At 36.5% G+C, this 71,697-nt stretch overlaps 9 protein-coding genes and 1 long non-coding RNA gene across 24 annotated transcripts in view; 8 read left to right on the top strand and 2 right to left on the bottom strand.

The window, feature by feature from the left end:
• Positions 1-2,910: 2,910 nt before the first annotated feature.
• Positions 2,911-4,511, top strand: LOC121761403 (E3 ubiquitin-protein ligase PUB24-like). The gene has a single exon (XM_042157051.1). The coding sequence runs from the start codon at positions 3,026-3,028 to the stop codon at positions 4,256-4,258; it is 1,233 nt and encodes a 410-aa protein (XP_042012985.1). The 5' UTR covers positions 2,911-3,025; the 3' UTR covers positions 4,259-4,511.
• A 5,809-nt stretch (positions 4,512-10,320) lies between these two features.
• On the top strand, positions 10,321-18,104 carry LOC121762413 (probable ethanolamine kinase). 2 transcript variants are annotated; one of them, XM_042158292.1, is made up of 11 exons: positions 10,321-10,613; positions 11,827-11,918; positions 12,103-12,209; positions 12,381-12,486; positions 15,393-15,515; positions 15,602-15,693; positions 16,312-16,396; positions 16,890-16,995; positions 17,110-17,176; positions 17,431-17,523; positions 17,602-18,104. In XM_042158292.1, the coding sequence occupies exons 1-11, from the start codon at positions 10,489-10,491 to the stop codon at positions 17,719-17,721; spliced, it is 1,116 nt and encodes a 371-aa protein (XP_042014226.1). In that variant the 5' UTR covers positions 10,321-10,488; the 3' UTR covers positions 17,722-18,104. The 2 variants fall into 2 exon arrangements, with proteins under 2 accessions (XP_042014226.1, XP_042014225.1); XM_042158291.1 differs by having other exon boundaries at positions 17,465-17,523; positions 17,602-17,742.
• Positions 18,105-19,526: 1,422 nt separating this feature from the next.
• On the top strand, positions 19,527-19,901 carry LOC121760791. The gene has a single exon (XM_042156409.1). It carries the CDS (start codon positions 19,527-19,529, stop codon positions 19,899-19,901), a length of 375 nt encoding a protein of 124 aa, XP_042012343.1.
• A 471-nt stretch (positions 19,902-20,372) lies between these two features.
• Positions 20,373-20,666, top strand: LOC121761800 (NADH dehydrogenase [ubiquinone] 1 beta subcomplex subunit 7-like). The gene has a single exon (XM_042157470.1). It carries the CDS (start codon positions 20,373-20,375, stop codon positions 20,664-20,666), a length of 294 nt encoding a protein of 97 aa, XP_042013404.1.
• Positions 20,667-39,254: 18,588 nt separating this feature from the next.
• On the top strand, positions 39,255-40,765 carry LOC121760256 (E3 ubiquitin-protein ligase PUB23-like). Its single transcript, XM_042155902.1, has one exon. The coding sequence runs from the start codon at positions 39,377-39,379 to the stop codon at positions 40,565-40,567; it is 1,191 nt and encodes a 396-aa protein (XP_042011836.1). The 5' UTR covers positions 39,255-39,376; the 3' UTR covers positions 40,568-40,765.
• Positions 40,766-42,581: 1,816 nt separating this feature from the next.
• On the top strand, positions 42,582-43,067 carry LOC121760790. Its single transcript, XM_042156408.1, has one exon. The coding sequence runs from the start codon at positions 42,582-42,584 to the stop codon at positions 43,065-43,067; it is 486 nt and encodes a 161-aa protein (XP_042012342.1).
• A 1,021-nt stretch (positions 43,068-44,088) lies between these two features.
• LOC121759946 (putative HVA22-like protein g) lies at positions 44,089-46,738 on the bottom strand. The gene is made up of 7 exons (XM_042155528.1): positions 46,648-46,738; positions 46,466-46,539; positions 46,291-46,389; positions 46,100-46,156; positions 45,961-46,024; positions 45,632-45,850; positions 44,089-44,694 (listed from the first exon to the last, which is right to left on the bottom strand). The coding sequence occupies exons 2-7, from the start codon at positions 46,495-46,497 to the stop codon at positions 44,389-44,391; spliced, it is 777 nt and encodes a 258-aa protein (XP_042011462.1). The 5' UTR covers positions 46,498-46,539; positions 46,648-46,738; the 3' UTR covers positions 44,089-44,388.
• A 2,453-nt stretch (positions 46,739-49,191) lies between these two features.
• Positions 49,192-52,436, top strand: LOC121761086. Of its 14 annotated transcripts, none has more exons than XR_006041923.1 (7): positions 49,192-49,415; positions 49,608-49,645; positions 49,731-50,088; positions 50,625-50,675; positions 51,152-51,687; positions 51,885-52,050; positions 52,139-52,436. It is a non-coding gene; the product is annotated as an uncharacterized LOC121761086 (long non-coding RNA). The 14 variants fall into 14 exon arrangements; XR_006041927.1 differs by having other exon boundaries at positions 49,192-49,645; positions 49,731-49,818; positions 49,992-50,088; XR_006041931.1 differs by having other exon boundaries at positions 49,193-49,645; positions 49,731-49,818; positions 50,061-50,088.
• A 2,775-nt stretch (positions 52,437-55,211) lies between these two features.
• Positions 55,212-56,068, top strand: LOC121761424 (transcription repressor OFP6-like). The gene has a single exon (XM_042157074.1). It carries the CDS (start codon positions 55,233-55,235, stop codon positions 55,716-55,718), a length of 486 nt encoding a protein of 161 aa, XP_042013008.1. The 5' UTR covers positions 55,212-55,232; the 3' UTR covers positions 55,719-56,068.
• A 15,138-nt stretch (positions 56,069-71,206) lies between these two features.
• LOC121761567 (transcription repressor OFP15-like) overlaps positions 71,207-71,697 on the bottom strand; it is a 769-nt gene continuing 278 nt past the window's right edge. Inside the window, exon 1 of the mRNA XM_042157204.1 lies at positions 71,207-71,697. This exon is cut by the window's right edge and continues 278 nt beyond it. Within this exon, the coding sequence (XP_042013138.1) occupies positions 71,332-71,697 (366 nt within the window). The 3' untranslated portion in view covers positions 71,207-71,331.

Genomic DNA, 71,697 nt, shown 5'->3' with positions numbered 1-71,697 from the left:
GATTTTTAATTTTGTAATTTTTAATTTTTGGGATTTTAATTATGTAATTTATAATTTTTAGGATTTGAATTATGTAATTTTTAATTTTTAGGACTTTAATTATGTAATGTTTAATTTTTAGGATTTGAATTATGTAATTTCTAATTTTTTAGTAATTTGCAATAGTATTTCGGGTATTTTTAATGCATTCTAATTTTGTGAAAATGTTTTTATTTAAATTGAATAATAGAATGGTGGGACCCTGGAGCATGTCCTTGCGGAAGAGCATGGATGTGAGTGTTGTGCTCTTGGGGAAGAGCATGAAATAAAAAATGAATAAAAATGAGTGCGAGTCCACTTTCATGCTCTTGCCAAAAAGCATGGAAGGAGATGCTCTAAATCATGTGAATTAGCTGAAAATGCATTAGTATACAATGGTCTACATACAAATACTGTCTATATCAAAATGTTAAGAATGAGATAAATCACTAAGATAAGTAATTTCTTTTTAATATTATTTTATAAAAAATATTACATTTCCTTTTTAAAAAGGGTTCTCACATATTAATATAAAAATATACAGTATATTCTTTCTTCATTTAATATACAGAATAATTTTTAAAATTGTACGTGACATCGAACGAATAGAGTAAAAGAACACTGGCCGAAAAGATATTATACGGTATAGTAATACAAACATAGGTTTATATAGTCAATATGAAACTCTGCATTACTTATGATCTGAGTTAAATCAGTTGACCTATGACTGGCCTTTTTGACTTCCAGTGGCGGTGTGTGTGACTGATGGATGGATACGATACTAATTTGTTATTTATATGCTACTACAATTATTTCATTTTCATATATTAATGTTTCTTGAATAATTTGCTCACGGCATTCACGTTGAATCAGTCTTCTACGACACTTTTTCATCTTTCTCCTTTACAACTCATAACATCTTAAATTATCATTGATTCTTCTTTATTTATCGTGCATGGAAGCAAGTGACATAGATATAGTACTCCTACATATAGTATCATACCATCATGCACTTAATTAATAAACTTCAATTAAATCACTCACGAGTTATAAATATTAGTGCATGCTCGCAGAATAGGCAATGATTTTGTATACTACTAATAATTACTCATTAAATAAGATATTTTTGTAGTAATATTTTATTTCTTGCACCAATGATTTCGGCCAACGTGTCAAGGTTATATTAAGTATTGTAGTCTATAATTTAGTCTTAAACTTTTTCCTAGCATCAAGTGTAGTCAGTACTAGAAATCGATATCTTTCCGTTAATATCCTTTAGCACATGCATATTTGATAGTATTTCAAATGTTATGAACTTTTTATTTAGAAAAAACAGACTACATGAAAAGAACGCGCTTACATTTTGCTTAAAGTGTACGCCGCATTCCAGTTTGCACAATTTTAAACGTTTGGAACTTTTACTTTTTTTAGCTCTAAATTAGTAGTATTATAAATCAGTGAACCAATAATGAAAATTTAATCAATCAATCAAAGTAAATCGTAAATTAGGTAGAATTATTTTTATTAATAAATCAAATTGTTCAAGATAAACACCCTAAACGGAGTTTGTATATTAACATCTTCTTTCACATAAAAACACTCCTACAACAAAATAAATAGTAGTAATAACTTAGAATAAGGAAAATTCAACACATCTTCAATTTAATAAGCCCTTTTTTCTATATGAAATGTGAAAGAAGAGATCAGGTTTCCAAGTCACCTTTTTCCTTAAAATATTATGTGCAAATATTAATTGCAGGCATCCAAATTAGTATTCCATATTGGATGAGTCCCATCCTACGAAAATAAGAGTGGGGAATTAAAATAAAGTAATCAATTGTATATATTTTCATAATTTAATGTGAACATATCAGCCAAATAAAAGAATCAATTGTGTATATTTTCATAATTTAATGTGAACTTGTCATCCAAGTCCTTCTACAGATTACTTCTATTTCATATACTAGCTATATCAAAAACTTTTAATACAAAATTCGTCAAAAACTTTTAATACAAAATTCGTAAGTATAAGAGAAATAGAGAAAAAAATAGTTAAAATATTATTAATGAAGGTTAAAGCTCATCTCATTAAGAGAGAAATAAACCAATTAAAAATAAAAAGACTACTTTTTATTAATGGAACAAATTGGAAAAACATGACTGATGATTGTCTACAAAGTACTTAATTTATTGTAATTTACTTGTTAATCCCTAACTTTAGCCAAATTTTGATTTTTTGCATACCAGTTTTAAAAATGGTCTATAAATGATTAAACTATTGATTTGTTCCGATTTTTTTGCAGCTAAACTATAAATTTATACTAATTCCGCAATAAATCACGATTCCAACAATAACACACGTTTGACTTACTCGTATGGTACTGTCGAACGTCATCCAAAATGACGTCACAGTTTAGACAGTGAAACAATATGGTATTACTATTATAAATTAAAATTTATTGAATTATGATTTACTATATTAATATTATTAGAGTAAAAATCTAAATTACTTACAAGATACTTAGAACAAGCCAAAAATTTATAAACGAATTTTAAAACAGAAGAATTAAACAAAAGTTTATGAATTTACAACCAAATACCCCATTTATTTATTCTACTCCTAAAAGTCATGGGTATAAAGCGATTTAAAGACTCCGATTTATTAGTGACTAACAACACAACTAATTAGCACCCTATTCCCCAATAAAAAAAATCCAGTTAACACGGATTATTCATGACTTAGCAAAAGACTTAGACGTCTCAAGTAAGTAGTCATACTTGTTGATTGAAGAAAACTGGAACATAATAGTAATTGAGTTCAAGTTGCAGTTAACTGTCTTAAAATATTTTTCCTTTGTCATTTTTCCATCATTCTGCATCCCAACTGTCACGACTCATGCCCCCGTGAGAACATGCGACTCCACAAATCACGACCAAATTTACTTCTCTCATTCAAAGCCAGCCTTATAAATCACTTTCAATAGAGCCGCATTTTCTTACCAAAATTATGGCGATGGAGAATGTTGTGGAAGTACCTGAGTACTTCCTCTGCCCGATCTCACTCCAGATCATGAAGGACCCTGTCACGGTCGCCTCCGGCATCACCTACGACCGCCACAGCATCGAGCAGTGGCTTTTTACGAACCGCAACACCATCTGCCCCGTCACCAAACAGCCCCTCCCCCACCACCACTCCTCCTCCTCCTCCCTCACTCCTAACCACACTCTCCGCCGCCTCATCCATGCATGGCTCAACCCCAACACACCACTCACTAAAGCTACCCTCGCCAGTCTGATTAGGGGGCTCAGCGCCCCCGAATCAGAATCTCAGCTCCAGACCCTCCAGAAGCTGGAGGGCCTAGCGCTGGAGAGCGAGGAGAATAGGGCCTACATGGCCCAGGATGATGACCTGCCAAAAAAATTGATTCATTTTGTGGTCTCCTTCCGAAGAAACTCCGCCACCGTGGGGGCGGAGGAGGCTCTCCACATTTTATACATCCTCCGAGGAGGAGGCTCCGGTGCCGAAGCAAGGGTTTTGAAAATGGACAATGCGGTTTACTCCAACGACGAAATCATCAATTCGCTGATGTGGATTTTCGAGTGCGATCGCTTCAAGGATGACGAGGCGGTTAGGTCACACGCGGCGCACGCGCTTCGGGCTGCGGTGGAGAAGGGAGGGGCAGGGGTGCTGGGGAGGCTGAAGCCGGAGTTTTTCAAGACGGCGGCGCGTGGGCTGAGGGAGGGGGGAGCGTGGAGGCACGCGCTGCTTAGGGTGCTGCTGGAGGCGTGCCCGTGGGGGAGGAACCGGGCGATGATGGTGGAGTCGGGGACGGTGTTCGACCTGGTGGAGGTGGAGCTGAAGGGGCCCGGGGAGAAGAAGGCGACGGAGATGGTGCTGGGGATCATATACCACTTGTGCCTGTCTGCGGAGGGGAGGGCGCAGCTGCTGAGCCACGCGGCGGGGATCGCGGTGGTGACGAGGAGGATACTGCAGGTGTCGGTGGCGGCGGATGATCGGGCGGTGCTGATTTTGTGGCAGATAGCCAAGTATTCGGCGACGGAGGGAGTGCTGCAGGAGATGCTGAGGGTTGGGACGGTGAAGAATTTGTGCTTGGTGATGCTGGCGGATAGTGCTTCGTATTTGAAGGAGAAGGCGAGGAAGATATTGAGGATGCATTTTGATGCTTGGAAGGATTCGCCTTGCATTGAGATTGCTACCATAACTAGGTATACAAGGTGACTTAATTAATTGCTTTTTCTTTGGGGACGATTTAACCAGTCAAAATATAGGATTCAAACGTTGTTATATCAGTTTGGATTTAGATATGGGCTTCGTTTAGGTCGATCTTCATGCAATTTATCTTGGACATTTGTTTCTGCTTTCTTCTTTTTTTCTTCTTATACGTACTAAATATCTTAATCACAATTTGTAGCATTTTACCTCACACGTACGTGTGATTTAAGTTTGCGTGTTTAGATTTTTACAAGACTAATTATGAGTGTTAAAGTAGTATGATTAAAGCACAATAAGAAGCATATGCCATTTTATCATTTTATGGAAGAAGATCAAATGAGAATGGTCTATGATGGAAGATCTAGTGAGAATGAGATTATTACTCCGTGAGAGACTGAGTACATACGTAAATACACACTCCTTCTATCCGCTATCCGCTATTAGGAGTCTCATTTCTTGGCGGCACAAGTTTTAAGAAATGTTAAGAACAGTGAGTGGAAAAAAGTTAGTGGAATGTGAGTCCCACTTATAAATACTTCCTCCGTCCCATAAAAATAGGTCATATTTCATTTATCGTCCGTCCCATAAAAATAGTTCATATCCATTTATGGTAACATTTTTCTCATTCTTTTTTTACTTTATCATTTATGGGTCTCACCATCCACTACAATATTTCAACTACTTTTACTCATCCTCTCATACTTTACCAATTACATATTAAAACTCTTGTCAACCCTAAATGGCCAATTTCTATGGGTAGAGGGAGTATTTGTTTTAAATGAAATGGGAGTAGAATGAGTTAGTTTAATGTGAGACCCTATTACCATTTATAGTAAAATAAATGAGGATTGTTATTCATAAACTGACTAAAATAGAAAAACAGGACTCCTATTCGCGGGCAAAGAGAGTAGATTACAAGAACTTGAGGCAATCAAATAAATAAAATACATGCACAATCACATTAGTTTATTACTGTTGCAAATGGTTTACTTTTTTGTTCGTCACGGATATATGAAGTTTATATGTTGTAAATCCATTTTTTTAATTAACATGCATATAATTATAACAAATTTTTTAAAATTAGTTATTATATAATTATAACGATGATGATAATACAAAAATTAATAATACCAATAATAATAAAAAAATGCAGTAATTTATTATTGTATTATTATTTACTAATAATAAAATAAGACGAAATAAGTGAATAAATAAGACCTACATCAAGAGCTCGACACACTTTTCTTTTTCTCTTCCTCAACACGAAGTTTCAACCATTACAATCCAAGATCACATCCTGCACTAGCAGCAATTTCAATTCATCTCTTGCCATCTCAACTGGATTATACTCTTCAACTCTAGATTCGTTCCTCGGTTTTCTGTTCGAGGATGCTTTCTCTACACTGAAGTACTTAGGTCCATAAACATCTAATGTATATCTTATACATATGATTGATTTCAAATAAGTGAGTCGAAATCATTTCAGAAACTTTCACATGAGGAAACATACTAAAGCTGCTTAGACAGATTAGAAAGATCATTGTTTGAAAATAAATAGCAGATATATCTAAGAAGCAGAGATGACCGACCTTTTCGGGTGCTCTATGGAAACACCAAATGGCAGAGGAAATGTCCTGGCTCACACAATCGTCTGTCAAGTATACAGCTCCTAAGAGATAAAGGGCACCAGGATGAAACTAGAATATCACATGTTATAATAGTAAGGTTTCCAACATAATATGTAACAAAAAGAATAAAAAAGTGCATTAGAAAAAATATCACGAAATATACCTGGTTAGTTGCCTTCTCCAGATAAGAAAAAGCTTGCTGTACAGGATTCTGCCACAACATTGCAACCACGACATATAAGGACTATAAAGATTCACAAGACTTAGACCATTCTTTGTAATTAGATAAGGATAAGGATAAGGAACAAATGTACGCAATAGTTGATCATAAAACTACAATCCAATTATATTTCTTCCATTATATTAGTACTATTTACATACACTTAAGGAGATGTGTTTTTTCAGTAGGATTAAGATATGAGTTAATATAGTGGCAAAGATGACTCCTATTTCATCTACATTTTTCTCACACCTGTTTGGGTTTTGGAAAAGTTGACTTGGGACTTAGGTTGCTCTGCCCCATGAAATGTTGTCTGTGAAAACTTTGGCAGACACCTCAACAATATGAAGCTTAATTTGAGTACGTTTCTGTGAATCCCACTTCAACAAATTGATGATATTGCTGCTCTAGAAATTTTAAGATGAAGGCAATATGAAGTGATGTAGAAAAGAATCCACCAAACAAATTGATCCCTGAACATACTTAACAACTGAAATTCAGCTACTGACTCTTGCAGTAAATAACATTATAGTCAAGATGGCAGAAATTGAATCACAAGCACTTAGGAGTTTAAATAAATGTTAGGTATAGTGTAGAAAGCCAGCCAGGTCACATCCATTAGGATGGTAAAAGTTATAGGCGATGCATTGTATCACAGTAATCAAGTTGATATGGATAAGAACTACATAAGTGAGTTCAAGGTTATCCATGTTGTACTAGCTATGAGATGCATTGCCATAAAGCTAAGAAGAGATAGCTTGTACTCAGTGCAAAAGCATGATTTGTAACTATGATACTCTTGAATATGGAGTACTTAGTTTAGGGTCAAATTCATCTTTAGTCCATTAATTATCTTGGAGCTATCACTGCTATCTCCTATTAAATGTATGTCTCGTACATGCAAAAGAAAACATGCAGCATATGTCAGAGGAAATGGTTCATTTTGATGGTAGAATCAAGTTTGGATCTATTGAGATTTTTTTTACTCCAAAACCTCTTCCGTATCGTTTGAACTGTGAAGTTAGATAAAGCGAGCCCAGAAACAAGCTCAAATAACCTGAGACTGAACATGGCAAAAGGTTTTTATTTTTTTTTCATATTTTTTTCCAAAAAATACTGAAGCAATTATTGTGGAGAAACGCTTCTTGATTTTTATTGAACATTGGATTGAGGAGAGCCAGAAACAAGTCATAACATCAGAGTGATTCAACCTAGGTAAGAGGCTCACTTTGTCATATAAGTTTGTTGAACTTCTGTCTTTTTCTTGAATTCTGAATTTCTAAACACCCTAGGGTCACTTTGTCATATAAGTTTGTTGAACTTCTGTCTTTTGCTTAAATTCTGAATTTCTAAACACCCTAGGGTCACTTTATTTCTAAACACCCAAAAAATACTGAAGCAATTTATATTTTTGCTCACTTTATTTTAATATTGTTGTGTCGGGCCAAAACTATAAGCCCCCTTCGGGTTTTCTTTGTGGTTATTTCCCAAATGTCTAGGTTAGGTCGAACCGCCCTGGGGTCCTTAGTCATATAAATAGGGGATTTCATTGACCACAATCAATTAACAAAATATTTTCCCTAAACCTAACTTGTGCAACAAGAATATTTTTACGCTCTCTCTCTCGCAGTCTCATGGAAAACGTCTGTGAACAGCAAGATCGTGATCTTTTCTTCGAGCAGCGTCGGAGGATTGATTGTAAAAATTCACGAGAAGTTAGTTAATCAGACACGTTGCGGAGGACGTCTGTAACAACATCCCACTGCACAATAGCGGACATCCCGACGGACTAGAACAATAAACAAAATTCACAAATTCACAAATATGCAATTTACGGAATTAAAATTTGGACACGAATATGGGAAAAATGCAACCATTTTATTTAAAAAAAACATACATAATTAAATTTTAAAAAAAGTACACAGTTCATAAAAAAATCCCCAAAGTTTTGACACACGCGACCCCCATCTCACTCCTCGTCGTCCCCTTGGCCAGTCCCGGCGTCACTCCCGAGCAGGGGTGGGAGCCACAAATCGCGTCGCATACTGTCGATGACCCCCTTCAGCATCTCCTTGTATAAGGGGTCAGTCGTCTCCCGCCACTTTTCTATGGTGTCTATCATGCTCTGCTGCTGCTGCACGCGCGCGAGGTGGGCGAGTTCGGGATAGGCCTGGCTAGGAGCTGCCGATTGAACCTCGTGGGACCCACTGGCGCTTCCCCTAGCCATCTGCATCGCGGTCTTTTGCCCAATCGGGCGACAACGGCGGGAAAACGATGGAGGGGTCGGGGAGGTCGTGGGAACCGGCACTACTGCTGTACTCGCCGGAGGAGTTGAGCTTCGTCCGCTTCGGCCAGCCAACTTCAACACCCGCACGAAACTTGGTGAAACCCTGTGGCACAACATAGACATCCAATATTTGAAGACGCCGAACTTCTTCTTCTTGTCAGGGTAATGCTGCATGGACAAACTCTTCACATCCTCCATGGACATGCCGTTGTTTGCCGTGTGGACGTTATTTTCGTAGATGCCGGCAAATTGGGTGATGACCGTCCTCAGCCGATCCCACTATTTCCAACATTGCTCTCCATTGTGAGGCTTCCCACCTGGCAGCCAGAATTTGATGTAGTTCTGGCTAATGCGCCACCACAACCCGTCGATAGTTTGGTTAGCCCCGATGTAGGGATCCTCGTCTATACTGACCCATGCCTTTGCCAGCGCGACGCACTCCGCCTCGCTCCGGACGGTCCTCTTTCCCTCGTCGGCCTCCTCCTCCTCCCCTTGCCTCCCCCACGTCTCCCCGCACGGGACGACTCACTAGTGCCCTTGCCCTTCCCTTTGCCCTTCTTCTTTGACTTCCCTACCGCCGGTGGTATCTTAGTGGGAGACTCCCTGACCGGAGATATCCCCAACTCCTCAAAAGAGAAAGTCTCAATGCCAGTGAACTGAGTCTCCAGAGTAGTACTGTGGGAATCGCTAGACAATAAATTCATGTAGGGGCGATATACATTGTCCACAGGTGATTGGGGGACCCCCACTCTGCTACCCCCACAGCGGCAGACATGCCCTGCATCATACCGGGCATCATCATCCCGCTCATCCCGGGCATCATTCCCCCATTTCGGCCACCATTCCGGGCATCGTTCCCCCCCATCCCGGCCGCCATCCCCGTCATCCCTCCACTCACCCCGGGCATTTGGGGCACCATCCCACCCATCCAAGGGTACATATTATAGTACCCGCCCATCATCCCCGGTATTTGGGGCATCATCCCCCCATCCCAGCTATTCCGGGCATCATCCCGGGCATCCCTACACTTCCGCCGGCGTTTCCCCTACCTCCAATGGGGATCGTCGGTGTTTGTGACTCGCTCGTGGCGGGAGAATCACTGTCATGCTCTATTTATCTTCAAAAGAAATGAAAGTAGAGAGAGAGAAACTCGTTAATACAAGTGGTGCGAATAAAATGATGTTCAACGAGCCGTATATATAGAGTTTAAAAAAATAAAAAATTAGGACGTCCGTCGTGTCACCGCAATAGCGGACGTCACGACGAACGACCCGACGTCCGTGTCCGTCTCGCTTGTCGCAATAGCGAACGTCCGCCGGGACATCTGCTATTGCGGATGCTCTTAAAATAAATCTTCTTAGACCTACTATGCATTCCTCTCTACAAAAGATGTCAAAGAGAAGCATGGCAGGTCAATATACAATAAATAAATAAATACTCACCTACAATTTTTTTCTAGAATCAATATAATAGTAACTGCAGATAATAGCCCATAAGCAGGCTTCCAATAGTGTGCTTTAAACATATGTCACCTATTGCAAAACCAGCTATAAGCAATTCATATTATAAGTTAACATTTATGACGCATTGCTGAAACAAATAATTTTTACAGTCACAAAGAAAGAAATGCTAAAACAAGACTGAGTGTTCATAATACTATAGTCTATACTAGACTATTAGTAAGTAGAATACAGTTTCAAGACTGATTTTTAAAATACGATTAAGCGCATATCGATTGGTATAAGATGACTTTTCCTTCATCAACATGTGATAAATTTAAGGAATAATTAAAAAAGGGTTATCAAAGTCAAAAGTCAAATTGATGATGCGTAATAATTAATGCGTGCAAGAAATCGAGGGTATACAAGTCAATTCCTAAAACATTAGGGTCGGAGGCAGATATTATAAAAAAACTAAACAAAAAAAAAGAAAAACTAACAAAAAAACAATTCCGTATTCCCGGGGTGCCATTCTTCTTGTTGTTTTTGGAAAAAATCGAGGAATTTATTGGAAAGTATTCAAAATCCTGTTTCATCGTCGAGTTCTGCTAGCTTAATCCACGTGCGTTGTTAATTTTTCGAATTGCGATTCTTCTTCATCAATGGGGGCGGCGGAGAAGATATGGAACGCGACGGAAGTGGCGGAGACGCATAGCTCCGAGATTCCGTCGTCCTCTCGCACCATCGATCACTCACTCTCTCTACCGGAAATGAGGCCCCGCATTGTGTCAGTATTTTGCTTCTTCCTTGCATTTCTGTTGATCAGTTTGAACGAACGTTTTATTTGTTGCATTCAATTTGGAATGGTCTGAATTAATTTGCACGTTTTCTGTTTCCTGATGAACGCGGAAGTTTTGCTGTATGTGTTAGATGTATAACCCGGTATGCTGCTTTAAGTTCATGTATCTATCTCTCAAGCTTGAGAAATATTGTTGGTTTGTTCATGTTGTTGAAGGATTGCGGTATGGGGCTGCAGAGAGGTGCTAGTTTTTGGTTGTATATATATTAGGGTTCTCACACCTCCTTAGTATAAAACACCGCACAAATCACTGCCATTGGATCCTTGAATTGGATGGTTGTGATAAGCTACATTATTATACTAAGATGCTACATTATTAGTCGAGCTACATTATTAGACTAATAATCTACATTATTAGACTAAAATACTATATATATGTATGCATGTTATGTTTCCTCCTTTGATTGTGCATAACTTCGGCAACTGCTCTTAGTCGATGGGCAAACTATGTTTGTCTCAACAGGGGTAATGTGGTGAATCTCTGAGATTACAGGGTGGTTAAATTTTGAGTAAGTGGAATACAAGGGAAAGATCTGTGGCTGATTGAATAGAAAATTACTTATTTTGAGCTCTCATTTTATGAATGATCTATTTAGATGTCTTATTTTAAGATGGCTGGTTATCGACGAGAACATACATGTAACCAAGACATCAGAGTGTTAGTAAGAAAATAATATTCTGCTGATTTACATATCTTTAATTGCTATGGATCATTGCTTGGGCTATTTCATGGGCATATAGGAAAGTGTTTTGTGGCCTTAAGGTTCTAGATGCTGGTTTGAACTTGGAGCCGTGTGAATAAAATAGTCATGAAATGTCTTCAAAGGGAACTTTCTTTGTGGGGATACAGATACATTTTCAAAATTCATGTTGTCAATGTCTTCTAAAATAGTAGTTTTGTTTATATTATCACTGATCCAAAATTTCGAAAATATCTATACAGCTGCTGTATTCTATGTAACCTGTATTACCTGAAGTAAAAGGTTGTGAGCTGTCAATTTGTTTGACCTGTTATCTGGATTTAGCTTCTTAAGTAATAAAAGTTGGATTCTGGTAATATATTGTTGGGGGATGCTGCTAGTATATTTTGTGATTCATTTAATCTACCCTTTTCAGTAAATGAGTCTTGAGTTCTTGACAGGGAGCTTTTCAAAGATTTATTCAAACAATGGTCAAATTTGGATGAGTCAGATTTCTCCCTTGAGACAGTGTCCGGTGGCATCACAAATCTGTGTGCGTATCTCTTTCTCTTCCAATAACAGTGTTTCTGCTTCTTAGTGGCTGGAAGCTTGAAAAGTTAGATATATCTCTATAACATCTGAGTATGAAGAAATCACATCAAGCTGCTTCTTTCAGAAAATGTGGTTTTCTGTGTATTATAGTTTTAAAAATCTTGCATTTTCTTCTTTTTCAACAGTACTCAAGGTGTCTGTCAGAGAAAAAGATGGAAGTGCTGTTAGTACGACAGTCAGATTATATGGTCCAAATACTGAATATGTGATTGATCGTCAAAGGGAACTGCAGGTACATTCTGGTCTTTCTGAGAAAGATTTATTCGCTGAATGCTTCACTAAACTTGCTTTATTCTAGTGAAACCACACATTATCATGCTTCTTTACTTCAAACACATTGTGTATAATTCCATTCCTTTTTTATTTGATTACAATCATATATGAATCCTCATACTGTCTTTAGGCTATCCCACACCTCTCGGCAGCAGGATTTGGTGCCAAGTTGCTCGGTGTTTTTGGGAATGGAATGGTGCAATCATTTATTGATGCTCGTACACTTACTCCATCAGGTAAGCACCTTGAACAAACTATCTTTCAGAAATGGGCATTACCTCTTCATGATGAATCTTCTCCTCATGATAGTGTTCTTTCAAGAATTTAGGCATATATGAGTATGTTGTATGATGTTGTCTGATTAATTTGAATAGTCCTCAATCAGGTAGCTTCTATACTACTTGAATTCCTTTATTTGATGTATATTAATATGACTAAAATGTTGAAGAATACTATTACTTAATTAAGTAGCAAGGGCATTCTATATGTTTCTTCAGAGCATCCACAACCGTGCTCTTGCCAGCGGCACGGTTGTGGGCCCGGGCGGTACTATTCATGCCTGCTCTCTGGCAAGAGCACAACACCCACAACTGTGCTCTTCCGCAAGGACGAACACAATTAATTTAATATTCAATTAAACATAAACATTTCCATAATACTAAAATTCATTAAAAAATCACAATAAATATTACAAAATACAAATAAAATAAAAAAGACATAATTAAAATCCTAAAAATTAAAAATTACATAATTAAAATACTAAAAATTAAAAATTACATAATTATTGGCTAATATTACCCGAGGAAGACTACTCATCCGGCGGCAACAACCCCAATTGTTTTTGGAGACCCACTATCATGCCCTCGTGCGTTTGAAGTTGCGTGGGGGTCATAGTTGACCTATCGGCCATATTGAGTTGGGCCAAAAGGGCCCACAACGAGTTGTTCGGGGGTGGAGGTGGAACATAGGGTGCGGGTTCGGGGGCGGGGGCCGATGGAGTCGCGGAGCGCCGGCGCTCGGCCGCCGCCTTCTTCCTTCCTTGCGGTCGGCGTTGGGAACCGCTTGGTCCGGCGTCGGGGCTACCCAAGTTAGCTCCGGCGAGTTGGCTAGCCACTTCTTCGGAGCCGGAGTCGGATAGGGATATCGACCTTGACCGTTTGGAGGAGCCGCTAGAGGAGGATGTTACGCCTCCCAGATACCTCGGGTGGAACCGCGTTTCCTGCCAAACGTTGAGGTACTTGAACGACTTACCGTTCATGGATTGGTATGTGCTCAGCGCCGCAGTGATGATGTCGACCTCGCTCCGGCCGCTCCCGGCATTCTGCGACTCCTGGAGGAAATAGCCATTGAACTTGCCAATTTCGTCGTTGGCTCGGCCGATGCAGTTGCGCACCATACTCTCGTTGCGCTCGATCGTTCCCGGCGGCCGGTTTGCATTGTACCGGCGAGATACGCGCCACCAAAAGTGATCGCCCGATTGGTTCGTGCCAACCGCCGCATCTTCGGAGATTTCGAAGTACGCCTTGAACAATTTATCCATCTCCGCCGGCGTGTACGGTGTGCGGACACCGCTGCCGCGAGTAGGAGCTTGCGGAGGTTGGGAGGAGGTGGTCGGCCTAGGCTCCGGTGTCCACCCGTATCGTCCTTCGGAGGCACCTTGATCGTCGATTGGGTATGGACGGTAGCCACCCGGAACGGCCGAATCTTGGGTTTGAGGAGGGGCCGAATATTCTAATTCCGGACTAGGAAACGGTTGTGAACCGAACCATTCGAGGTTCCAACCGTGGGAGCCCGTAGGGTTATCGCCTTGGCCGGACATAGTGATGTTGTAGGGTATGAGAGAATGAAGATGAAAATGGATATGAGAGATTGAAGATGAGAATGGAGATGAGAGAATGATGATGAGAATTGTGTAGTTTGATGTGAATTTTTGGGAGTGAAATTGGGGGTATTTATAGATGAAAGTGTGTATTTAAAAAGTGGGAAAAAACGGTTATAAACGGATATAATTTTTTTGGGAAGTGAAATTTTTTTTTTATCGGTTTTTTTAATTAAAAACCGATTTAAAAAAAAAATTTTTTTAACCCAACGGCTATGCCGTTGACGAATGAGGGCGCACCACGTCAGCTGCTCGCTGGCACGGCGCTGCTCGATGCATCGAGCAGCGCCGTGCCAGCGGCGCGAGCGCAGCGGCGACGGGTGGCGTCCGTGCCAGCGGCGCGGACGGCGGTGGCAAGCAGCGCCACCGTTGCGGATGCTCTCATAGACAACCTTATCATCCCCACTTTAAAATCATCCTTTTGATTTTTCTATTCCCTTTTCCGTTCATGTTATGGTGCGGCTTTGGATTATGATGGTTTTGGGATGTACAATAGTTGAGAGTTCGATAGTAAATCTTGAAATGGAGATGTAGACTACATCATGTTGTTGATACAAGAGTAACTTGTTTCTGTGTGTATAAATATGAATTATGGTGAAATCTAAAGAGGTATGGACCAATGGTTCAAAACTGGGGTCGGAAACTGGATTTGTGTTTTATCCTTTCACTTTGCAAATCTTTTAATGAATTCTATGGTTCCATTTTTTAGAGCCATTTTTTCGTGTTTTAAACCCTTCTTGATTTTGGAGCCGTGTTATCTGTCTCCATTAGAAATGCTCATTTTATCTTCTCAACTTTCTGCTATTTTATCTAAGACATAATTTCAATTTTCATCTGCATACCTATTTTATGAACCAATTTTCCAATTACATTAACTAATTTGGCCATCACTATCAACTTCTTAGTCTTAATGTATTTGTAAACTATATCAAGATTCAAACAGGGGATAGATTACTTCTCACTCATCTCATAGTAACCACATATTACAAAGTATTATGTAGATGTTTTGAGAGAAGAATATACAACATAAAAAAAAAGAAAATATCTTTTATATCTACTTTGTTGTTGAATTATCTAGGACTCAGCAACACAATTCTTATTATTGAACCAACAATAGTGCGTGGCTAGCTTTGCGGCTTTAATTTTGATTTGTTTTTTATTGAGTGCTTGTGATAAAACTATTTATTATATCAACTCAGCTTAATACCATCTTATTTGTTAGTTTGTTTTCACTCTAGGTTAACACTGACCTTCTCTTTTCAGACATGCGAAAACCAAAGCTTATGGTAGAAATCGCTAAACAGCTGCGAAGATTCCATGAGGTGGAAATTCCTGGTTCTAGAGAACCCCAACTGTGGAATGACATATCCAAATTCTTCTCAAGAGGTGTCCTATGATATCTTTCTAGTAAATGTAGTTCTAGATTCCCATTACTTGATTTTAGATTCTTCTTAATCTCATCTTGCATGCAGCATTGACCCTCAAGTTTGATGATAGTGAAAAACAAAAGAAGTATGAGATGGTTTCGTTCGAAGAAATCAATAAAGAAATCCATGGCCTCAAGGTGGTCTTCTGACTCCGTCCTGCATGTGATATGCTTGCTGAAAATCTTTTGCTCAAATATCATGCTAGCTGCTATCTTTATTCTCATGTTGTTACATTCAGACCTCAATTTATCCACTCACATCACACACTACATAATAAAGTAGGGTCCTTTCTGCACTCAACAATACACTCTACCTAATATTTTTATTAAAACCTGTGCCAAAACCTAGTGTGCACTATTTTGTGAGACCGGAGGGAGTATTACCTTTTTTAAAAGAAAATGGACAGCTACTTGATTTCATGTTAAAAGTCTATTGCTTGAAACCTCGTAATTGAATGACAAATGTACTTTGCATGTCTTAGTTGAAAATTTTGTTTTCTTCCAAATAGGTTTGTAATTTTATTTATTTGACAAGTTTGTGGAAATCGTCTTGCATCATTGTGAATAAAAGAATAAAAGGAATGTGATGAAGCTTGTTGTTTGCTAGAAGTTTCTCCATGTTCTACTTTCAAAATCAGTAGTAGCTAAGTGCAGGGAAAGCATGTTGTTTTGGAAAATCCTGATATACTTTTATAGTTTTAATTTACTTTAGTCCAAGGAACTATTTTAATCAGAAACTATATGTTTTTCGTACAGGCAATGGCAGATCGTTTTAATGCCCCTGTTGTATTTTGTCACAATGATCTGCTTTCTGGGAATTTGATGCTTAATGAAAATGAAGGTAACGTACCATGCATAACTTTATAAAATCCGTTACCGTCTCGTGTGCTGGCTCAGCTACTCTCTTTCTGCATATGGATGTGCTTGGAAAATCTTTGCTCTGTGTTTTATACTTTTATACTCTCTTTTTATATTTAAACCTATTTTATTGCACATAATATGGGTGAGTACTGTGGTGCGAATAAAGAAAAGAATGATTTGTACTACAACTTTAGTCATTTTTGCTTGTAAGATCAGTGGTTTGTTTATACATTAATGGTGCTATACATTTCCAGAATTATATTCTATAAATGGCAATGAGGATCTTGAGATTGAAATACTACAAAATAAGACTGGAATATGTTGTGACCATATGGTGATTCCATTTCTCAGTGAAGCAGTGAAAACTCAGGGAATGAACAGTTCATTTTTTGAGAAAATTTATTGGGCAGATTATAAGCTATTATCAGCTGCTTTGATCATAACCATTGATACTATTCGTTCTTCTACTTCAGGGAAGCTCTACTTCATCGACTTTGAGTATGGATCATACAGTTACAGAGGCTTTGACCTTGGAAATCACTTCAATGAATATGCTGGCTACGACTGTGATTACAATTTGTATGTCTCTGTCCTTACTAAACTACATGTTAAGAGTTCTTTCTTTTTTTTTCTTTTTCTTTTAGGCTGATAAGAAGATGCCAAGTTTTATTGTTGGACTTGTTGCTGCCTCAGATACCCAAGTCAAGACGAACAATTCAACTTCTTCAGGCACTATCTAAAACCTGATACACCGCATGAGGTACATCAAAAGTGATCCATCATATTCATACTATGTAGAACAAGAACATCATGGAGCATGGATCATCTCCAGTTTTTTTTTCATATTTTTCTCTCTGCCTTCTCTGGAATGAACATCACACCTTGAGTGAATTTGCACTTGATTTGTTCTTAATTAACCTTGCTTATTGGGACAATGAGCTCAGTATGAGCATGATGTTTATGCATGACTTTCCAAGTTCATAAATCTTATAAAAATGTGCGAAAAAACATCAGGTTTCTGAGGAGGCGCTTGATGCTCTTTACGCAGAAACAAATATTTACATGCTAGCTTCACACCTATACTGGGCAATTTGGGCTTTAATCCAGGTACTGATAATTTCAAATGCGCTCTCTATTCGAATGAGTATGTTTATTTGTATGATATTTTAGCTTCGTTTTTGACAGGCAAAAATGTCTCCTATCGATTTTGATTATCTGAGTTACTTCTTCCTGCGCTACAATGAATACAAAAAGCAGAAGGAGAAGTGCTTTTCATTGGCACAGTCATATTTTCAAAGTCACTAAATCTACCACACAGCATTGTAAAAGTCCTGCCTTTGGTTGCAGATTCTGTAGTACTCTGATGAATAACGGTATGTTTCTGGTGTTGAACCATCGTGTGCTTGTGTGAAGAAAAGACGCATGGAACAATTCCACTACGCCAATGATCAATTTGTTACGAAAAATTCCATGCTTATTAACACCAGTGACGTTTTGTGTTGCTAGTTATTTAGGTGGTCTTCAAATTAGTCGTTTTTACAATGATTTTTTTTTTCCTTTTTAACAAGGGCAACTTTCATACTCTAGCAAAGCAGTAGGCAAATTCTGCCCCTGTTCAATATAGTTTGTGAAAATGACTCGTTTTTTCATTTGGTGAAATTGTCGTAATTGTATGGATTTAGTTATCAGTTTGTACTTTCATTGTTTCAAATTGTTTACGGTAAATTCAAGATTTTTATTCAAAAAAATTCACAAATGGCAATTGGAGTAGGATCTCAAATATCAAATATCATTGGAAATTCACCGTATAGAATAAATAATACAGTACTTCGTAGTTAATCTTCAAGAAATAAGGATCCCAAGATGTCATGGTTTAATACTTTAATGTGTATTTGATTATATCTGGATTGATTGGGAAAATTTATCGTAAATGCGAGTCAATTTGTATTTACTCGATCTATAGTAGTCACTTTGTTGGAATGAAGAAATCAATTAATTGGAGAACAAGAAGGCAAAAGATGAAGTTATGGTAAGAATATTGAAGGAAATCAATTAAAGATTATGAAAAATCAAATAAAAGGATATTAGTATAATTAGAATATATTTTCCATGTATAGCTAGAAATAGAGTCTATAAATAGTTGTGTAATTATTGAGAAAAATAATTCATTCACAATGTAGTCTTTAAAGTTATTCTGGGATGATGTATGGCTGGGGGCTAGCCCCATCCGGAGTCTGTGCGTCCCGGGAAATGATCCTCCTCAATCTCAGGCCGTTGCATCTTATTGGAATGATTATGCATGGGATGAGGATATGCAACATAGATTATCTTTCAGGTTTGGCGTACCTCCAGATGTGATAGACCAGATCAGAACCACGCCGATCGAGTTGGGGGCGAAGGATGTGAGGCGGTGGAGTCTGACTAGCCAAGGCGAGTTCTCTGTGACCTCAGCATGGGAAAGCATCCGGACTAGATTGCCGAAGAGGGAGATTTTCGGGCTTATCTGGAACCAAGGGTTGACCCCTACCATCTCGGTGTTCATTTGGAGGTTGTTATTTGGTAGGTTGCCGGTGGATGAGAAGTTGCAGAGGAGGGGGATTGAGTTAGCGTCTAGATGTCAGTGTTGTCGGTCTCCTTCAATCGAGTCTCTTAGTCATGTCTTTTTCTTGAGTCAGTCGGCTTTTTCTGCATGGGAATATTTCGATGCCTGGTTTCCTTCCTCGCACACACCGATTCACACGAGCACTGATATTGCACTTAGACTAGGTCACTGGCGGAGGTCCTCTTTCCAGAGGGCTCCAGCCTTACATATTAGTTTTCTTGTACCCTGTTTGATTGTTTGGTTTCTTTGGACGGAGAGGAACGGCTGCAAGCATGGCGGTCGTCCTTTTCGTCACTCTCATGTTATTTGGCAGGTCACTCACCACCTGCACGTGCTTGTCTTGGCCGGCAAGATCACCCCGATCCATTGGAGGGGATGTTCGCCGTTGGTTGATTTCATGCCTTCCTCCCCCAGACAGCGTGTTCTACGGTCACTCATGGTCCTATGACATCCCCCTGATGCCCCTTGGGTGAAGCTAAACACTGACGGTGCCTTCTCTACATCGACAATGGAGGCGGGGGTGGGAGGATTGGTTCGAGGCTCTGATGGAGGACTTCTGCGTGCCTTCTGTGCTCTGATAGCCGCATCATCGAGCTTTGAGGCGGAACTGTTGGCTGGGTTCGAGATGACTATGGAGCTTTCGACACATATCTGGATTGAGCTTGATTCAGCGGCTCTGGTTAACTTGTTGTCATCTGGACAGCTTGGCGCTGCGGAGTTCAGACATCACATGGCTTTGATCCGGAGTATGACTTCTCAGCGGCATGTTCGGTTCTCACACATCTACAGAGAAGGGAACCGAGCTGCTGATTTTCTTGCAGGTAGGGGGTTCAAACTCCTGCCCTTACTTACTATGATCCAATCTTTGCGCCTCGGTATCTGAAGGCGCTGGTTAGGATGGACCAGCTGGGATATCATAACTTCTGTTTCCGACGTAGAGATGTGGGTTTATCCAGCTTCTTTTGTGGTTGGTTTTGATAATTTTTCATTTTTCCCTCGTATATATATTGTCAGTTCTTTTCCACTTGATAGTATGGAGGATCTCGACCTGTGGGACCTCTATTTGGCTTCTTCATGTTCTTGTTTAGATCCTAGTCACTTTTGGGCTAGGATTATGTTGGTAGAACATTTTATTTTGATATTATTTACGGGTTGGAGGTCTGCCTAAACCTCCCGCCCACAAAGGGCGTTTTTGATTAAAAAAAAAGTTATGCCCGTCTTTTACTTTCTGCAATAATCTTTTATTTTCCGCATTATATATTCTAACATGGTATCAGAGCAGGTTCGATCACTGTCTCTAAAGCAAAAAAAAAAAACATACCCTGAACTACGAATTCACCATCCGATTCCTTCAATGGAGGCTCCAGGCTCATCGAAGAAGATGATAGCGACGCAGGAAGAGATGGTGGAGGCGAAAGTCCTGCTGGCTTACAGAGACCAGTGCGCCCATCTGCTCATCCCCCTCAACAAGTACCGCCATGCAGAGCTCTACCTGTCATGGAAGTGCAGCTCAGAGCGCGACACCTACGAGAAGTGTGAGTACGAGCTCATCATGGAGCGGATGCTCCAGATGCAGAAGATCCGCGAGCGCGAGGCCCAGCTGAAGTCGCAGCCCATTCCGCTCCCCCCCAAAACCGTCAATGCTTGATTCGACTTTTTGACCATGATAAATAATCTTTTTGAGGAAGAAGCTGGAAGTATTTACAGTGCCAGAATGTGGTGCTTGGTCTGACCCTGGCATTGCAACCTCAGCACAATCAGAAACCCTATCAGAAAAACATCAAAGCAGGTGGAGGCTTCTGCGATTAGCAACAGGATGTTCTTCACCAACAAAGTGACCCGACGGAAACGGCGTCACAAGCAGCGGCAGCGACCGCCTCTATGGCTGGCGGCGGCGCTGTAAACGATGGTAGCACTTGGCTGGACGGAGAACTATCCGGCCGAGGGGGATAGGTTAGCCCCAACCGGATAATTATTCGAGATGATTGGAGCAGCGCCTATGCCAGAGAAGAGAATATAGCTTCAGGCAGAAATGGTCCGGTCAAGAAGAAGCAACCGAGAAAGGAGAATCTACCGCCGAAGAGGTGACAGCCGTGAGAGGTTGTGAACTCACGTTATAATGGATGAAGCGTTTGGCTGAGGGGAGATATAACCACTGCCAAACAATTCAATCTCCGAATCAAGGAGAAACTTGCCGAGGACGAAGGCGGAGTAGCCAACGTCTGCGCGGCGAGGGGAGAGAACTAATGTCGCCACACAGCCGCTATGAAGAGTTGGTGGGAATGGGATGTTGTCTAGAGAACGTTGAGAACCCATTGCCATAAGATGATGTTAAAGGAACAACCGCGGAAAAAGCCAAAGCCACTAAGAGAAGATGAGGCCTTCTTAAACTAAATGGGAGAAGATAGTGTCGCCACACAGAGATGGGGGACGCACAATGGCCGCGAAACGTCGGCTGTTGAAGAAATAGAAACTGGATTGAAGGAGTGACGGGAGAATTCTCACCATCGAGAAATGAGCAGACTTCGGATGGACGACCAAAAGTATTGTCAGAGAATAATGACATACGGAGCAGAGGCTCCACAGAGTTCGACGATTACTCGTCGGAGGTGGCATGGATTGAGAGTATGTCACCGAGAAAAGACCCATGAAGAAATATAAAGGAGGCTGATGGTTTCACGTCTTCATTGTTAGGGTCTTCAAAAAGGAGAAATAAATTTTGGCCTAGTAGTTATTAGGCTCAAGAATGAAAAGAAATGAAAATAATGGACTCATAGTTTGAGTTTGGAATGGACCGAGAATGGTCTGAATTGGCTCCTAGACAAGAGCAAAAATTGTCTAGATTAGCTCCTCGACATGAGTCAAATCTGTCTGAAGTCGCTTTCTGAACCTGCGTGTGCTTTTGTGTTAGGTCAAGCTTCGCAAACCCAGAGAATCCGCTAGGTCACAAGGTCTAGGAACTCAGAGGATCCTGGAAGTCTCGGTCGTCAGACACACAAATTCCGCGTTCAAAACCCTCAACTCGCTATACTATAAATTAGTACAAGGAAGTAGGGATCGATCCCACGAAGATGGATGCATAAGAAGGCATTTAAAAGACTCTGGAAAAAGAGGTTGGCTGCTGCCACGCAATTTTGGGTTGAGAAAAGCTATTACTAGACTTAGGAATAAAATCTAACACTAGACCTAGGAAATAGAGAACAACATGTAAACATAGAACATCATCTTAACTTCAATACCTCAAACAAACTTCCTCGACCTAGTAAACGACTACCTAAATTAGCTAGACAGAAAGTAAACATGCAGTGGGGACCATTTTCCAGAAATGGTAAAGTACGAACGAAAAGCTGCAACTAACTAAATCTGCATTTAACGAACCACAATCTGCATCTCGTTACCTGCTTCAAACATGAACATGGAGAAAACAGAGTAAAAATCCAGATTCAAACAGAACATATAAAGTCGGACGTCGGAAACTGACGATTAATCGGAAACTAACGATTAATCGGAAACCAACAGATCTACTTTCTTCTAGACGAAGTAAACAGAACACAGAAATGAAACATCAAATTCTATCCGATCAACCAACTCAGCTTCAGATCTACACGTCAAACGCTTAATCCACTCTGGATCCAAGCAATCCGAACCAAACTGCACCCAAAAACAACTCCATGAACTCCGCTACAACAGATCCACGCCGATCAACGACAATCCAACCACGATTCAACGCCGATTCAACAGATCAAGTGTGAAAAGCATCCATTCAAGTAAATAACTATAAACTCAGAAACGAACATCATCTATACTTCGAAATCAACATCATCATAACGGAAAATAGAAATTGCATAAAAAGATTCAACAATACTTCAACAGTCAACAAAAGCCGAGCTTCAAACAGCGAAGACTCGGTGAAATTCACAGCAGCAAACGAAATGAAAGCAGTAAATTATTTCTTCGTCCTACGTGAGGACGGTGGTACGCAACATCAAACTGAAAGTGAAACCCGAATCCCTCTCAATTTCCGAAACCAAGTGTGTAGAAGTTTGTGTGAGTGAGCTGAGAGCCCAAAAGTAAAAAAAAGTCCTACTCCGTAAATTGCATGCTCTCTCTTATATAGCTGTGGAGGTGATCTTCCAGAAGCCTTCACTTGAAATCTCTGTTCTGTCCTTCAGCTTAGCGATCTCCTCCGTCTGGCTATTTTTCCATCATAATGCTCACTTTATTGCCAAATTTCCTTCGCTAGGCAATTGTCTTCCTTTCTTCCTCGGCCTGGCGATATCTTCCACACACCTGGCTTAAAAAATGCGTTAGACCCAGCAAGTCGTTAAATTTAACCTCATAACCAATGCATGAAATTAGCCTTATCACTGTCTAAGATAGCTCCTTGATAAGAGCTTAATCTTTCAATGGAAAAAATGAAGAAGCTACTTGAAATGAGTCTAAACTTTCAATGAAGAAAAAATAACTCTATGATATGAGTATAAACTATCATTGATGAATTGAAAAAGCTCTATGATACGAGCATAAACTGTCAATGGAAATTGAAGAACTCTTAAATACGAGTATAAATTATTTATCAAACTAAAGATCGTGCAAGTTAAGTGTCGAAAAATTCGATACTCAACTTGAGGGGGAGTGTTGGAATGAGGAAATCAATTAATTGGAGAACAAGAAGGCAATTGATGAAGTTATGGCAAGAATATTGAAGGAAATCAATTAAAGATTATGGAAAATCAAATAAAAGGATATTAGTATAATTAGAATATATTTTCCATATATAGCTAGAAATAGAGTCTATAAATAGTTGTGTAATCATTGAGAGAAATAATTCAAATCATTCATAATGCAGTATTTAAAGTTCTCCCCGTATTTTACTTTCTGCAATAATCTTTATTTTCCGCATTATATTTTCTAACACACTTAACGTTTTTGTTTGGAATAAGCTTTTAGTTGAAATATATATATATATATATATATATATATATTGGGGTGCGTTAAAATGATAACCATATTTATGGTGATAACCTAATAACCTATCATTTTATAGGTCAAAAATATCATTTTTACTAAAAATGATATTTATACACTATAAAATGATATTTTTTCAGTATGCATAGAATGATACTTTTAATCCATAAAATGATATTCTATTTTATAAAATGATATATTTCGTCCATAGAATGATAGGTTATTAGGTTATCACCATAAATATAAGTTATCATATGATCACATCCTTATATTTATATATATATTTATAGGGATGTATTCATTTCCTTTTTTCATATTTCCTCATATTTCCTTCTTGATCTCTACCGTTTATTTCCTCCATCCTATGGCCGAAAATATTGAATTTAATCAGTACATTTTATTCAATTAAAATTCGAGGAAGGTCATAATAGGGAAACACTAATTTGTTGGTTATGGAAATTTCCTTGATTTCCTCCCTTGAAGATCTTGCGGTTTTTGTGTTATTCTCACGCGTTCCAGACGCATTTTCTCCGTAAACTATCTCTGCAATTTTCGTTTTAGTATTTCACACGTTGAAATACTCGCCTCTCGGTTGCCGGATCCTCGGTATTACAATCGTTTATCGCTGGCGTTGTACCAATCGTTTTTCTCTCAATAGTGGAAGAAGGTAATGCAATCGTTTTTTCTCCGTATGCGTGTATTTGTTTTTGTATCGGAGGTCTCTATACCATTTCAGATCAGTCCTTGTATTTGCTACTTATTGAGCACGTATTTCGTGTATTGTGATATCATGTTAAAACATGATGTCCAGTTTTGATTTGTTGTCGTTTAGGGTTCATGCTATGGTCTAGGGTTTCCCAATTCTGGGGGCTAGTGGTGTAGTTTAGGGTGAGAGACAAAACCACTATGAAGGCCCGAGATTATGTATCATTCCTTTAAGGTTTAGATAACGGCGTGGCTAGTGTAGTAGTTTAAATCGATACAAACTGTCACAACCGCCCTTTAGGGTTAATAAATACGGGCGATCGATATTAAAAGGAATTAATAAACAGACGAAGAAAACTAGGGTTTCAATAAAGAGTTTGACCAATAATTAATATTTAATAAAATAAAATAAAATAAAAGGGCCAAGAGGTTGACATTATCTAATTAATTAGGTTCAAAGCTAAACGAATGATGAGTAAAAACAATGTCTCAGCGGAAGCGTTCAAGAGAAAGAGTGACGTCATGTATGGAGACACAACGACACTCGTAGTTCACAACTAACCAAACAATACTTCAATTTTAAATTGCTCAACACCACCAATTGCTCGTCGCCGCTCAACCTGCACAGAGGGAAAACACATGCAGGGCTGAGTACTATAAAATATACTCAGTGGGCTCTTACCGAAAACATTTTCAATAAAAATATTATTTATCATGCCACACATAAGTAACCATCGGGGTTTAGCTTTAGAAAGGCCCGAAGCACTCAAAATCATTTCCCATTGTAAAAGTCGACTGATCAGTCATTTTCCCATAGACGTTAGCCATATCTGCCAATACATGACTTGGAATGTGGCCACAAACCAAGTCACTAGACCGGCCAACCCGTACGCTAGCACACAGTCTACCATAGGTGTACACTAGTCAAAGTAAGGTTTGCGGCCCTACGAGGACCGGAATTCAATTTATATAATAATGGCATAAAGGCACATCAGATAGGCACGTTAAAAATCAAATCGCGGCATGATAAATACAGTTTCATTCCCATCGATAAAATATTTAGGACATCGTCCTTATTTAAAAGAAAGCCCACCTCGACTGCTTAATTCTCAAGTACTTTCTTCCCCTTGGTATCACGATTCACTTGCAATGATTCATCTTTAACATTTAGATAATATATATCAACACACTTTTCAAATAAATAAATAAAAATGCATGCATCCTAAGTGAAGTTATTTATCTCATTTTTTTCTCGGTTTTCGATCATTCGGCGGCCGCTTACGCCCCTAATTCCTCCGTTGGCTCCTCGTACTTTCCACCATGATGTCAAATAAATTCCCAAAATTTATTTAAGCGCATAACTGAATTATCGCAACTATTTCTCTTTGTTAAGAAAATTATGTATATATTCCGGGCTTGAGATAAATTATTCATACTTCATAATTAATTCGGGATTTAATTAAATAATTTCGTCACGATTAATTATCGGCCCAGAGATTTATTTAAAAGCCCCAAAGCTTAATTATTTCCCCACCTTATATCTCCAATTAAAACTTTAAAGCCCAAACAATTAAATGGAGCCGATACTTTAATAATTCAACCTATTTAACCTAATGTAGCCCAATTCCAAAAAAAACAAAAGGCCCATACTCCCACCATCCTCCACTTCTCTCTCTCTCCCTCCCTCCCTCCCTCTCTTCTCTCTATCTCTCGACAAAAAAATGAAGAAGTTCCCCCAAAATTCTCCGTCCGTCTCCATCTCTAATATTACTGCACAACCATGGTAGCAACGCCGATCATTCCACAGCCGGAAGATGGAAGGCGCGGTTCCACCAGCCATGGCTGCTCGGCCTGAACTGCCGCTGCTGCTGTTGCTCGTCGCCGGGATCCGCCGCCGTCGCTGCCGGGAGACGCGACGCCGCTGCACAGAACCGGGCTGCTGCCACCATCGCGGCGCTGCTGTCTCTCCGTCAGGAAGAGGCTGCCGCTGCTGCTGTCTCTCCGTCGATCCTCCGCCGTCACGACGAAATCAGGGGACCCTACCTTCGGGTAGTCACCACCTCGAAACGCCCCGAAACTAACCCGAACAGCCCCGCACAACCCCGAAACAGCCCCGACGTAAGTTGTTAATTTGATTTCATGAATTAAAGTCTGATTCTTTAATTCGGTTTGCTTTGATTTATGCGATTTAAAGATTGAATTTCAGATTGAGTTAATCGGTAGTGTAGGATGTGTTGATACAGCAGTATGAAATTGAAATTGATATTGATAGTGGGTGGGAAATATATATATACCTTTAGTTTGCAGACAGGTTGTGAAAGAATAGATGATGAATCTTTCCCTGATTTTAGTTCTGGTTTTCTGTAGAGAAGAGTGAATGAGTTGATTTCAAACCATGTAGAATAGAGAGGAATTTCTGCAGAATTTACCTTGAATTTGATTGAGTAGAAGAAATCTTGCTTTCTTGTTGCAGAGAATGAATAGGAGAAGAAAAAGATTGTGGCGTGAATATTATAGGGGAAAGGGGTGGTTGATAGATATGAGAGAGATTTAGGGATGAGGGAGGAAACTGTTTTTCATCGTGGATTGAGGGAAAATTTTCGAGTCATTCTTTTTTTTTTTTAAATTGAATTTGTTCAATATTTGATTTGCAGATCACGGAGGAGGAATATCTCATTACGGAGGAAGAAAATCTAGGAGAATCATTAATTAAAATTTGAATTAATGCAGCTTGGTGACCCAGTCAACCGGGAGAAGATTTAATAGATTAGTTTGATTCACGGTCCTTTATATTTTATTTAAATTGTGCAGGCCACAATTTATTCATCACCGGACTGGATTTTTGTATTATCTATTTAATTTATCGGATCCAACACGGAATCGAGTCCAATAAATATTCGTCACGGAAAGGAATTATTTAAAAAATTCGCATTGTGATTTACTTCACAATTTCTAACTCTAATAATAAATTATCAATTATTCACAAACATTTAATTTCACCCCACATCAATTATTCAAAGCAGCCACGTCACATATTCAACAAAGTTGACCCAGTCAAAATTTCAACTCAAAATTAGGTCACGAAAAGTATCCAACGACAATTCCACTCGACAATTAATCCACGGACTTCGCGACATTAAAAGGATTAAATGCAAGTACTTTAGGGTTCGAAAATTAGGGTTCTGAAAAACGGGGCGTTACACAAACAATGCACCAAATGAGAATGGATAATGAATTTTATTGACTATATAATGCGTAATATGTGGACTGCAATGTATAGGATAGAGTAAATAATGAGGGAACGCGATTATGAATCATTCCTTCGGGGTTTAGCTCTCGGCGTGGCTAGGGTAGTAGTTTAAAACTATACAAATAATGCACCAAGTGATGATAGATGATGAAATGTATTGAGTATATAATGAATAATACATGATCGGCAATGTATAGGATGGAGGAAACAATGACTACCCGCGAGTATGAATCATACCTTATTGGCGTTAACCGGATACATATAATGCACCAAATGATAATGCATAATGGATTCTATTGTCTGTATAATGCATAATACGTGATCTGTAATGTATAGGTTGGAGGACTTAATGAATGACCGCGAGTATGCCTCATTCCTTTAGCGCATTAGCTGGATTGTAGTGGCCAATCAACGATGAGTAATTATGAACGAGTTTGTGGAGATCGTCAATCGCGTTGGAGCTTAATGCGTTGGAGTTTTTTTAAAACAGATATACATAATCTACATATTGGATAGTATAATACGTAGTTTAGTTTCTGTAATGCATTATATGTGATATGTATTGAACATTTATCTTGACCCGTTTAATTTAACTTATGTCGTGTTTCGATGTTTGGCGCACGTTTCTTGTTTTCCGTAAGAGTTTAACAAGCCTAGGGGTTAGCATGTAGTATGTTCTAAGTCTAAATAACGTTGTCCAAATACACGAGTTGCAGTAATTCATCTGGGGTTGCACATTCATAGCGAGTAGGTCTTTTTTACTGATTTACATAATGTATAGATTATATAGTATAATGCGTCGTTTAGTTTCTGTAATGCATTATTTGTGATATGTAATGAACATTTATCCTGACCCGTTTAATTTAAGTTGTGTCGTGTTTCGATGTTTGGTTCACGTTTCTTGTTTTCCCTAAGGGTTTAACAAGCCTAGGGGCTAGGGTGTAGTATGTTCTAAGTCTAACAAACGTTATCCAAATACACGAGCTGCGGTAATTCGTCTGGGGTTGCACATGCATAGCGCGTAGGCATTTTTTAAAACAGATATACATAATGTACATATTGTGTAGTATAATGCGTAGTTTAGTTTCTGTAATGCATTATTTGTGATGTGTAATGAACATTTATCATGTCCCGTTTAATTTAAGTTGTACCGTATTTCGATGTTTGGCGCACGTTTCTTGTTTTCCCTAAGGGTTTAGCAAGCCTAGGGGCTAGGGTGTAGTATGTTCTAAGTCTAAATAACGTTGTCCAAATACACAAGCTGCAGTAATTCATAGCGCGTAGTTTTTTTTTTCTGATTTACATCATGTACATATTATATAGTATAATGCGCAGTTTAGTTTCTGTAATGCATTATTTGTGATATGTAGTGGACATTTATCCTGACCCGTTTAATTTAAGTTGTGTCGTGTTTCGCTGTTTGGTTCACGTTTCTTGTTTTTCCTAAGGGTTTAACAAGCCTAGGGGCTAGGGTGTAGTATGTTCTAAGTCTAACAAACGTTGTCCAAATACACGAGCTGCAGTAATTCGTCTGGGGGCTAGGCAACCATTTTTTGTCTCATGTACAACAGCAACCACGTGATGCATAAAACATGATAAATAATGCATTCAAATAGCCAAATAATGTACATAATCACTCAAGTAATGAACATACAAATATTCCATTCACTCTTAGACTCATGTACAACATCAGTCTAATGATGCATAAAACAAGATAAATAATGCATAGAAATAGCTAAATAATGTACAAATATTGCATTCACTCTTAGACTCATTTACAAGTTCTGTGACGGCTTCCTTCTGCCGTGGAGTTAAACTCTTTATACAATTCAGAAACTCTGTAGAGGTTCGTCGACAATACAGATGGTCGACGTTCCTACCCCTTGGTTTCCTATCCTTCGTCTCTTCCGGAGTTGTACTAGTCCCGTCCTCTGATAATCGCTCCCGTAATTTCTAGGGAATTCCTACTGGCAGTATATCATCGACCTCCTCGTCGATGTCCAATCTTAGCTGCTTTGATGATGTACAACATACAAAATAATAACATACAATTAGTTACATAATGTACATACTGGATAAAATAATGTGGATAGTTATACTGCTTTCACTTATACACCCTTGTACAGAAGCATCAAAATAATGCCTAAAAACTGATACATAATGCATTTTAATAATCAAATTATGTTCAGAATAAATCAAAAAATGCACCATGAATATTGCAATCACCTATTGTCCCATGTCCAGCAGCAGTCACATAAAGCATAAACCATGATAAATAATGCACTAAAATAACTACATAATGTACAGATCCGGTCAAGTAATGAACATACAAATATTCCATTCACTTTGACCCATGTACAACAGCAGTCACATGATGCATAAATCAGGATAAATAATGTATTCAAATAGCCAAATAATGTACAGAATCACTCAAATAATGAACATATAAATATTGCATTCACTCTTAGACTCATGTACAACAGCAGTCAAATGATGCATAAAACAGGATAAATAATGCATAGAAATAGCTACATAATGTACAGATTCGATCAAGTAATGAACATACAAATATTGCATTCACTCTTTGACCCATGTACAACACAAGTCACATAATGCATCAAACAAGGGGAAAATGTTAAATCCACATTGCAACATGGAATAGAATAACAATGCATAATATCAACATGTGATGGTTGGGATTTGAAAGGACAGCCTCTTTTCGTCATTCCGTATCTGCAAGACAACCCAAAAATCAAAAACCGATTAGCTTATCGACCAAAATCAGTACATTTTCATCAACCAAAACGACCAAAAAAAACAGGTTTACCTCAAAAATCAACTGCAAAAGTCAATAATGTACAGATTCGAAAATAAAATGCACAGAAACACATGATTTACAGGAACATCGACGACATCAGTAAGATTTCAACCACAATATTCGCACAGAAAACCAAATATAACTCCAAAATCAACTAAATACTTCATTAATGTAAAAAATCCTAAATCAAATGCCAAAAAATTCAACTTTTTATAAACATCAACCAAATTTCATGAGCATTATTTCAAATAAACACTAAAAAATGTGAATCGTCTACTATATCGCCTCTTAGAAGTCTACAATCAGCGAATAGGAGTATTTATAACTAAAAATCCGGACTTTAGAGGCACACCGTTTTGGTTAAGAGCAACCGAATCGACGACCGTCGGCGCGCGCGAACTTAGAACACAACTTTCTAAGTCTATATCGGCGATTGATTGAGCTTTTCATGGTGAGAATCGATGGTGAAGGCGGTTTCTCTCGGTGTTGAGGGGCGGCTAGGGTTTCAAGGGTTTTGAATTAGGGGAGAAAGGTTTGATCGTGGGTTGATGGGATGGAGTGAGTAGATGGAAGGTCTCCCGCTTAATTATCGAAACTTTCGTTTTGAAACGCGTTCCAGCCATTATTGGATTACTATTGTACCCTCATAATGCAAAAAATAGGACCAATAATGTAACACGGGATTAATTACCCAATTTTGATCTTGACCGTCCATTTCTCTAATCTAATGGCTGATATTAAGAAGGAAATAGACACTAAGGGGGCAATAGGAGAATAATGCTCCCCTATATAGGGATGTATTCATTTCCTTTTTGCATATTTCCGCCTTTTTCCTTCTTGATCTCAGCCCCACGATTTTGTCATCCGACGGTTAGATTGATGCCACGTGTCATTTAATAATGTAGATTTTCAGTTGAATAATGCACACCGACTAATAATGCACCATTATAGCGTAATAATGCAGATTTTCAGTTGAATAATGTACACCGACTAATAATGCACCATTATAGTGTAATAATGCAGATCATCTGGACCATTGATGAATGAGATCTAATGGCTCATATTAAGAAGAATAAAGGATCTAAGGGATGAATAGGAGAATAACGCTCCCCATATATATATATATATATATATGTATATATATACACGATGCACTCATTCTTAATTTTATATTTACTCAGCGATTTTATCATATGATAAAGCTTCCAGATCTAATTTGTATTTACTCGATCTTCATTTAGTTGGACACGTCTCATATTTATTTATTGAAAGCTGGAAATCCACTTGGTCAAGATTTAGAAGAAATATATTTACCTGGTCAGTATATGGTAGGAATAAATCTCATCCGTCAACTTTCTATAGGAAATAATCTGCCCTGTGGGTTTTCTTAAATAACTAAATAAATCGAACGCTTCTTCCATAAACATTAATATACCTGTTTGATAAGTTGATAATGCCTATATATAGATACTTATATGACTATTTCCAAGTGTTTGGTATCATAGTTAACTCATCATGTAATTAAGCTTGTGTTATCTTCTATGGCGCATCCAAGCCCGCAATTTTTTCCCTAAAATACAAGGATATGTATCTTATAACTTGGTCGGATAGTATTTATGCTTCATTTCTTGTCTATCAAACAACAACGAAATAACATTTATATGAGCTTATCTTAACACGAAGTCCTCTTTCTTATCAAAAGAGCCATTTTGGAGATAACATGTAAATTATTTGAACAAGTTCAAATTTCGATTAAATGGTTCGATATCCCTAATAAGGAGTTATATGTTGGACGGTGTGCTAATAGTGTTTAATCTTCGTTTAAATTGTTTTTGCGCATTGTTTATCAAATACTACTACATTAATAATATATTGTTTATCAAATACTGCTACATTAATAATATATCAATGTGGCCTGTATTTCCGATATGTTCGCTAGAGTCGCATTGTCGTGTTGACATACAATATTATAAATACAAAAGTGGAGGAATGATATGCTATGTACCGAGCTCTTTATGTGAGCATCATTCTCGTTTGATGCATGTTTAATGTTGTTCGTTTCAATTTATATGTTTAGTTTGATTCTAATACATTGAAAAATGTTATTCAAAATTTTAATTTCATAAAATTTATAAAAAACAAAGCCTGATTTGCTTATTTTCTCTATAATTTTAAATAAATTAATAAAATAACAAATCAAGGTTTGGTTTTTATGAATTTTGTGAAATTAAAATTTTCAATAACATTTTTTAATGTATAAGAATCAAACTAAATCTACAAATTGAAACAAACAACATTAAATATGTGTAAAACGAGAGTGATGCTCACATCAGGAGCTCACATAAGGTATGTAGCATATCATTCGTCTACAAAAGTGATAGTATGATTTTATTTATATTAGCACGATACAAAATGTATATAATGAGTTCAACTTCTATGGAAATAAAAATATAAAATATCCGACATGAGTACAAAATGAATATACAAAATTATTGAACCGATATAATAAAAACACATAGCTAGATAAAATTGGACATTAATTTATAATAATAATAATAATAATAATAATAATTTTTTATTAAATTATTAAATTATTATTATTATTATTATTATTATTATTATTATTATTATTATTATTATTATTATTATTATTATTACTACATGTGTCTAGATCTAGGTTCACGTTTGGGGTCATATTTTGAGACCGCCAATTCATGACAGTGGGTAGAAAGTTATTATTATTATTATTATTATTATTATTATTATTATTATTATTATTATTATTATTATTATTATTATTATTATTATTATTATTATTATTATTATTATTATCTAGATCTAGGTTCACGTTTGGGGTCATATTTTGAGACCGCCAATTCATGACAGTGGGTTGAAAGAGGGGGTAAATAATTATTACTCAGACCATCCATTACGCTGTCTCTATACCGTCCCTTAACTATTATTTGACTACTATTTGAGGGCCCCACTGTCCTTTTTTCCTCCATCCCTTAACTAAGGGACGGAACCTGCAACGCTCCGTCCCTTAACCGTCCCTTAATTACTATTCATTCAATTTCGTTTTTTATTTTTTTTACAACCCAATTAAATTTAAACAAACACAATTCATTAAAATTAAAACAACATTACAACTTAAACTTAAAAAAAGAAAAGAAAAACAGACATAATTAAAATTATAAAAAAATAAAAAATGACATAATTTAATCTTCTCCGCCAAAGTTTTCCCAAATGTGCTCAATTAGATCCTCTTGGAGTTGGGTGTGGGCGCTAGAGTCGCGTGTCCTTGCCCGAATAGCCAACCGTTCTTGTATAGACGGATGCGCTCCACTTCGCGGCGGACTACTTGCGGTTGAGCTTCCGGGAGATTCGGAGTCGAACCAATTTCCCGCATCGGGTCCTTCGTCTCGGACAATCATGTTGTGCAAGATTATGCACGTATACATGATGTCGACCATGCTCTCCATGAACCAAGAACGAGCCGGGGCTTTGATGATGTTGAAGCGCGCTTGGAGAACCCCAAACGCCATCTCCACATCCTTGCGCGCAGCCTCCTGCTTCTGCGCAAAAAGAGCCTGCTTTGGGTTCGCAGGCCTGCCGCACGTCTTCACGAAGGTCGGCCACTTCGGGTAGATGCCGTCGGCGAGATAGTACCCTATTTTATACAGCCGGTTGTTGGCGACGAAGTTGATGGCCGGCGCTTTACCATCCAAAACTTCGGTAAAGAGATCGGACTGGTGGAACACGTTTACGTCGTTGTTCGAGCCAGGGACCCCGAAGTACGCGTGCCAGATCCAAAGCCGGTAGTCGGCAACGGCCTCGAGTACAACGGTTGGGTGGGTGCCTTTGTGGCCGCTCGTGTAGGACCCCCTCCAAGCCACCGGGCAATTCTTCCATTGCCAGTGCATGTAATCGACACTGCCAAGCATCCCGGGGAATCCGTGCACTTGTTCGTGCAGGTTGAGGAGGAACTGACAATCGTCCGTGCTTGGCCTCCGGAGAAATTCGTCACTGAAGGCTGCTCGGACGCCTCTGCAGAAGTTGAGCAAGCACATGCGCCCAGTGGTGTCTCCGATGTGGAGGTATTCGTCGAATATGTCGGCCGTTTGTCCAGTCGCAAGCTGACGGATGGCTGCAGTACATTTCTGCAGCGTCGTGTGGCTGGGACGACCGACCGCGTCGAACCCTTCTCGGAAGAACTCTTCCCGGGCCGCCAAAGTATTCGCTATGTGGAGAAATAGCGGTTTACTCATGCGGAAACGGCGACGGAAGTAGGTATCTCCCCAAATCGGGTTATCGCAGAAGTAGTCGCGTACTAACCGTGCGGAGGCTTCCTCCCGATTCCGATTGATGTACTTCCGGGAGCGTCGTGGGGGTGGCGCGGCTTCCTCCGCCTCTCGTCGTCGATCTTCTTCAAGTGATTGTTCCATTAATTGACGCATTCGCTCAAAAGGATTCATTTGTTTGAGTTGATTTAAGATGGAAATTGGAGTGATAGAGAGGATTTGAGAGGAATAGATGTGTGTTTGTGTGTGAAATGAGTATGAAATATGATTATTTATAGAGTAAATAAATAAATAAAATAAAATAAAATAAAAAGAAAATAAAAAATTAACGGTAACATCACCGTTTGAATTTTTTTTTTTATTAAAATTTGATTTTTTTTTAAAAAAATGAGTTATTGCGTCATCCGTGACGACGCCCACTCGCGGGCCAGCGAGTGGGCGTCACGCATGCATCGGGGGCGCGCCACGTCGCCCGGGCCCGTGACGGGCCGGCGCGTCCCTTGTCTCGCGGATGCGGGCTACGGGACGGGCTGGGGACGGGCTACGGGACGGGACGAGGGTTGCAACGCGTCCCGCGGCGGAACCGTCCCTCCGGGACGGAACGCGAGCCGCGCGAGGGACGCGTAGTAGATGCTCTCATGTGTTTTCGATAAACCAAATTATAGCACACAAAACAAATACTACTATAGTACTATTCAGTCGATAAACCAAATTATAGCACACAAAACAAATACTACTATAGTACTATTCAGATAATATTCTCATTTGAAACAAACATGCAGACTAGAATTGTCCACATCGTAATTGCTTGCGTGTACTAATCTTGCTTTAATAACATGTAGGCCCATAGATGAATTCTTGTCCAAAAAATGACGTGAAACATGTGATCCCAACATATAAAAAGCTATGTGCGCCGTAATTTAATAAACTGTTGGAATCAATAAAGCTATGGAAACAAGAAAAATAAAAAGAATCAGTCATAAAGCTCCCACGCAATACGTTTATGGCCACCGGCGTTTACTTTGCCTCTAAACCACAATTCTAAGATTGGAACCTTAATTAGTCTAAGCTCCATTAATTAACTGCTAAGTCTTGCTACATTAAGCTCAATATCGAGCTCAAATGATTAAATTCTAGAGTAATACTAATTAACTAATATTTCCTCAGTCCCACCCAGTGACGGAACCAGAAAATCAAATAAGCCGGTGCTGAAAATAAAATTAAAATTAAAATTAAAAAAATACTAATAATAATAATTATTATTATTATTGTTATTTTCAATTAATTAATATTCCATTCGTCTGCCATAAGGAGTCCCGGTTCACTTTTACTATAAATGGTAGGTACATCACACTATCCATTAACTTATTGCACTCACATTTTATTATAAAACTAATATAGTATATCAAAATGAGTTTCATATTCCACTATCTTTTTTCAACCACTTCCCTTTTATATTTCTTCTTTAAACTTATGTCGAACATAAATGAGACTCCTAATAACGAACGGAGAGAGTATTGTTTTAAGATTATGAGGATAGTTAGATTTGAAAAATAGAGATGAGTATGCTGTATGTGTTGAGCAATTGAGAAATTGTACTTTCATTTCTATTACATTACAATCAACTAAATAATTAATCGCGGAAACTCAACCATTGGACAAGAGTAATATGCAATGTATATTTCAATACTAAGATGAATATAAAATATTTATTTATAATATTTGATAATGCCTTCCTCATCACTTTTTTTATTGTTCAAAAAATTCTATGTTGCATATTTGGTTGAGATATTTGCAATATGTTTTTTTCTTATGAATACGATAATAGTATATTCCCTCTGTCCCATATAAATAGGTCATATTTTCTTTTTCGTACGTCCTATACAAATAGTCTACATCTATTTATGGCAACCTTTTTTGCCTTCTCTTGTGGAGTACTTTATTATTTATGGGTCCCACCGTCTTCTACACAATTTCAATAATTTTTTCTTCTTCTCTCTTACTTTACCAATTACACATTAAAACTTGTGTCAACCCTAAAATGCCTATTTCTATAGGACGGAGGGAGTCTTCTGATTTGATGGAGTAATAAATTATTATCCAAAATATTTTAATTGGAGTAGTAATTAATTTAATATTATTACTCTGTAAAAAGTTAAAATAGCATACATTGTGTCAGACATCTTTCTCTCTCTTGGTTTGTATATCTATTCTATCTCTATTTTTACACAGTCATATCTTCTCACCCGTCTCTCTAAAAATCAACAAGAAGAACAGTTACGGGTACTCTCTTCAATTTCCGCCCCAAGCACGCAATAATTATACAGTGCCCGGCGTCGTCAAGCCCCCGCTGGAGCGGGGGCTTGTCCCTTACTAGTTCCGTCGCTGGTCCCACCATAACACTCGCATTCGTTTTTGGAACGTCTCACCAAAAGTGAGTCATTTTCCTTTATAACAAAATATAACACAAATATTCCCTTACTCTATTATTTCTTCGTTTCTACTTTATTTTCTCCATTTAACTCGTAAGATATTAAGATCTAAAATTTCATGCCCCAAAGAGAAAACACATCGCTTTTAGCAAGTTGGGGGAGTACATTTTAAGTAAAAAATAATAATTTTAATTAATAATTGATCAATTCTGCTAAATTTGATTAAATTGAATAAACCATGTATTTAAATTAGGTACATAATTTTTAGCCACATTTATTAATTGAGCTGTCAGATGTAAATATTTTTGTACTATTAATTTAGTATATATACATTAGCGTATGATTGATATTAGTATGACTAAAGTCCCTTTTTGGTCCGTAACATATAGCGATTTTTTTTTATTTTGGTCCAAAACATTATCTTTTGAATTATTCGGTCCCTCACAAATAAAAACGGGTCACATTTGGTCCATTTTGGACAGAACCATCAAATTTTTGACAGTTTTTATTACCGGGTCACAAATCTGTCACTAATTAGGAGAAACTGATCCGTCACTAATCCGTCACAAATTTTTGACGGAGTTCAGCTTGTGCTCCTTCACTCCGAGATAATTGCTCGATAGATTTTTGAAAGAGGCGAAATTGCACAGGGGGAAGTGAATGTGCATATCGATTCTCCCCGGCCGCAGCAGCGCCAGATCGATTCCGTCCTTGCTGTTCATCGTGAAGATCGAAATCCGCTCATCCTGCGAATTCAATAGTCTGTCCATGAAATTCAGCAAACATGATGAATTAATCCGCGAACTAGACCTAGAATCGGAAACATAACGATCGAGATCCTCCACGGCGATCAGAGACTTGCTCATGGTTTGAATTAGGAGCGAGTTCAGTTCATCCGCATCAGTGATTTGCGAGAGATTGAGGTAGTAAACGTCGTAGCTTAGGAGATTCGCTGCGGCGGCGATGAAGCTGGATTTTCTGGTGCCGGATTGGCCGTAGAGGAGATAGCACCGCTTCCAAACGCGGCTGAGCTTGTGGTAGTACGGTTTAGTGACGGATTAGTGATGGATCAGTTTCTCCCAATTAGTGACGGATTTGTGACCCGGTAATCAAAACCGTAAAAAATTTGACTGTTCCGTCAAGAATGGACCAAATGTGACCCGTTTTTATTTGTGAGAGACCGAATAATTCAAAAGATAATGTTTTGGACTAAAATAAAAAAATCGCTTTATGTGAAGGACCAAAAAGGAACTTTAGTTTATTGGTATTAATGAACATGTGTATAATTTGAAAGCGCTTTAAACATGGACAAGAAAGGATGCATGCACATGCAATAGAACACCAAGTATGAACCGCAAAATACTCATCTTGATTTCGTAAATTCCATAATCTACACTGTAAATAGTTGATGTGATTGGGATTGGGATTGGGATTGGGACTTGTCAAGTCTATCCACTTGCATCAATATCATAACTGTAAATAAAATAAATTAAGCACGAGCAACAAATGAAGCATCACGTGCTCCCTTCATCATCTTCATAGAAAGTCATACAATAACATGTCACACACATTCCACTAGGAGTATTTGACCTTTGAAAAGTCCTATATCCCAATCCCCCAAATTACTCTTAAATAAACATGCAACTACACATTCCAGCTACACGCATGCTCCACACAATTTTTCCGTGTTTTATCTTCGACAAAAGTTAATCTCTCCCCTCTCCACACACGTATATAACCCAACCCAACCCAACCCACCCAAACCAAACCAAATCCAAAACAACAATAAACATCTTAATTCACCTTCTTCAATACCTCTTTACTCGCATATCAAAACCGTTTTCATACTTTATTCTCTCCGCTTAACTTAACTCAACTCTATCCATGGCGGAAGTTAAAATCGAGATTGAGATCCCACCATACTTCCTCTGCCCCATCACTCTGGATATCATGAGAGATCCAGTCACACTCTCCACCGGAATCACCTACGACAGAGAGAGCATCGAGCAATGGCTCTTCACACAGCAAAACACGACCTGCCCCGCCACCAAACAGCACCTCCCCAACCTCGACCTCACCCCCAACACCACCCTCCGCCGCCTCATCCAGTCGTGGTGCACCCTCCACGCCGTCCAGCGCCTCCCCTCCCCTCAACCACCCCTCACCCTCCCCCACCTCCTCCGCCTCCTCTCCCAAGCCTCCCTCCCCCACCTCCAATCCCAATCCCTCCAAACCCTCAAATCCCTCGCCTCCGACAGCCTCACCAACCGCCGCTGCATCGCCTCCTCCCCCGCCCCCGCCTTCCTCGCCTCCCTCATCATCACCAAATCCTCCTTCTCCGACGACGCCCTATCCATCCTTCACTCCCTCCACCTCCCCGAATCCGCCCTCATACCCCTCTCCACCCCCGCCTTCGTCGAATCCCTAACCCTAATTCTGCAGCTTGGCAGCTACCAACCACGCGTATTCGCCATCAACCTCCTCAGATCGATCACAGAAATCGCCGAACCATCCCTCCTCATTTCACTAAAACCCGAGCTCTTCTCCGAAATAGCTCAGATTTTAAAGGATAAAGACATCTCGAGAAAATACATGAAGTCGGCGATGAAAGTGCTGATTGCGGCGTGCCCGTGGGGGCGGAACCGGATGAAGGCGGCAAAGGCGGGAGTGGCGGCGGCGGTGGTCGATCTTCTACTCGACGTGATAGACAAGAGGGAGTGTGAGATGATGATGACGGTGCTGGAGATGGTGTGCCAGTGCGCGGACGGGAGGTCGGAGCTGCTGGGGCACGCGGCGGGGTTGGCCGTGGTGGCCAAGAAGATACTGAGGGTGTCGGGGGCGGCGAGCGAGAGGGGGGTGAGGATCCTGCACTCGGTGTCGAGGTACTCGGCGACGGCGGCGGTGCTGGCGGAGATGGTGCAGAGCGGGGCGGTGGCGAAGCTGTGGCTGGTGGTGCAGGTGGAGTGCGGGGCGAAGACCAAGGAGAGAGCGAGGGAGATTCTCAAGGCGCATGCTAGAGCTTGGAGGACTTCCTCTTGCATACCTAACAATCTCATTTCTTCATATCCCTCTTGAACAAACTCATTCCATTATTCCTTACAAATTTAGGTTTTTCATTTTATTCAACATGTTAATTGATATATAAGGGGCAGAAACTGCCCATCTGTCCAAAGATACACTCAAGTTATCGATCATTTGTTTTGTTTTTCAAAACATTGCCTTGCAAATAATAATCGAATACACAAATGATGAATTCAAATATTTAGACGAAAATATATTTTAGTACTACTTGAATATTGCATTGAGTGATCATGGATCGTGTAAACATAAACGTCAACAACAACAAAACATAAATAATCTCACCACAACTCAAAATGAAAAGCAAAGCCATGGATAACTGAAATATCACAAAATACTAATGGCAAGCTCTTGATGCTTATCAATTGCACTGCTATTGAAACAACCTTGTTGCCCTTAAGGCTATGTCACAAGTTGGAAAAGGCAACCCAAATCTTCCAAGGTCGGATGTCAATCGCCTTCTCAAATGATTGAAGCCATCTAATACAGGAGGGCACCAACAATTCCACTCCAGCATGCTGTAAGAGCGGCAACTTGGAATTGTCTTAGTAGAAATATGATGTGTGGCAAAGGCATGACTGAATACACGCATGTCCTAAACATTGCTTTGATTGCTCTTATCTGCCTGTCATGTTCCTCAATCGCTTTCTCTAACGCTTTGACACCAACTTTCGTTCAAGACGTTATCCCTTTCCATGCTCACTGCACCAATTTGTTAGAGAAGAAACGAGTGGAGATGGATGATATTCGCTAGAATCAAATGAAAAAGAACATGGATTATTAGATATTGATTAAACGATCCTTTTACAAGGCAAATTCTGTAGCATGACCCTACGGTAAATCACCGTTTCTTAAACTAAATTCAATATTCAGCAACTCTTCCAAACATCAAGGGCTTATTAATAAAGTTACTATAAAACTCTAAAGACACTAAGAAAATAAAATTAATAAATGTAAATTTATAGACTTTTAACATGTAAAGATAAATTTCTAGAACCAGGTGCCTGAGGAGGCCTGGAAGAATGAGGTGTGGTTGCACATAATGGCAGAGATATATGATACTACTATATAGCTTTGGAGAATCTTTCATCAATTTTTTTTTTACTTTTAAATTAAGGTATTTATGATCTTAAATTATACTACTCGACAAGTACCTAAGCAAATTCATAGTTGCAACAGTATTGTTCCGATTTATCATGCGGAATTGTATAAGTCAAATATTGTTGTCTCTTCAGAAGAAAGTTCGAGTCATTTTCATAAGACCAACATCATTAGCACTAATTCATTACTGGGCCCAAACAGAAGTTATATAGTCCAAATTCTTGAATGGATAACACCGGACAAAATAATGTTCGTAAAATTGAAATTCCTGGGTGGCGAGTGGTGGCCCAAAGTAGAAGCTAGGGTCTGAGAGAATTTTTTTTTGGGCCCATAATAATAAAAAAGAAAATTGATTGCTAAATTTATTGAGAGAGAATTTTGTAAAAAAAATATAAATCAAGTATATATTTATTAATTTAAATTGATGGCCAACGTTTAATATTTCAAGGTCAAAATAGCCTAGTTAAATTTAGCCTCATTTTATAAAATATTGTAAGAGTGTTTGATTAATGACAGAAAGCCTCCAATTTGGGAACTCAAAATAAATAAAACTAAATAAAATAATCACAACGAACCAACAGCACACGGAATACAAGCAATTAAATTATAATAGTAATAGGAGTTGAATAACAAAAGGAGCTAAACAAGTAGTAGACCACATTCTAAGACAGTGACCACATACATACATAAGCGAATCATTCTTTTTCTTAACACATACCAAAAGCCAATAATTTGCGTTACTCCATTCCCAATTACGAAAATTCAAAATAAAATTAAATAATAAATGGGCCCGAAAATCTCCCCACCATATAAGGAAGGGCGCCTCCATACACACATTTTTCCAAACCACTAAACGCACAAAAAAATAAAAATAAAAAAAATAAAACCAAACTCTAAAGCCTCGGCCGCCATGACAGACGTCGCCGTTTCACTACCGCAGCAGCCTCGCGATCATCCGATCCTCCGCCGCCGGAGTTCTATCCCGTCCTCGATCGTAGTAGCGCCGCCGAAGCTCAATCTCCTCCACCACCACAGCTCGTCGACTACGACCTCCGCCACAACGTCTTCGTCTTCCGACTATCTCGAGCTGCTGTCAATCAAGCCTAATCCGAGAAGCTACACCTCGCTGAAGGATCTCCTCCCGACGACGGCGGTGAACTCGCCGCGGCCGAGCTCCGCACAGGCCGGATCCGACATCTGCATCCGGAACCGCCTCGTGAAGCAGGCGGCTTGGGCGTACCTCCAGCCGATGTCCACCGCCTCCGGCTCCGTCGACGGCGGCTTCCTCCGCCGTATGTTTCCGCGCCTCGCCGCCCTGTTTGACCTGGTCCGCCGCAGCGTCGCTCGAGCCATCAATTGGACGCTTCAATTTGTGTGGATCCGCTGCTCCAGATAGCGACGGGTTTCTTTCCACAATGTGTTTGGCAGTGCGGATGGGAGAAATTTCGGAATAAGGGATTAAATTTTCTGACATTTCGTAATTAGGGAATTACTTCGCAGGTCTTTCGTAATTTAGGATCGAGGCATGCTTATTCTCCCGAATAAGGGAATTGTGATATTTTATCTTATTTATGTTCTTTTTTAATATTATTTCCCTCTAACCATTTATCAATTGCTTAAATTACCCCCTTCAAATTTTTACCTAAATTCTACTTCATAATTAGAGATTCAGCAGTCTCTTTCTATGTCCAACTTTTTTTGTAAGTGTCGGTGCATTGGTGCAATAGTAAATTCTACTTTTTTTACAATTATGCTGGTGCATTGGTTCCTTTACAATAATTAAACCGGTCTTCTGCAAATTTCAAGCAAGGAGCCTAATTTAGGGTTATTGGGAAGTAAGTATTCGATCAAGCTAAAGTTATGTTATTTGGTGTGGTTTGATTATGTTTTCGAAATCTCTTCTTATTTTGATAGTAATTGTTTATGTAGGGCTTCTAAGTTTGGAATTCTAAAATGTCTTATAAGTAAAAGACGCATTCTTGATTGATAATATTAGAGATTTATGAGATTCCTTTATGTTGCATTTTTTCAATAGTATGATTGAGCATTTTATCGAACACCTCCCCTGCATGTGAGAAACTTTGTTTCAAAACTAAGCTCTGGCCTCTAGAGAGTCTTTTAATTGTTGTTTTACTATTCAAGATTTGAAGAGTGATCTATCATATATATATATATATATATGATGGCTAATTGGAACGGTTTGGTGATTTTTTTTTGCCTTATTTTGTATGTATAAAATGCAGCATGTATCAAGAACTTCCACAGCTAGCTTCCTATCTAGTTTAAGTTGGACAAATCCTATTAAAAAGAGACGGCTGAATCTCTAATTATGAAGTGGAATTTATGTAAAAATTTGAAGGGGGTAATTTAGGCAATTGATAAATGGTTATAGTAAAATAATATTAAAAAAGAACATAAATAAGATAAAATATCACAAATCCCTTATTCTGGAGAATACGTATGCCTCGATCCTAAATTACGAAAGGCTTGCGAATTGAATCCCTAATTACGAAAGGTCAGCGAACTTAACCCCTTATTCAGAAATTTCTCGATGGGTTTTCACATTTACATTTCACACACACATAAAAAAATGTACAATTTCCATTTTTTTACGGTGCTTCAATCGCAATTTAGAATTCAGCAAAAAGAATTGAAATTACAAGAAGCAAATCAAAAAAGAAAAAAGAAAAATCCTACTAATTCCTAAACTATTGCATTCAATTATTTAGTCTTTCTTTGTTGTTGAGGCTCCTGAGCCTGACCCTGGCAGCAAGGAAATCCTGATCGTTATCTGATTTCTGTTGCTTAGCCGAATTGGGGGTAAATACATCATCGGCATGAACAAATTGTGCTTGATTATGGAGTTTCACCTTTATAGCGTCGGATTTGGGGGTAGGGCTGCCCGCGCTTCCCGCCGGACCAACAGGTGGCCGCCGCTTATCGGAAGTGTTTCGCTTGAGGACTCCAGAAGGCGTGCTCGGCGGCGTTGGCGTTGCACCGTCGTTGGACTTGGATTTACCCTCCTGTCACCGGACAATAATAGGTCAACAAACCAAGTGCAATTTATTTTATTAAAAAAGTGAAATAGTTTTTTAGAGTAAAGTTCAACTTTTGTTTAGTGCTCTCATTAACAAAAATTAAGAATCTTTTTACTACTACTATCTACTTGTGTGGAAATGTACAAATTTTAAATGGGGATTATATCGATTGCATATATCAACACACTTTCTGTTTGAAGTGTAAATTTGTGTACTCCACCATGTAAAAAGCGAAAGCGAAAGTGGAAAGGTTTGAACATTATTATAAACAAAGTGGAGAATAATGTTTGGATTACTAAGGGACAGGAGAATTGTTAGACATTGATATAATACAAGTGGAGAATATTAATTAAATTAGTAGAGTAAACATATTCACGTGAATTATAAGTGAACTTTGTCTAATAGTAGCATACATCAACTTGTATGTATGTATCACGAATTTTTGACACTAAGTCATCATGAGAGGAGTTTAATGATATTTCAAGTTTAAACAACAATCTCAATGATATCGATTCTATAACAAGGTATAGTCTAATATTCATTAGAAAGATGAGTGAACTTGAATGCTTGGAAATGATAGCGACACAACATTTACTAAGATCCTAAAAATTAGTAGTGCTATAGTCTTATATATTCATTAGAACCCTAAACAAATATGTTGGATATAAGAGTATAATTTAAAAACGCATATTAACTTTCTACTAATTGTCAAATAATCATTTAAAGTTTCCATATTTTTGTTGGACACAAATTATTTATCGCTTAAAATTGCCAATTGCCTTGTTCCCTCTTTTGGGTCTCTCTCTCTCTTTCTAAACCTAAACCTAAACCTAAACCTAAACCTAAAAAGATACTTATGAAATTAACAAAAGGAAAGAGAAGAAAATTTGCTGTGAAAATGAAGAAAACAGAAATGAGGAACCTGTGATTGGGGGCGCGATAATGCAGCGTTCATGACTTGAGCCATCAACAATTGAAGGCATTCAAGAACTTTTTTGGAGCTCATATCTGCGCTTTTGTACCAATAACTAAGAGCCAAATTCCATGCCCTCTCCTTCAATTCGGATATACCTCGATCTATTGTTGGTTCATGCTTAGACACATACGGCTGCACCACCGTGTCGTACATGTAGGTACTCCCCTATTATTGTAATTGTAACAAGCTTACGATGAATTAAGATAATTTGAACCCAAAACATCAAAATTAATAAATATGAATCAGCCTACTGGATTGATAGAGATTTTTTTTACCTTAGTAGCGGGATGCCACAAGTATATGTACATTAGTAGCTTTATCGCTCGGTAAAAGGGGACCCTTCAAATAAAATTGAATCGTTAGTGCAACATGATATTACTAACATAATAAGATGTGTTTTGATCAATTACTTACCATGAGATAAATATATCAAGGACTATTTCAATAATTGATATCAGCGCAACAATTACCCTGCAGAACATATGGTCAGAAATGTATATATATATCGCAAATGAGATTAAATAAACATCCTTCATATAGTAGTTTTTAATCTTTTCACATCAATTAGACACGTGTAATTGTTAAAATATGAGAAAAGTCCTCACCAGTATTGGCACCAAAACCTGAGTTCTGGAACCGTAACCTTGTTTTTCTCCAAAGTTTTGAAACATTGGAATGCAGGATATGCATATCCAAACACCAAGCTGTACCCAAAATAAAACAAAAAAGAATTACTATAAATGGAAAAAACATTAAATTAACAATTCAAAGAATACACACATCAAGCTCCTGGTAATTAATTCCTCAATCATATTTGCAGAGGCTTATTAATATCTCCCCGCCTGTTAATATCTCTGACCATTAATCACAAACAAGAAAACATTAAAATTATGCAAATGATCGAAAAAAAATTGATCAATGGATCCGAGCGTTGAATAAAAATGAAGAAGGATTGAATTTACCTAATGCGAGAATGGGTTCCTGAGAAATGTGATGAAATCTCAGAAACCAGACGGCAGGGAGAGAGAGGAAGACTATTAATTTGAATGAACGTGCATCGGTGTTAGAATTATGGCGTGTGTGTGTATATATATAGGTGTCGATTTGGAGAGAGAAAATTGGGTTCAATAATTAAAGAGTGAAGAAGATTGAAAGTTGGATGAAGGGAAATATGGAACTGTAGAGATCATCCCTCCATTGAACGGGTTTACCGTTTGGCAGTTATGTTCTGCTAAGGGCATTTTTGTCTTTTCCAAAGCGGTTTTTTATTTGATTATATTGTCTACATTTTTCATTTGCTAGTAAATGGTAAATACGAGTATGATTCTTACTTCGAACCTTTTTTTATTTATAGATTTAACTTACTTTTGATAATAATAATAATGTATTAATATCTCAAATAACTTTACTTTTAAATTTACAACGGGACAACCAAAAGTCTGTGTGGAACTTATATTCGATGAACAAAAGCCAATTGCATTGAGAAAATTTATGTCAGTTTTTGTTAAATTTAGAGTTAATATATAGAGGATTAATGTCATTATATGCGTTATATTTATGAAAAGAGAGCATATTTTAGGCTCGAAAGGAGTACATATAATTTCTTATTTTATTTTTATGCAGAAAAAGATGATAGATAGGGAGTGAATTATCATAATGGAATTTTCTCCATTCGTTATATTCCCTATAGTACAATAATTTTTTTGAATTATCCTAAGAAGAATAGTCTATTTCCGTTTTGAAAATGAATTAGGACATCATTAATGTTAATTATGTACATTAATCAAGCAAGGTAAATTAAATCCTTCTCAACTCACCCCTCATTTTCACCCTAGTCTATCTCTATCCACAAGTATCTCTGTTTTCTTGTTCCCATCGCTATCCACCTCCGGCAAGTTTACTCGCTAATCTTCTTCCTCGGGGTGTTAAGAGCGTGGGGTGAATGTCATTGTACGTATAATATTTCCTCGCCATTCTTCTTCCTCGGAGGACCGGGAGTCTGGGGTGAAGTTAAACGTTCTTCTCTTGTAAAGTAAGTTCACATTACACTAACACTAACTTTTCCCACTATTTCTTAAAACTCGCATGTCTAGTCAAAGTGAGATTTTATATTGTAGGCGTAGCAAGTACTACTACTAGTATTATTTATAGATCTCATATCTACGGTTTCGTTAGTCTCTCTTGACACCCACAATTATAAGCCCTAATTTTCATACCCTTATCACTCTCCATGCATCTTGTATCATATCTTCTAATTCTTTCTTGCTTCATTTGATTCGCTATTTATACATTTTTATCAATTTAAAATACAAATATTCGAATTTCGACCAATGAATATAGACAGAGAGCGAAATTCTAAATCCAGAATTTTTAAGTCCGTTTATTAATTTGAAAATTACGATCGAGGGCAAATTTGTCTTGGAAAAAAATCCTAAATTAATTGTATTTGTCAAATGGCTGAGTATTCATTTTATCTATATTTTTAAAAAATATTCAGTGATCATAATATACAAAGGTGGCAATGTGATTTGTTATGTCCAACCATTACATTTTTAACATGTGAAAATAAATATGGTGCAATTTACAACTAGATATATAAATTATGGAAAGAAATGTCTCATTTTCCTTTTTCATCTATCTGCTAATAAATGTTTCATTTCACTTTTACTATATTTAATTATTATAGTATATACTATAATAATTATAATCTATTCAAACAAAAATATAATTTATAACTTAAGTTTTGTTAATTTAAATTAAATTTTACATATGATTGTATAGTGTAATTCTTATTTTATAATGAAATAAAAATTACACTATAAAATCATCATATACAAAATTTAATTTAAATTTAACAAAACACTTTCATCCATTTAATGCGCGCTAAATGTATAACTAAACAAAACTCTGTTTAAGAAAAAAGCAATTTCTAACTTTGAAATGGGTAAAACAATATGATCATTCTTTTTATTATTCACGATTATTTATATGCATATATATTATGCATAGTAATATTTTGGTATAGTTTCTAACTTTCTATAGTTGACTATAATGTTTTTATTTGGAGAATTAACTATGTTTCCATAATTTATACTTATATCTAGTTAGAAATGACACTCTATTTATTTCTTCTTGTTAAAAATGTAATGGTAAGACTTACCAAATCACATTGTCACCTTTGTATGTCATGAATATTTTCTCATATACTTTATTTGTTCCACAAGAATATGCACTCTTTTCTCTATAGTCCATCCCATAAGAATATGCATTTTCTAATTTTGAAAACTATTTTCTACCCATTTTCCATTAATAATACTTTAATTAATTTTTCTTTCTATATCTCTCTTACTTTACCTATTTTACATTAAAATCATGTCTAATCCAAAGCGGAAGGATCACCTAAAACTAAACCTAAAACAAATCTTAACACGCACTTAAAGATGTGTAATGGACCACATCATCACTTATTAAAATTGTCATATTTATAAGATTATTTTATTTTGTTTGTTTTAAGAGTTTTTTAGGATTTTGTTTTAGGGGATCCGGAATATTTCACATTTTGCCCGAAACAAAGAAGGAAAATTCAACGGCAGTTGTCGTTGTGGTGTGCCGCAATTGGATCCGAAAGTTGATGCCACGTGCTGTTTCCGGTTTGAATAGTGATTACCTAACCAAGATTTCGATTTTTCTGAGGCCTCTCTCCCGTTTTAACACTTGTTTCCAACTCTAGGTACTTCTAATGAACCTCACCATTCATTTCTGTAGAGCTTCTACTTGCCCAAAATATATCCTTTCGCAAATGGGTAGTGAAATCGCGTGTTTGGTCGAGAAGAAGAAGTGTGCCAACTATAGACTTGTTAATGCTTCAAGAACTGTGTTGATCGTACTAACATTGCTGTATTTTGCACCCATTTTGAATCAGATTTAAGACGTATGTATTGCTGATTCCAGGCAACCCAGGTATTCAATTATTTCATATTTATATGTGAATTATGTGTGAATAAGTAGATTTTTTTTTAAAGTAGGAATGATTCATGTCATGTAGGTATTGTTTCATTTTACAATGAAATTTTTGGAGTCACTGTAAGAGCTATTGGGAGGGACTGCATCTGTCACAAAACAAGAAAAGATTGGTGTGTGTGAGTTGGCCTAGTGGTAGAGTGGTAATGCTTGAGACCAAAGGTCTCAGGTTTTCAACTCGATGTGGCCTTTAAATTTATACTAGTATTCATTTTCCTATTAAAAGAAAGTAAAGAATGTTTTTTGATAATCTGTTGTATGTTTTTTCCCTTTGCATTAAACATAGTGTTGTAGAATTGGGAATTCAGTGACCATAGAATCTCTGTTGATTGATTGCCTGGTTTCCTTGCTGAAGGTAGTAGCCACATATCCCCTCGCAAAAGGTGATTGCCTTGATTACCAAGTTATATTGATAATTCTTATTTATAATTATATGCAATACTCTTAAGATTGGAATTAAATTTTACTAGTTCAAAAGGGATCACACTCAGTCTCTATTTAGTTAAACACTTGTTGGAAAATTATAGGAGTACCAAATATAGTTTATGTTTTTTCTTGATTTTTTTTAATTGGGGGAAGGGGTGCACTGAGCCTTCACTACTTGGATGTTCTACAAGGGACTTAGATTAACACTTACAGTACATAAATCACAATGCTAAATCTTATGGTGTTAGTTAAAAGAACCAATGCCATTTTTTTCCTACTTTAATTACAGGATATGCGACCGTCCTCACATTTTGTGTTATTTCGGCTTGATATCTCACAACTATCCTTGCTTCTTTAACATTTGTGCGCATTAATTTAACTCTATAAACTTATGTCTTTCAGTTGATGACTGTCGTCTTTTAGAAAATACTTCTAATCGAAATGCACTCTAACTGGAAAATGACATGGGATTCATGCTTTCTTGTTTTTCCAGAATTGGGAGTCTCAAAGGATGTTCTCGTTGGAAGAACAAATTAATCATAAGGTAAATTCTTACGTGACTGTAATATCTCTGGAAAGAGTTTACTCAAAACATGATTGGGTAAACAACATAACAAAGAGCTGCAAATATTGAACTGTTAAGTTTGCTGTAAAGATGATGTTTCAGTTTTTTATGGCATGATTCTTTTTCTCCTTCTATGCAAGCCGTCTCTGATTATTGAGTGGAATTCCTGTCTCCAAATGGCTTTTATTCTCTACTCCCCTTTTCCAGATAAGCTTTATTGAGCATGAACTTCAAGTTGTTGAAATGCGTATAATACTTGTAAACCATGTGTAACATTTCCACATTGCAGCAAAACAAGTCTAATTATGTTGAATGTGTGGTCTCTCGTACATTTATAATCTCCTTACAGAACCTATTTTCAACTCGTAGGTAGTTCAAATTTTAAAAAGTTTCTATTTCTTGAATTGCTAGACCTTTTGGGTTAATAATGATTACTGTTGAATTTGTATCTGAAGGTTGGCCATCCCATTGGTTCATATATCTCTCTTGAGATTTAGAGATCTAGCAAGAAGGTGTGCAGTCAGCTTGCTTGTTTTTCTAATTTGTCCTTTTTATATCATATTATTAATGTCTTTCTTTGACGTCTGTATCCTACTCCTCTTTGGTTGTTGGACACTGCGTCCTCAACACAGTCATCCATTAGAAGACTTGCAATGTATAGCACGTCATTGTGATGAAATACTCCTTTGATTTCTTTATCCCTTTGAGTCGCGTTTGCATGTGTGCATAACCATGTTTATCCATGCATTATTTACATGCGAATTGTGTCACTGAATGATTGTCATCTGTGTTCTTTAAATAACTTGACACAGCTGCTACCAATAGTCGAATAACTATTATCTGGTCTCCAGCTCTGTGTACCACAATTAGCTTCATATCAGTCTAGTTTGGAGCCCTCCCATCGGATATCACAAGATTCCTTGTAAAACTATCCATCGGAAAGTCATGGTCATCTTCCGCTGTCGAGGCTCTACTCACACATGCTCTGAAGGTGCAGTTGTTGACTAAATCCTACTTGGTTCATACAAGTCACTCTATGCTTGCTTAAAATACTTTTCGTTTCCAGTATCATTCGTTACGAAATGTTATGTATATGGCTCTGACTGAATTTCAGGCAGTAAGCTTTCTTTGTTTTTTGGCTCCCAATCATCTGATGGTTTTTGGTTTTTAAATCTATCTCTTATATAGCTGACAATAAAATCTGATTTGGAATTCATCAAGAGCAAGAGAAACCAGATTGCTTTTCTTTTTGGCCTTGATGATCACTGGGGTCCTCTGCATATATATGAAGAGGTGGTCGTTTGTTTTCTTTGGATGTCGAGACTGGTCTGTTGAGCACTGCATTACTACACACGTATGCACACAATCTCTATTCTTCATGAATGCATAAAATCCTGCGTTCTTGCTTCAATCTTATCCTTTTTTTGTTTGGAAAAACGCAGATGAGAAAACAGGTACCCGGTGCATGTCATGACGTTGAACACGAGGGTTACACTCATGCTTTCTCCTGCACTGCAGCCGGTTTGATATGGGTTGCTTATCTCGTCTCGAATTTGATCAGGAACCACCTATATTTGTGCTAAAAGCAGTTGACACCGGGTTTGAACCCTCTTGTTCGAGCTAAATATGGTACTGTCTCTTATTTCTCTGTTTCTTCAACTCCATCTGGATGTGAAAGCTGAAAAAGCGGATCTTTAGACTAATCAGTAATTTCTATGTTTGCAATACTTGAGATACGCATGATTATGTTCTGCATTATGCATTTGCTGCTAACAACCATTTTTGTCATTGCTGTAGTGCTATGTTGTGTATTCAACCCAGAAAACTTATCTAACCAAATTAATTGAATTCCCCATCACCCAAACCCCGATTTAACTGATTTTTTTGTAATTACCTTTTTTCTTACTTTTTTTAAAAACCTTTTTAATGATAAGCTTAAGAGCATTATTCAATAATCAAACCAACATCTATACAATACAGAGTGTAACACTAATAATCAACATCCAAAATCAAGAGCATACAAACTTACACAGTAAACAACAGCTTCTACTTTAATCAAAGATGCCTACAAAGCGAATATATGATTATCATAAAAACTATAAGGACATCCATTACGTTGTCTCTATACCGTCCCTTAAACTACTATTTGAGGGCATCACTGTACTTTTTTACTCCATCCCTTAACTAAGGGACGGAACTTGCAACGCTCCGTCCCTTTACCGTCCCTTAAATTACTATTCATTCAATTTCTATTTTTTATTTTTTTTCTCCAACAAATTTAATCAATAAAAATCACACTTCATTAAAAATAAAATAACATTACAACTTAAAATTCAAAAAAATAGAAAAAGACATAATTAAATTTCTAAAAAAATAAAAAATGACATAATTTAAAATACAATTTTATAAAGACAACCAAGAATGAGTTTGTCTCACATCGAGAGTGGAACATAAAGCATTCAAGGATGTCTCTAAAGAGAGACAACCAAGAATGAGTATGTCCCACATCGAAAGTGGAAAATAAAACATTCAAGGATGTCTCTATAAAACAGAGACAACCAAGAATGAGTTTGTCCCACATCGAAAGTGGAACATAAAACATTCAAGGATGTCTCTATAAAAGAGAGACAACCAAGAATGAGTTTGTCCCACATCGAAAGTGGAACATAAAACATTCAAGGATGTCTCTATAAAAGAGAGACAACCAAGAATGAGTTTGTCCCACATCGAAAATGGAACATAAAACATTCAAGGATGTCTCTATAAAAGAGAGACAACCAAGAATGAGTTACATAAATTCGCAAGCCCATCAAATATATATGAGTTAATACGAATTTATTATATTCATTTATTTGTAAAAATTATTTTTAAATATAAAAAACAATTTTTATAAATAAAAAATATTTTTTAAAAAATTTATTTTTAAAAAAATGAATTATTGCGTCAGCGTGACGACGCCCACTTGCGGGCCTGGCGAGTGGGCGTCACGCATGGCCTGGGAGCTACCACGTCGCCTCGGCGCGTGGCGAGACGTCGCGCCCCCGCGTCGCGTGGTCGCGGGCTACGGGACGGCATGGAGAGAGGCTGGGGACGGAATGCCTCGCTGCAACGCGTCCCGCGGCGGTTCCGTCCCTCCGGAACGAAACGCGGGACGGTCGCGGGACGCGTAGTGGATGCTCTAATTCCCTCCGTCCACCTTCCTGTTACTGTATGGGATGTTCTAACATAATATTATCTCTTTATAACTTTATTTTTTTTTATTTATTTCTTACTTTTCATCATTTAATACACTAAACATCCAGTATTTCTTAATTTTCATGCATAAAATACATGTCTTTATTATATTGGAACCGAGGGAGTTCATATTTTTAATGAAAAAATTCACTGCACATCCAGTATTTCTTAATTTTCATGCACAAAATAAATGTCTCTATTATATTGGAACCGAGGGAGTTCATATTTTTAATGAAAAAATTCACTGCATTCACATTAAACTAAGATGATGGGATCGGTCTCTGGGTTTTCCTTTTTTATCTCTTGCTACAATATTTTGCTCAAAGGGTTGAACTTAGATAGTACTCCACATCAAGCTATTTATCTCCGTAGCCAACTTAGGATTCAAACCTACTCATCCAGAAAAGAAATGTAGCTAATTAACTCGATTGAATCGAATAATTGAAAATAGGAGTAATTCTCTATTCCAACAATAATGAAGAATTCTTGTTTGTATCATATATACACCATATGGCCATACATACATATAAGTATAATGTTTCTTAATAATTGATAAAGCGTGAAGGTATTGATGAGCAACCTGACTAGATTACCCTACCTACTGTCAACAAATGAATGCCTCGTATTTTACACTTCATTATGATTTATTACTACTACTTTACTTACATTATATATGCGTTGGAAAAATAAAATAATGACTTCCAACGTCCGCGTAATAACGCTTCTATAGCAAATGGGAGTTCTCCCTTGTCTGCCAAAATGTTAGTGATTCAGATATTGATAGATAAATGACAATATCAAAATATCAAATGTGTTGTGATCATTTAAACAAGGGTCCCTCAAATCATTTGCCTTTCTTCAGCTTATCGACTGAATATATATTAATATTAGATGATGCATGACAGAAATGCAAAGTACCTAAACTTTTTATTGTCAAGGGTTGAATATATTATACACTGAGTTCTAAAATAAGTATCAACTTCTTATAAATGTACCGTTCACCACTATATCTCTCTATATAAATGAAAATGCAAAGGAAAATAACTCTCATTATAACTTTTTAAAATTACAAAGTACTATAATACTTTCCCAAATATGAAAATGTTTTTTATAAGAAAAAAGTAAATAGGATTGTTATCTATATTTGTCTTTTCATAATGTACAAATTCGGTTGGATAATGATTTTTACTTACTCTCATCACTTACCCACCCACCGCCCTTGCATTCATACATATATATACACATATATTACTACTAGTATTATTGTTCAAGAGAAACAAACAAGAATATTTTTGTAATACAATGTCAAGTGCCAAGAAACACATTCTCAACACAGTGAGCGTGAAACTAGACTGCGGGTCATCCCTCTCCGCACTCTTCCGCCGCAGACACCGCCACCGCAACTCCTCCTCCTCGTCGAGCTCCCTCAACACCACGACCACCTTCTCCTCGTCCTCCGCCATCGAGACGCCGCAGCACTACTGCTTTTCCTCCTCGGAGGCGGAGGAGTCGGACATCAAGAGCCTCCGCGCAGTGCAGGGCTTCGGGAGACTGGGCGGGCAGAGCGTGGCGGTCGAGAAAGAGTCGGACGACCCTTATCTCGACTTCCGACGCTCCATGCTGCAGATGATCCTCGAAAAGGAGCTCTACTCCAAAGATGATCTGAGAGAGCTCTTGAACTGCTTCCTGCAGCTCAACTCTCCCTACTACCACGCCCTCATCGTCAGAGCTTTCAAGGAGATTTGGAGCGGCGCCGCCTTCTGCTCCCCCTCCGCTCACTACTTCTAGCATATCCATCTGAATGTTCGGTGCATCTGTCCCGACTATTATTAATTAATTAATTAATTAATTAGTTAATTATAATTAGGACAGATGCATCGTGCATTTGAATGTGCCTCTTTATTAAATGCTTTTTTCACTTCTTTTTTTTTAATTTTGAATTACTAGTATTTTATCATCAGTGCACATTGCATAATGAAGTGTGTACTGATGAAATAAAATACGAGGTCTGCGTGGTCTTACTAAGCAGCAGGAAATGAAATGTACTCCAGTAGTGATGTTGTTGTTGATTAGGTGTTGAAAGTTATGTGAAGTAATTGTAATCTTGATGTGTTTAATTTAATTTAAATTTGCTGGAACTGTATGCATGCTGCATGGATTCCTTTTTTATTAGTACCTCAAATGAGACAAATCTTGAAAAGAAATATATGTAGAGTGTAGACAATCTCAAATAATATACTCCCTCCGTCCCATTAAATATGCAATTTGATTTTATGTAGTGTTGTTTTGTGAGTTAATGAAAAGAGAGTAAAGTAAGAGAGAAGAAAAAGTAGAGAGAGTATTGTTTCTATTTTTAGAAACGTTTCATTTTTAATGGGACAGACCAAAAAGGAAAACGTTTCATTTCTAATGGGACAGAGGGAGTACCTTTTAGGAGAGACAAATTCAGGCAGTGTGAGAGTATGACTATATTGTCTTTAAATTTGACAAATTTTGGGTGCTTATTAAACTTTTATTGTGAAATGTGACAAATAAACTTTGACAATTTGTAAGCAAATAAACTTTAATGTGAAATAAATTGTGTCGTCCCATATTAGCAAATGTTTGGGACTCGATAATTGAATGAATAAAATTGTTACAGTTGAGACAATAAATATTTGTATGACTATCCACAGTCATACTTGCTCATCTGTCACAAAAACTTAGGATTTTTTTAATTAAATTCATTCAAGATTTATATTATTGCAATGCGACTGGATTGGGACTGTTATGATCAGTTCCACTGCATGTGATCTGGGGACTAAATTAATTTATAGCCCTTAAATAGATGTGGTTGCATAACCATTTTTTTGTATTATTATTAAAGTATCTAACTGGAAAATCATGTAATGAACGCGAATCAGAATCAAGTATGTCTGCAGAGAGGAGATATTTTATTTCATGGTTTTAATTTGAATAAATGTTTTAAAACCTGAGTTCATGTTTTAAGTCAAAAGCTAGCTGAAGGTAAAAATATCACAAAAATTTAAATGCATGAAATCATTGCATATAATTATATGCCACTAATTTAAGAATTTAACTAATAGTATGAAGATTCTCCATTGCATTTGATATTTGAAATTGACAAAGAAACATTCACCACACACAGTGGCGGAGCTAAGTGGTGGCCTTGAAATTTTTATGAATATTATAGTCATTTTAAGTTAATTAAAATTATAATTTTAGGATATATATTTAATTAGTTCAATTTGATAATTATGAATTTGTTTTGTATCGAAGCTTTAATTTTATGGCTAATATATAATTATATCTTTGTGGAGTATTCTTCTACTATAAGTTGAATTTAATTGTATTTTTGCTTTCAAAACAAATATTGCTATGAAATGTATTCTTAGACCCTCAGCATAAAATGTGTAGCTTTGTCACTGATAATAGATTTTTGCGATCTATGAACTGAAAATAATTCTCATATTCTCATGATAAGAATAATTTGTTTATAATGGGATGCAATAAAAAATAATTATGGTTTAGATATTAACAATTACAAAATCAAGACCGTTGAATTTTTTGATCTAGTGGCTTGAAATAATTAATGTCGTGAGAAATTTTACTTTCGATTTATTTTATTCAGAAAGGGTGAGATTGTGATCTTCTTTTCATGGTAGTTAATTAATTCCTAATATCTATCAACTTATTCCTAATATACTAGCACATGATATAATTACACAATTCATTTCTTGGATTTTCAGATTTTTGCATAGATTTCTTTCATAGTCACAAATAATCAACATTGTAACGATAATAGACGACAATAGAAAAAAGGTGTGATTCTTAGATTCTCAATGGAAAATGATAAACACAAATTAAGAAAGATAAATTGACTAGGAACAAATTGCATAAATTACGTATAAATTTATCCATATATTTTAAATTTAATACTTAATTAATAGAATAAAGATAAATTAACAAAAATTGTACATACAAAATGCCCTTAAATTTTAAATCGGTTTTTATTTAAACCGGTTTTCTTATAAGCTAGTTATTCCTTTACTTGATTACCCTTTTGTTATATCTGTTAAGTTAAATCACTACCAAATTACATGATTATATATGGAAATATGAAAAATATAGATAACCAATGCAACAAAATGGTGCCATTTATTTAGAGAAATTTCATAAATTGAAGTATAATAAATTTCCGTAGCCGATTTTAATAGTGTTGCATCTGAGTTTGCCTAGTCATTTTATTCCATCTACTCGTAATTATATCTTAGTGTGCAATTATTTCTGATTTTTAAATTTCCCTTAAACAATTCAAAAATAGATTGCAAATATAATTATTTTATAATTTTAAATTAATTTTTTATATAAATTTATGTTTACAAAAAATATGTAATTTGATGCTAATATGGAATAGCTATGATTATTTAAAATTTTAAAATGATTTAATTTACAATTTAGAATTTTATAGTAATAAAATAATTAGGCGTGAATGATTATGATTATTTAAAATTTTAAAAACCTTTAGTAATAAGATAACTGGATATGAATAACTATGATTATTTTTATAGGGATCAGATCACTCGGGATTCACTAATTACCAGGACCTCTTTGTATTAGGTCAACACTGAGATGACTAATCCCAGTAAGGAACAAGCCACGTACAAAGACCAATTCAAGATTACAAGTAATCTATGAAACTAACTATCTATTACAGATGGTGTTTCTAATCTAAGCCCTACTAATCACAGATCAATAACCAGATCTGGAATCCATGCTTGCACCGATTGAAACCCTGCACACTAGATAGAGATGTTAGTAAACCAACACAAGATCCTCTCGGATCTAAACAAGAGCATTAGACAACCAGTAACCAAGGAAGAACAAGTAGGAATATGGCTCAGGTCACAACAATGACTACACCAGGCCAAGGACCTCCCCACACGCTTCACCCACAAGTCACAAGATGGGAAACCGTCGAACCCTAGGTCAGAAAACCCTAGCTACACCGATTGCCACCAAACCGCCTATTCCGCTCACAACCAACAGAAACTCACTAAACTCACAAGCTCTTCACAGGTTCTCACTACTTCAACACCAAACTCCATCAAATTCCAACCCTAGGTTAGAATCGGCCAAACACTCTGATGGAAACCGAGAAACTCTCCAAACTCAAGATCTACACCGATAGATCCTACTAGAACAAGGATTAATCGGAGAAAACTGAAGATCCGAGGAGTTCACCGGCAAAATCGCCTGAGAAGTGTAGAGAGAGAACGAAGAGAGAAGGCAGAGAGAAAGTCTCAGGAATGAGAGAGAGAGAGAGAGAATGATCTAGAATATGTGACGGAAGTGATGCGACACTCACTTAACATACAAACCCTGGATCCAACGACTCCAGTTTAGGATCCGGGTGATACATCCACGTGGCAACCATCGGTGCAGCTCAGGTAAGTAATGGACCTCAAACATTGGGCATCTGCATTTAATCAATCTGGGCCAGCCAAACTGAATAAATACATAAGTCCAACAATAAATAGTCCACAAATATTCAACAATTTTGATTGATGATAACACTAAAAATATTAAGTATACTGTCATATTTTTAATTTGGAATTTTAATAATTATTTAATAATAAAATAATTGAATGTGAAATACAACTATTACTCTGTTGGATAATACCACTAAGAAAGTAAGTTTATATGCATGTAATCATTTTTACAACATGGAATTTTAAGAGTTATTTAATAGGAGTAATAATATTAGTTCATTTTGAGATAACACTAAGAAATTAAGTATATCTGCATGTAATCGTTTTTATAACTTGAAATTTTGATAATTATTTAATGATGGAAAGATTGATGTGAATGACTATGATTAGTTTGTTTGATGATAATACTAAGAAAGTAAGTATATATGCATTTAGTCGTTTTATAACTTGGAATTTTTAAAATTATTTAACAATAAATAATTGGATGTGAATGACTATGATTATTTCGTTTGATGCCAACACTAAGAAATTAAGTATTTATATGCATGTAGTCATTTTTATAATTTAAAATTTTAAAATTTATTTAATAATAAAATAATCCAAATTTGAATGACTATGATTAAATTGATGGATAATAACACTAAGAAATTAAGTATATATGCATGTAGTTGTTTTTATAACTTAGAAATTTAAGTATTATTTAACAATAAAATAATAGGATATGAAATACTATTATTATTTTGTTGGATGATAACACTAAGAAATTAAGTATATAATCATGTAATTATTTTTTAGTAACTTGAAATTGTAAAAAATATTTAATAATAAAATAAATGGACGTGAATGACTATGTTTATTTCATTTGATGGTAACACTATGAATTTAAGAATATATACATGTAGCCATTTTTATAATTTAGAAATTTAGAAATAAATTAGTAATAAAATAAATGGATGCAAAATATATTAATATTTCGTTGGATGATAACGCTAAAAATTAAGTATGTATGCATGTATTCATTTTTATAACATAGAACTATAAAATTATTTAATAATAAAAAAATTTGACGTGAATGACTATGGTTATTTTGTTTGATGGTAACACAAAGAATTTAAGTATATATGCATGGAGTTATTTTTATAAAATTATTAATAATAAATAATTGGATGTGAATAACTGAATAAAATTTTAGATAATAACACGGAGAAATTAAGTATATACGCATGTAGTTGTTTTTATAACTTAAAATTTTAAGAATGATTTATTAATAGTAATAATTAGATGCAAAATATATTAGTATTATTTTGTTGGATAATAACACTAAGAAATTATGCATACAATTATGTAGTCTATTTTTAAAAATTATTATAATAAAATAATTGGATGTGAAGACTATGATTAATTTGTTTGATGTTAGCACAGAGAAATCAAGTATATATGCATGTAGTTAATTCATATTTAAAAATTAAAAAATTATTTAATAATAAAATAATTGGATGTGAATGATTGTGATTAAATCGTTGGATTATGAAACTTAGAAATAATCTATATATGCATATAGACGTTTGTAACTTAAAATTTTAAGAATTATTATTTAATAATAAAAATTAAATACAAAATACTGACATTATTTATTTGAATGATTAACACTAAAAATTACGTATATATGATGCAGTCTTTTTTATTAGTAGAAAAAATTATGCAATTAATGTATGTTTCTATGGAATTGATTACTAAATGTTTAAATATAGATTACGGAAAACTTAATTTTCCTAAATGAGCATTGAAGGCTAATTATGTGATACACTAAATTAAGTAATTATCTTTAATTTATTGTAAATGTAAAATACCTAAAATATCCAACTTTATATATACAATTTTTGTTAATTTATCACTACTCTAATTAATATTGTCACACACTTAATTATTTCCATCTATCAGATCTTCACATCATACAAAATACTACTAGTAGTAATAGATTTGTATGGTTGAGAAGGAAATGGAGAGTTAGAATTAGAGATGATGTGATGTATATCTGCCTCAGTACATATGCATTAACAACGAAAATGAAGAGTTGCTCATTTATTTTACTGATCGTATTTAATCATAGAGAAAAAACAACAATATCCAAATTTCAGACTATTGAATCTATTCTCTCTCACGTCAACATATATTTTGTGCTTCGGAAATCGAGTGCTCTGATCATTTCATCAGTTCAATAACTCCCTATTTTATCTTCAAAATCATTACCGTTTTTACTTTCCAATAGCATACTATATACTTATCAACTTTAATTGAGATTTATTACTAGATTTTTTACGATTTACGATTTAGAATATTGTGTGAAAACATTTTCAATACATTTAAGCTGTGCAATTAGTTTGTGTGTTAGGATAAATAATTATTTTTAATTTTACTTTTTAAGTTGATAATTAATTGTACCGGTTGGTTATTCAAAGTAGGGTATAGAAAATCTAAAATTAAAATTTTATGTTATTCAAACATTAAAAAATTAAATGTCCCGATGGAAACAAAATGATATAGAAAATCTAAAATTTGTCTGGATCGAAATTGAATGAATTAAATTTTACTATTTCACAAATATATGACCTAGTGGAGTATTTGAGTTGGACAATCTGTACTGGTGATTGTTCTTTACTAGTACTTCATTTTTCACAGCTTGAATTGTGGGGTTTTGGGTTTATCTCTGCACAATGTATTATTGAGCAGTTAATGTTCTTGGCAGGGTTTTTTCATTTTTCATTTTTTTTTGCATTCAAAGAAAACAATGATTGTATTTTCTGAGATTAACTGCAGTAACTATTTAGTTGTTTTTTTTTCTATAACTGGAAATGATTTTCTTTCTTGTCGGGATTATGATCCATTTTTAATTATCAGACTTATCAACTATATTTATCGGTGGTGTTTGTTTGCTAGATAAAAAAATATCAAGATATGATTTTGTTATGAGATTATTTTATTTGAGAGAGATTGGCTATGACTAATTCTCACATAATTATCTATCCACTAAAAAAATGTTAAGAACTTTTTTAATGTAATTAATAAAGATGCTAATTGTATTTGTAATTATACTACCAGCTCTTCAAAAAACGTCATTATTGTTAGTATCCCAACTAAAATTAGATGACGCAAATGGAAGTGTCCTAAAAAACAAAATGTTAAGTTAATTTATTATTAATTTAGGAACGTTTTCTTTTGCATTCTAAATTGTTGTTGGTTTTTTAAAAAATTTAACGCAAGTTAGTGCGTCTCGATTTTATGTCTTTAAAAAATAATGTGAACTACATATTTAGACCCTATACTTGTCACGACGGATCCTATACCAGCAAAATACTATTTGCATATTGCAGTCCCTATACTTGTACTTGTGCACGTTTTATGCTTCTTTTCAATTTTTGCCATTTTTTTCGAATGAAAACCTCCCCAAATGGATAGAAGAAAATTTTGTACATTATTTTCTCTATTTCCTTCTTCTTCCTTTTCCCTCTTTCCTCTTTCAGGAGAACATTGCAGAACATTTGAGTTGTGTACATGTTCTAATAATCCATAGAAATTTGGTTGATATTGTGGAGTTTGTGGTTGCAAAAGAATACAAATCAGCATTAGTTATATATTTCGAACATTCTAATGATACAAGATAGGAAAAACTCTTAGAGCATAGAAAATGTTGAGTTAAAATTAAAGTTGTTGTCCTTAGAGTGTCCACAATGGTGGCCTTCAAAGGCCACCATTTGTGGCCCGGCCACCAATTGTGGCTCCCATGTGGCCTTTGTTATGGCAAATGTAAAAAAGTCAATGCAAATTCAAAGGGCCACCAAATGTGGCCCTCTAAAATGTTATTTTTTTTGCTTTTTTTTTTAATGTTATTTTTTAATTTAATTTAATGTTATTAAATTATAGTAGATTAATAATTTGGATAATAAAAATAATTTAATAAAGAGAGAAGTAGAGACAAATTTTCGTCGTACTATTAATAGGGGAAAATTCTACAACGAAAATATTTTAAAAACACAACATAATAATAAAAAGAAAAAAACGCCACCGCTGCCTACTCGTCCATATTCGGTCGGTAGTCCATATTCGGTCGGTAGTCCCCGAACCCCGACGGTTGTCGAACCAAGTTCCTCTGCTGGGATGGCTGGACCCGGAATTGGGGCGAGTGCGGACTCCACGTCTGATTGGGGAAGTTGTCGTATCCCGAGTCTCCATACCCCGGGGAATTACCATCTCCACCTTGCATTTTTTGTAGTGTTTGAGAGTGTAAAATGAAGGGATTTGAAGTGTAGAATGAAGTGAAAAAATGGAAATGAGAGTGTATATTTATAAAAAAAATTCGAAAAAAAAAAATTATTTTCCGCGGCCCAGCCGCGATTCGCGGCGCTTGCAATGGGAGGGCCGCGGCTCACACGGCTCAGCCGCGTGAAGGCCATTGAAAAGTTGGGGGCTTAGAACATTCTAATAATCCATAGAAAGTTGGTTGCCATTGTGAAATCATAGCTTCTAGTCATAGAAAATCTCGAGTTAAATCTTGTTTATCCTTATGCAGTAGCAGACATAGAAATGAAGCGGAGCTAAATTTTTAAAAAATTTAGTTAGATACAAATTTTTAGATAATTTAGATTATTAATAGAATTTTTCATATGTATAAAATATAAATAAATTTTAAAAATTTATAATAAGAAAAAGTTAAAAAAAGATGAATTCATGTAGTTCCGCCCATGTCCTTATTGTATCTTGTTGATGCTGCAGACATATAGGTATAGCAATGAGGTCACTGAAAAGCATCACCTTCACGAACGAGCTACTTAAAGTGGCAGGCTGTAGAATATTCACTAAAGCGAAGAAAGAGGAGAAAGGAAGGAGGAAACAGAGAAATAGTGTATAAATTTGCCCTCTACCCATTTTGGCGGTGTTTTCACAAGGAAAAAATATCAAAAAGTAAAAAGAACCTTAAAATATGCATAAATACAAGTATAGATACCGCAAATTATATTTTGCAAGTATAATGACCGCAAACATACGTCGTGACTAGTATAGAGCCTAAATATGTACTCCTAGTTCACTCAAAAAATAAGCTTTTTGTAGTGATCTTGGATTGAGTTGTGTGATTCAATCTCATAAATTAAACACATTATATATTTAATTATGAGATAAAAAAGGACGAAATTAAATTTGATAATTTGAAAGTGATTTGTGAGAATTGTGAGTGGTATATAGGGACTAAAAGTTTCCTACTTATAGTATATAATTATAGGGACTAAAAAGTATCCTATCTCGTAGTATATTATTAAGAAGTAATACGGATAGAATTAATTAGTCACCAAAATAAAAGCTACATTTTCGTAAGAAATAGTAGTATGGTAAAGTCAAACACAATAAACTACAGCATTTATTCGGAAAATGAAGTTTCAAAATGAATTGGGCAATAAGAGTACGCAGTAATAATTACTCTTAACACCATTTTCCCCCTTCAACTCGTATTTCGAATTGTCGATAGGACCCTATCATTAATTGTCCAAATTCCGCATTCAAATAATAATACTATATATATTAATAATAAATTTTGCTCCGTATTATTATTATTATTATTATTATTATTATTATTATTATTATTATTATTATTATTATTATTATTATTATTATTGATGGTTTTGTAGGTTTTGTTTTGGTTTCACACTCGTTTTAAGTGAATGATCAATGTTTCAGAGATGAAAATAAAAGCACTATGACTAGATTGTCGGAGGGGCATTTAAATCGTGTAAACTATTCCCTCCGTCCCGTTTAAGATGACACGTTTTTATTTTTAGTTTGTCCCAAGTCTCAACTAAGATGACACATTTATTTTTTTGGAAACTTTATCTCTCCAATTAATATACCCAACCACTTTTTATCACTCCTATTAAAATATTCATTTTTTTCTCTCTCTTAACCACTTTTTTATCACTCATATTAAGATATTCATCTTTCTTTCTCTTTCTATTTTAATACTTCGAGCATCTACAGCGGTGCTCTTAGAGCATCCGCAATGGCGGACTTTCGTGCGGAATTCCGCAGGGACGTCCGCCATTGCGTCGACTCCCGTGGAATTCTGCGTCGAATTCCGCTTTATTTCATTTTTTTTGTAATGTCTATATATACCGCTCGTTGAACTTCGTTTCATTTCGCACCACTTGTTTTAACAACCGACCTGCCCAGCGTCGGTTGTACGAGGACTACTTTGTGCCAGAGCCACGGTTTGGGGAGACCCTATTCCGACGACGGTTTAGGACTGCGGCCGTTGTTTATGCGTATCGTTGGCGCTTTGGAGTGTCGATACGGGTATTTCAGGGTGCGGGAGGATGCAGCGGGTAAACCCGACCACACACCGATTCAGAAGTGCACTGCCGCACTCAGGCAGTTGGCGTACGGAGGTGCGGCGGACATGTTCGACGAGTACCTCCACATCGGCGAGTCGACAACCCGCGACTGCCTGAAGTATTTTTGTTAGGGCGTTAGGGAGATATTCGAGGATAAGTATCTTCGGAAGCCTACCCCCGAAGATTGTCAAGCTCTGCTGGATATGCACGGGGCTCAGCACGGCTTCCCGGGGATGCTGGGCAGCATAGATTGTATGCACTGGGAATGGAAGAACTGTCCCGCTGCATGGAAAGGGATGTACACTACCGGTTTCAAGGCCAAGAATCCCACGATGATCCTTGAAGCGGTAGCTGACTACCGGTTGTGGATATGGCATGTCTATTTTGGAGTAGCCGGGTCGAACAACGACATCAACGTCCTCCAGTCGTCGCCCCTTTTCAACGACCAGTGCATGGGCGTCAGTCCGGCCGTCAACTTCGTCGCCAACGGCAACCAGCACAACATGGGCTATTATTTGGCGGATGGGATATACACGATGTGGCCCGTCTTTGTGAAGACGATCGGGTGCCCTACGGATGCGAAGAAGGTATACTTTGCACAACGTCAGGGGGCAGCGCGCAAGGATGTGGAGCGGACATTTGCTATGCTCCAGGCTCGATGGGCGGCAGTGAAGGGTCCATCACGGCTGTGGTACGTTGACAGCGTCGCCGACATCATGTACGCATGTATTATCATGCACAACATGATCGTCGAAGATGAAGGTCCAGCACTGACCGATTGGGCCAATGATGATGTTGATGCTGTGTGTCCAAGCCAAGGCGTGGCCACTAGCAAAGTACGCATGGGGATTCCCCATGACGACGTCGATCGAGTCCGTGCATTTGCCGACATGCGTCAAAAACAAGCTCACGTTTGACTCCAGAACGATATTATTGAAGAAGTGTGGCAGCGTAGGGGTCGTCGTTGATGTAGTTTTTAATTATTGAAATGTATTTTTTTTAATTTGGTGAAATGTACTTTTCTTATTTTAATGGAATTTTTTCCTTATTTTCGTCGAAATTTTAATTACGTAAATTGTTTACTTCCGGAAATTGTTTAATTTGTGAATTTGTGATTTTTTTTTAATGTGAGAATTCCGTCGGTAATTCTGCAGGGGAATTCTGTCACTGTGCAGTGGGAAGTCCGTATGACGTGGCAATGCAGTGGGAAGTCCTTATGACGTGGCATGAGGTATTTTTGGGAATTCCACGGGAAATTCCGCCGGGACATCCGCACCACTGCGGATGCCCTTATGCAAGAGCACCCACCGTGCCGACGGCACGACAAGAGCCGTGCTCATCGTTGTGTTCTTGCCGATGGCACGACCCTGTTCTTAGCTAAGAGCACTGTCGTGCCGACGGCAAGGGAAAAGCAGCCGACGTGGCATGCTCTGATTGGCTGTTGGTTTATCATTTTTTTTATTTTTTAATTCGAAAAAATCTGAAAAATTCCAATTTAATAAAAAAACTATTTTCCCACTTCCCAATAAAATACATCCATTTTTTCCACACTTTTAATTTATTTTTTTCATTATTTTTATCCCAAAATTCACACCTTCATCTATAAATACCTTCATTTCAACACAAAAAATCACAATATACCAAACAACTCTCTCAACCTCAATTTTTAGGATTTTAATTATGTAATTTTTAATTTTTAGAATTTTAATTATTTAATTTTAATTTTTTTAGTAATTTGTAATAGTATTTCAGGTATTTTTAATGCATTTTAATATTGTGGAAATGTTTTTAGTAAGTGAAGTATTTAAATTGAATAATAGAATGGTGGAACCCTTGAGCATGCTCTTGCGGAAGGGCATGGATGCGGGTGTTGTGCTCTAGCGGGAGAGCAGAAAATAAAAAATGAATAAATGTGGGTCCGGGCCCATATCCATACTCTTTAACAAGAGCATGGATGTGGATGCTCTTACACCCACCTTTTCTCTCTCCAATTAAACACTTTAACCAATAACTCCTAAAATCACGTACCGGCTAAGCAATGTGCCATCTTAGCCGAGAATGAGGGAGTATATGTTTTAGGATTAAGGTTGTTTAATTTTGTAAAAAGTGATATTCCGATTCTTAGTTAGTACTCCCTCGGTCCGCCATTAGGGTCCCATTTATGGACGGCACGAGTTTTAAGAAATGTTAAGAAAAGTGGGTGGAAAAAAAGTTAATGGTATTCACACTTGTATATATTAGTTTTAAGTGAAATGTGAGTAGAGAGTTAGCGGAAGGTGTGACCCTATTACCATTTATGGTAAAAGTGAACCAGGACTCCTATTCGCGGACGGAGGGAGTATTATAAATAAAAGTAATAGGAGTAGTTAAATAAAAATAAGAGTATTATTACAAATATAAAATTGACAATTTTGACGATTAAAACTGACAGTTGTGAAAGTGATGAGACTGATAGTAGTTGTTAAAAGTGGTGGTGATAAACATGGATAAGTAACAATTTCAAATCCAGTACAAAATAAATCAGTGTGGTCCGAACTACTTTAATTAGGTCTAAAAGCTAGGTTACATTTTGACGCAGAACGTAAAAAACACTACCTCTTTTTTTGTTCTTTCTAGATATTACTATAATCGTTTAAATTTAATTAACTGAGTTCTATTAATTCTAGTTTAATTTAGTTCTGTGAGAATAGACGGAACTGTATTAATTTAACTTAAACGTTTTTAGAAGAAGCGACATTTTTAATTTAAGCAAACATTTGTCGAATTAAGATGATTTATTCCTTTTTCTCGAAAATGAAGGTACGTCGTTCATAATTATTGGAAAATTGACAAATACACTAAAAAAATATTCCACGTGTAAAAGTGATTATTGGAAGCAATATATCTAAGTTTATGCGTTACTTTCTGTATTATATAAGCTTATTTTAAGATAGAACTTCGTGATGTAAAACAATCAATAGCTTTGTACTATTTCTTACCAAATAACATGGCTTGATAATGATATTATATCATCCCAAATAGGGCCTTATAGTGGACCTTAAATCAACTCAAGGTGAAGTAATGAAAATGAATGGTAATATTGATGGGCCTTCCAACAAGGTAGGGCCCAACTATTTTATAAAGTGAGTTTTTCATATAATGTTTTTCCTAAATAACTAATACCAGTAACTTTTTAAGAGATATTCATAACAATATGTTTTCTTTTCGTCATAAGAGTATTGAATGGTATCATTTTACAACACATGCATTGTTAGAATTAAAGGTGATATTCTCAGTCTCACAATCAATCGTTTTGAGTCTGATAGTATCTCCAATGGTATTGCAAAATCTAAAAATACTAAATAGAGTAGAAAAACGTTAGTTGGCAATTGCACACCGAGTTAATTAGTTAATTTTGCTGCTACACACTTTGGTTATAAAAAAAATCTCAAGTCCAAGTATGAAAAACTCTCTCTCTTTCTCTCCCAACATGAAATAAAAAAAATGAACTATATAAATAAATTCTCATTTTCAAACTTATAAGTCTAGAAAATCCAAAACCAACGGTTCCATTTCTACCAAAAAAACAGAACACTTGTGACACCCTCAGTTATTATTAGCTTCAAAAAAATAAAAAAAAATGAGTAGTATTTTTTTGAAATCGCCTGCCAGAACTCATCATCCCCTAAGAATGGTTGGCTGTAGTATTTTCTTTCAATTGGTACGCTGATAATGCATAAATATAACTATGTTAGCATAATACAAGATTGTATATTAAACAATAATGGTTCATCATTCATTTATGTGGCTGGCAGTAGACTATTGTGATTCCAAGTTCTGACTTATTAATTAAAGGGAACACATCTTACCAACTAAATTACACTTTATTGTCAAAAACACATATTTTAACAAAAAAATATAATAGTGAATCCAACAACCTGAAAAAAAAATTAAAACTCAAAAATATAAAAAAAAGTACAAACACATCATTTAGCTGGAGTTATCAAACTCCATTCTCAGTTTTCACAGAATGGAGGTAAAAAAAAATTAAACATATGCAGATTCAAACTAAACCGTGAATGAATGGACCACCAAAAATTAAATGAATTCCAGCAACATTCTCACGGAATAATTTCCTTTTCATTTGTTTTCTTGCATCTCTCACAGACAGAAAATGACTGAAATGGCTTCAGCCTGATAAAGATAGTGTACCTTCAAAAACTATTTTTTTGTTTTTATGTGGGGAAAGAGGATATCGTAGAGGAAAAAGGAGCTTTTCACCCTTAATAATTGATTAAATATGTAGTATATTATTTGATCATAATATATGTAGCTCCTGTCTTTTCATTTCATTTCATAACTTCCTAACATAAACAGTCAGACACATGCATATGACTGGAAATTATGGAATGTAGCTTTTTTTTTTGTTTCCTCCATTTCTCTTTTTCATATTTATCTAGGATTACCCCAACTAATCTTATTGGATATTATTCTTAATTTCATTTTGGTAAATACATAAAGTTATTGATTCTACTTTAGAGATTTGGTATTTTCTATGGTTTAAAATAATTGGAGCAGAGTGGAGAAGAGGACACCTCCTAATGATTCCATCACTAGTACTGTTGCTGTCAAATGATAGTTACTGTGCAATTTGAATTCTAAACCTATGTCATTTGTAGCAGCAACTTTTATCAAAACACCTCTTATTTATAGGATTTTTCTATGTTTATTACATTACCAAAAAGGAATAAACTCAATTAGAGGCCATGCATATTCTTTAGCTTTGCAGGTTTCCAAAAAGTGGGCACTTTTATATATTTCCACTAGATAAATTTAAAAAGTGGCCACAATAATAAAAAAATATGTTACTTTCACTATAATAATATCCTTGGCTACGCGAATAAAACATGCGCAAAAATTGTGTATATGAATTCGGGGAATCTATCTAAATAAGTTACTATTAGTGCAACTTTTTAAATTTATGTTTATTTAACTATCATTAGGCACATAGTAATTATGAGACTGAGAGAGTAATATAATAAACGTGTATAATACTCTCTCCATTTTATACAAACAGGTCATTTGGAGATGCCATGAGTTTTAATAGTACTATGTAATTGGACTAGTCAAAGAGAATGAGAAAAAATAATTGAAATAATAGTGAATGATAATGCTAAAAAATAATAAAGTAAAAAATAAAAAGAAAAAAAATTACCAAATGGATATGAATTATTTTTAAGGGATGAAAAAAAGGGAAATTGAGCCTATTTTTATGAGACGGAGTGAGTATTAATTTTATTATGATATTCTACAAGGTGATTAGCCTCGTATTAGTATATATGAAGATAAAATCTTCTATTTCCTTTTTATTAAATACAAAAGGCAAAGTTAAGTTAGTACGAGTAATTCTTATTTTGAGACAGTCAAAACAAGAAATCAACTGTCATCTTCATCAACCACTACCCAAAATTACATTAATCTAGAAGACGGAGTCGCCAACCATAACTAACTGTCATTTCCAAAAAAGAGAAGATAAAAAAAATCATACTACTACTATTTGTGGACAATAATATTGATGTCTTCCTCAGTTGAATACGAAGTAAACGAGAGAGGAGAAGTGAAAGAATAATTGGCAGCAGCTAGAGAAGAAGAAGAAGAAAGAGAACAAGAAGAAGAAGAAGAAGTTTCTTCATCAATAAGCAAGTCAACAAAAGCTCCAACTATATAGCCATGGTTGCTCTCATCGTTAACACTGAGATACCACCCCAGCAGCTCCTCCAAAAACTCCCAATCTCTGACCCCGCCGCCGCAGGCCTCCACCATCTCCGCAATCGAAGCCCTGAAATCGACAAACGGATTCATCGAATCCATCACCACCACCGCCACGCTCTCCGATTCATCTGTGATTGTTTTTGCTTC

The sequence above is a fragment of the Salvia splendens genome, chromosome 13, assembly GCF_004379255.2.
Source record: "Salvia splendens isolate huo1 chromosome 13, SspV2, whole genome shotgun sequence".
Lineage (NCBI taxonomy): Eukaryota > Viridiplantae > Streptophyta > Magnoliopsida > Lamiales > Lamiaceae > Salvia > Salvia splendens.
Note: the sequence above shows the minus strand (reverse complement) of the source record. Positions and strands in the feature narration are given on the sequence as shown.

What these genes read in the sequence shown, in the direction of transcription:
- LOC121761403 (XM_042157051.1), top strand. Translation starts at nt 3,026, where the DNA reads ATGGCGATGGAGAATGTTGTGGAAGTACCTGAGTACTTCCTCTGCCCG.
- LOC121762413 (XM_042158292.1), top strand. Translation starts at nt 10,489, where the DNA reads ATGGGGGCGGCGGAGAAGATATGGAACGCGACGGAAGTGGCGGAGACG. An exon ending in CGGTGGCATCACAAATCTGT is followed by an intron (nt 11,919 to 12,102) that starts GTGCGTATCTCT and finishes CTTTTTCAACAG; the next exon opens with TACTCAAGGTGTCTGTCAGA. An exon ending in TCGTACACTTACTCCATCAG is followed by an intron (nt 12,487 to 15,392) that starts GTAAGCACCTTG and finishes TTCTCTTTTCAG; the next exon opens with ACATGCGAAAACCAAAGCTT.
- LOC121760791 (XM_042156409.1), top strand. Translation starts at nt 19,527, where the DNA reads ATGGAGGCGGGGGTGGGAGGATTGGTTCGAGGCTCTGATGGAGGACTT.
- LOC121761800 (XM_042157470.1), top strand. Translation starts at nt 20,373, where the DNA reads ATGGAGGCTCCAGGCTCATCGAAGAAGATGATAGCGACGCAGGAAGAG.
- LOC121760256 (XM_042155902.1), top strand. Translation starts at nt 39,377, where the DNA reads ATGGCGGAAGTTAAAATCGAGATTGAGATCCCACCATACTTCCTCTGC.
- LOC121760790 (XM_042156408.1), top strand. Translation starts at nt 42,582, where the DNA reads ATGACAGACGTCGCCGTTTCACTACCGCAGCAGCCTCGCGATCATCCG.
- LOC121759946 (XM_042155528.1), bottom strand. Translation starts at nt 46,497, where the DNA reads ATGATTGAGGAATTAATTACCAGGAGCTTGAT. An exon ending in TTAATTACCAGGAGCTTGAT is followed by an intron (nt 46,390 to 46,465) that starts GTGTGTATTCTT and finishes TTTTGGGTACAG; the next exon opens with CTTGGTGTTTGGATATGCAT. An exon ending in TGTGGCATCCCGCTACTAAG is followed by an intron (nt 45,851 to 45,960) that starts GTAAAAAAAATC and finishes TTACAATAATAG; the next exon opens with GGGAGTACCTACATGTACGA.
- LOC121761424 (XM_042157074.1), top strand. Translation starts at nt 55,233, where the DNA reads ATGTCAAGTGCCAAGAAACACATTCTCAACACAGTGAGCGTGAAACTA.